General features: G+C 36.5%; 2 protein-coding genes across 6 annotated transcripts in view; both read left to right on the forward strand.

Annotated features, from left to right (window-relative positions):
- The first annotated feature begins 4084 nt into the window (after positions 1-4084).
- On the forward strand, positions 4085-28522 carry LOC120777080 (protein spaetzle). Of its 4 annotated transcripts, XM_040108221.1 has the most exons (7): positions 4085-4953; positions 26947-27024; positions 27101-27175; positions 27372-27410; positions 27471-27567; positions 27651-27960; positions 28022-28522. In XM_040108221.1, the coding sequence occupies exons 1-7, from the start codon at positions 4885-4887 to the stop codon at positions 28194-28196; spliced, it is 843 nt and encodes a 280-aa protein (XP_039964155.1). In that variant the 5' UTR covers positions 4085-4884; the 3' UTR covers positions 28197-28522. The 4 variants fall into 4 exon arrangements, with proteins under 4 accessions (XP_039964155.1, XP_039964147.1, XP_039964170.1 ...); XM_040108213.1 differs by having other exon boundaries at positions 27372-27567; XM_040108228.1 differs by lacking the exon at positions 27372-27410 and having other exon boundaries at positions 4087-4953.
- Positions 28523-51228: 22706 nt separating this feature from the next.
- The window catches only part of LOC120782488 (neprilysin-4), a 26312-nt gene continuing 5451 nt past the window's right edge, over positions 51229-72089 (forward strand). The window contains exons 1-7 of one of the 2 annotated variants that reach the window (XM_040114789.1): positions 51229-51951; positions 67441-67570; positions 67757-67851; positions 67916-68486; positions 68537-68813; positions 71171-71999; positions 72070-72089. The exon at positions 72070-72089 is cut by the window's right edge and continues 29 nt beyond it. In XM_040114789.1, the coding sequence (XP_039970723.1) occupies positions 51873-51951; positions 67441-67570; positions 67757-67851; positions 67916-68486; positions 68537-68813; positions 71171-71999; positions 72070-72089 (2001 nt within the window). In that variant the 5' untranslated portion in view covers positions 51229-51872. The remainder of the gene's footprint in view (positions 51952-67440; positions 67571-67756; positions 67852-67915; positions 68487-68536; positions 68814-71170; positions 72000-72069) is intronic. The other variant, XM_040114790.1, reaches the window with a different exon arrangement.

A 72089-nucleotide genomic window follows, 5' to 3' on the forward strand; every position in this document is an offset into this window, starting at 1 on the left:
CCACGATCTCCGCGTACACGCTTAGCTACAGGGGCAATATTTTCTTCACTGCGAGGTGGACGTGGTCTATTCAGTCGAATATTATTCAATAATGAATGCTGGGCCTCAAGATCGGTGATGGTGTTGCGAATAGTACGCTCAGTAGGCACATTCTTTACAGAATATGAATTTTCGCAATAAAGTTGAACGATTTATAAGCATTGTTCGGTCGTAAGTCTTTCCATGATAAAAGACCAAATTTGGATGACTGCGTACAAATCGATTTGGAGGCTTTGGCACAGGCAGTTCGGCACTATGTAGGAAGGATTTGTTAGCCGGAAACAAATTTGGATTTTGGGTAGGGAGTTGGTACTTGTTTGCTATGCCTGTTGTTTAAGTCAAACGAAAATAGAAATCAATTTCATGATCCTTTGGTTCGGACACAATCATTGGAAGGAAAATGGCTTACGTCTAGGTTTTTGTTTAGTCCAACCTATTAGCAGTCTCACAGATGTTACACAACATTTATGTGGAACCAAGTGATTCCTAAAAAGAAATCCAAATTAGTCTAAAAAGTACTCTTGAATTAATGACGTGGAATTACGACGCTGAAAATTTAAAAGTTAAATCTATGTTCGATGTAACAAACGTAGTATATATGAATGTATGATGTAACTTCACCGAATGAAAACAATTGTGCGGTCATATTAAATAAATTATTAAAGAAATACTCGTATATGGTGTGAAATGAATATGCAGCTGTCACAAAACAACTAGATGTGATTGAAATTCAATTATTACATATTTGTTAATGATGATACACTGACATGAACAAAAATCATCACATAGTTCGTGTGACAAACATATTTTTGACTTTTCGTCAAATTTACTTCAAGAGAAACCTGTAGAAGACAACAACATTTTTATAGATTTAAACATACCTAGTTTTGCACTTTTGTTAAGGTTTCGAATGCTTTCTTCTTAAATGTTAATTATTATCAAGAATCTTCGATAGCGAATCCTATTTGCATATTAATATTCTAATTCAGTAAGAGGTTTCTGTCGCTATTTCAGACATTTTGAAACAAAGTATCAGTTTGAGAACAGTTATTATTTCTAACACAGTCTCTAGTCACAAATAATAACAAATCAAAAAAATAAATATACAATTATAAATAAATAAAAAATTTTAATATAGAATATGCCACCTTATTTGTCAAAAAAGATATACGAACCAATATATGAGTATCTGTATATACACATGTAATTTAAATCTTTCTTTTCGAATTTTAAGGTATTTAATTGTTCCGGCAGCTAAACTCTTAGTTCCATAATTCTCTTGCTTATTGGGTTGCTTCTATGAAGTTTTAATGCTGCTCGATTTTCTAAGAATTATTCTTAACACTCACTAGCAATAAATATGCAAACATTATGTCATATAAAATAATAAAACATTTAACTGTTCAGAGCAGGGTAAATAGTTTTTCGGAATAAAAAAATTATAGTAGGACGAAACTCACCAAGGGTAACCTCTTGGTTTACGGATTTCAAAAAATCGAATTATTTATTGCCATATTAAATTTTACAATGCCTGTAGAATATTGTCTCAAACTTTCAAGTTGATCCGATTAATAGTTTCGGAGATACAATCTTGAGAACTTGTGCGCTCGCGGCTAGCTAGGCTAGTGCACGGTCTTTAAATGTGTTTTTCGCGAAACTGTGCTTTTGATGTCGGTTGGCAAAATTTTTCGAGACCTACTCAACCGATCTTCATGAAATTTTGCACAGCTCTTTGAGATACAATTCTTAAAGACTTAAAGGATTTTTTTCCCATTACAACTATTAAAAAGAAATTACGCGATATTTTAATTTTTTCAAAGTCCAATTTGCAGATTTTTTTCCTTCGTCCACGTTCTAAGTTATGGTTCTAACTAAACCACGTACTTTTTCACCTTAGATGATCCTGAAAGGAGTTATCATGTCAACGCTGGCGCATCTTTTTACCGAAGAGTCAACGGAAATGGCGTCGCGCGTTTAAAATATTTTTTTCCAGAAACTTCGGAATTTCTTTATAAATAGTGTATGTTTCTAAAACTAAAAAGTTCTAATAAAATATTTAATTTTTTATATGAGAAAAAAATTGTTGAAAAGACTGTTTTTTACCCGAAGAAACCCATGTGCCCCTTAAAACAAGGAAGGTAAAAACGAAATATTAAATAGTTAGAAAATTTACAACTTTTGTATGAACACCATTTTTACAAAACCTCAAAATGTACACGATATTTTAAATACCCAAATTTTTATTTGTGTTTTATATTTTAGTTATTAAGAAATTTGTAGTAAACTTTCCTTTTTATGTCCCAAACTACAATGTATAGTTTTTAGTTTTAAATATTTGTTATTTAACCATATTTTAACTTAACAACAAAAACACCTTAACTTTCATTCGTAAACTCTCTATTCAAAATATCAACTTGTTTTAGTTTTATGAGTTTTATATTAGCTGCAATCTTTATTTTCTGACGGTGGTTATTATAGCTGCAATTTCTTCCTCTCGATATTCAGTTTTGTGAAAAGCTAAATGAGTTCTGTTAAGGGGAGTGCGGTTAATTCGTGTAAAACACGACCCATTTTTATGATTTTTCTTTTATTAAATAGTGCAAATCTTATTTTTAAAAACCTATGGTGCATGACTTTTAAAGAATATTTTGTTTAATTTTTATATTGTTCTGGATCGTCTCATAAGTCAAAAGTTGAATCACCGAGCCCTTCATAACTTGATCTTGAATACTCAGAAATAAAAAAAATCAAAGTTATATGATTAGATAATTTAAAATTTTCACTTTTTGGAAACACTATGAAAGAAAAACCGATATTTTTTTAGCAAAAATTCGGTTACTCTTTTATTGTAAAATGAAATTATTAATAAATTTGGGGAGAAACAGTGTTAACTCGTATATTATGTATAAAAATAGGGTTCAAGGTTTCCAAAGGAAGTTTTGATATTATAAGGAGCAACGACTTTGTAAACGTGTGTTGTGAAACTTTAAATTTTGGAACACTGATGTAAACATCCAAAGCAGAAAGATTATTAAGATTAAATCGCTGTCATTGTTTCTAATATGCATTCATACATATGTTTACAAAAAGCTATTTTTAAATACGCAATATGGGAGCTCTCACTAAATCTGATTCAAAAATTGAAAGAGATTCAAGTTCAAAGGTTCCCTTCCTCTATTGCACATACCGATAGTTATTAATCAGTTAGGGTAATTCCCAGAATTTTTGCTGATAATCCAAAAAGCAATGGTAGTCTAAATTCGAGCGGAACCAGATTTTAATTATCTTCGAAAGTTTTTGGAATATAAAAATTAATAATATTAAATTTTTCGAAATTATATTTAATTTTAATAAATTTGAAAAAGCTACACATCACGAATCACAAATCTACATATAAAACGTTTCTTTGGTATTTAGATCAAAGTAATAAGGAGCGTAATATCAAATTACTGTTGTGGGCTACTTTTGTCAATTTAATTATCTTGACTCCAACTAACCGAATTAGTCTTTATACATTTCTCTAATTACTTTAATTAATTTTGGGATTGATTTGATATTGACCTACTTCACCAAAATAACTAAATTAATGCTGAATTAATGCATCACTTGACGCGATCTAATGTGTTTCATGGAATGCAATGCGGAAATTTCCAAGATCTCTGCAACTGATTCTGATCATGCGAGTTCTACATTCATTGTTCTCTGTTTACGCCAAATATAGTAGTAAGACCTAACGAATTATATGTAAATAGAGATCTCAATTCTTTGTAATTATTAAAGTAATTTTAGCTTTATCTGAGTGCAAAACGGATTGTGCGGATGCTAAAAATAGTTAGGCAACCATAACTAAATGAGCAGGTCTCAGCAAGTGTTTAGTGAGAGGTACACAATATTCTAGGTATGGTTAAATATAGAAGAGCTGAGTAAAACGAAAACTAAACAAACAAACATTTAACGCACCTCTCACCTTTCCGGCGATCAGCTGTCATTTGGTTAGTGTAGAGACCGATCAGCCGTTCGGCGGCATTGCAAGGTAAAGAGCGCGCACCGTAGCGACGGTGTTTAGAGAGCGCTTAAGTACAATTTGAAGCTGCTGTCGCTTTGATTGCGTGCGATAGTCTCCGCAATCGAGAAGAATAACAAAAGCCAGCAATCAGCGTTGGACTTGAAACTCGGAAGCTCGTTCGAAGCTTTGTTGTGGCGTCCACGGTCTACTCACTATCAGTCGTGGCCACAGCTGTGACGGTTGAACAAGCAACGCTCGGCGAACGGAGCTCGATCAGTGCCCAACGATTAGCGTGCAAAGCAAACAACAACGGATCACGCTGCCGATTTACAAAGCAAAAGTGAAAAACAAATAAAATAAAAGCAAAATAATAATAAGCCGATAATTTAATAAGCAGACAACAAAAAAACAAAAATTTATGAAAAAGTGTAGTGAAGAGCAGCAGACGAAATAAAAACACTTAAATTTAGTTAAAGTAGGAAGCAATATAGCGTGTTTTTCGGGCTTCGGTTATTTGTAGACGACACCGAAGCGTGTACAAACAAACGAATATCCAGTGGAAATACCAGTCCAAGTGTGGATTTAAGTTTTCGCTTGGGCGCACACGACGCACGTGTTGATGTCGCGGATGTGATAAAAGCGCGCAGCTTAAACAGTTCGTGTATACGGCATACTCAAGCTTCTGGGAAATTCTATAAAGTGTGCCAAATTTGTAAAAAAAAAAATCAAAAATATAAAATCCGTTTTTGTGCTGTGCACCAAGTGTGCCTTGTGTCTTGAATACTCTGCCTAATTTATTGCTGTGACAAAGCGTACTGCGCTGATTCAGAAGTCTAAAAATGTCCCTCACAACTTCTTGGAGCTCGCGGCCGGCTTTGCCGCTTTTGTTCTTCACTTATTTGTTTCTGGTGAGTGTTACAACAATGTGAATCAGCACAAGCTGTTTTACATTACATCGCTTTTATTAACAGCTTTTGCTATATTACTAATATGTGTGTATATATGTGTGGTGTATGGAGTTAATATGCTAATTATGGAACTGAGTGCATACATATATGCGGTTATTATTTCAGAACTAAGCTAAAAAAAATTGAGTAACATCTTGCAATTTCATGAAATGTTATCAGTCGCTTTGCATACGTTCATATTCTAACTCTGAATTTTTGTGTTGCCTGTCTTTATTTAAGTCTGACTCATTGGTCTACAGAACATCAACTTGATTCACAAAGCTCAGGAAATTTTCCTTGAACAGCACAACACAGAGCTGTGTTATCATTCGCAGTCATCATGTATAGTTATATGAGCAATAATACTTATAACTTCGACTATACCGGCAATCAGTTCGAATGACAGCTGTAATCTGTAGTGGTTCAATAAGAATAATATATTCGGAGATCGTATAGCCTTATGTAAACCTTGCCGAAATTCATGAAAATATTTCGTCAATTAAAAAAGGTTTACAATACAAGAACTTCATTTTGATCGGTCAGTGTTTATGGTCTCTATATTTAATAGAGGTCTGATATCGACGGTTCCGAAAACTAAGTAGCTTCTTTGGAAGAGAAAAACTTACAAATCGTTATCTCAAACAATGAGGGACTAGCTTGCATATATTTGACAGTCGACAGGGTGATCTGGCTTATTGACTCAGCTCATCAGGGAGATCATTATATACATATGTAGGTATATTAGGAATATGTAGTTCGGAGAAATTTCACTCGCATTCAGCGCTAAACCACATTATGGTTACTAAATCCACAATCCAAATTTGATCATCATAAGAGGTTTAAAATATGATGGAAATCAATATATAAATTGCATATATTGGTGTGAAGGAAAGATCCGGACTGTTGCAACTTTTGCCAACCAACTTCACAATGTAATGTTATGCACCAATTTTTTTTGGAAATTAGCCGAGTAGTTCCTTAGGTAGAGGATTTCACCTAAACGTGGGCGGCGCCACATACATTGCCCAATTGTGACCCTTCTCCACCATCTCGGCTGTAAAATTTAATATCTGTGACGTATTTATTTAATGAGTTATCGCACCTTTACTAATTTTTAGCATTACTGTTAAATGGAGAGTGAGAGTGATTATTATCTGATTTCACCTATTTTGACAGTGCGCGAAGAAGTGCTCCTCTAATGTGCTATAAGTGCTTATCTATCTCGATTAGTTTAAGGTGAACTATTTTACTCTGTATCACTATGTTGCGAGAGTATATATACACTTAATTTCCAAACAATTAAATTTATAATCACTCATAAAAACATACAGATGCATATTATCTGTGCCTATTTAGCTTTTATATATTGAATTTGTATTCTGAACCTAAATAGCCTTATCAAGTTGCATTTATAAACAAAAATAGCAAGTGTGCCAAAAGCTGCATAGCATTTAAAAAAAAAATAATTTAGAAAAAAAAAACAGTCCATATATTGAAAATTCTGAACTGGGCTATCCCCTAAATTCGTTTATGGCGATCTTGGAACTTTACGAAATTAAATTTGTAAAATAATTAATTTTTTGCTTGGAAATAGGCCTGTGTCAGATCCGAAAAATACAATAAAGACGGAGGTGATAAGAAGTAATTTTGTATTTTTTCTCTATGATTTGAGACTAAGTACATTGCCTCTGGCACAGCCTTGGGCCGCAGACTTTGCACGGAACTTTGTATACCCAAATAATTATTTCTACAGGGAGATCCATTTCGAGGTTCTCTACTTTTTTATAGCAAAAACACAGAAACTTCAAATTGAATGGGGAATGTTTATTACCATTAAAAAGAACGTTTCTTGGCATTTATTCCTTGAAAGTTATGTTTTTCAAATGTTGGACCAACTATGTCTCAGATGGGCAATCTGTTGACTTAAATTTTCGATGACTCGTTCCAGCATTTCGACTGGTAACCGACGAATAATACGCATGATATTTTGCTCCAAGGCCTGAATCAAATCGGGAATGTCCGCTTAGATTTTATACTTTACATATCCCTACAGGAAAAAGTCTAACGGTGTGATATGACACGATCTTGGTAGCCATTCGCCCGCCCAAAAATTGAAATTATCTGCTCACAAAAGTGTTCTCTCAATGAATCCGTTGTGTGTGAACTGGCGTCGTTTTGTTAAAATCAAATGTCGCCGAGATCAAGAGCTTTAATTTCAGGCATCAAATAGTCGGTTATCATGGCGCTTGACGGTTACGTTTTCACCGGCAGAAATTATGGACCGATGATTCCACCGGCTCACTTTATTTTGTACGCTTTAAATTGGGGATCTTGATGCAAAATGCGCCATGTCGTTCCATACATCCGTCCTGTTGCTGCGAACAGGGCCGAATCGACTCTCCACGGTCTTCGTGTATACTCTCAGCTACGGCAGCTATATTCTCTTCACTGCGTGCTTGACGTGTTCAATTCAGTCGAATATTGGGTAGTCGAAAAAGTCTCTTCGTATTTTGTCAATAGATGTTATTACAGTTGTATATCTCTAGTGCTGCCAAACACATTGTGTCATTTAACCAAAAAAAAATTTAAAATTTTTATATAAAAAAGGAAAGAATGCCACCCAAACCATCAATGTAATTTGTGAAGTTTAGGGAGACGATTCTGTGTAGTGAATTCGTGTAGCACAACAATGTTTCGCGCGCTTCTGTTCTGGAAGTTTCGATGTGAAAGATGCATCTCGCTCTGGTCGACCTATCTTTGAAAAAATCGATATAATTAGGGAACAGATTGACCAGGACCGTCACATAAGCAGCCATGACATAGCTAAGGAACTTAACATTCATCATCATTTCGAACCATTTAAAAAAGGCTGGCTACAAAAAGGAGCTCGATGTTTGAGTCCCACATGAATTGAAAATTTCATGGACCAAATTAAATTTTTCTTTGCTGAATTGAAATGAAATCGAACCATTTTTGAAACAAATGGTAACAGGAGACGAACAGTGGATCAAATACGAAAATAATGTGCCCCAGCCTGATCGAACGATGGATTCAACATGTAACTGTCAACAACTGAAGAGATTGAAGCAAGCAATCGAAAAAAACGACCAGAACTGATCAGCTGAAATGGCTTCGTCTTCCGTCAGGACAACGCTAGACCATACACTCCTTTGATGACTCAGTACAAACGGGAGAGCTTGGCTGGGAAGTTTTGATTCATCCACCATAGAGTCCTGACCTTGAACCGTCGGATTACCATTTGTTTCGGTCAATGCAGAACTCCCTTAATAGAGTAAAGTTGGCTTCAAACGAAGCCTGTGAAAATCATTTGTCGCAGTTTTTCGCCTAGAAACCAGAAAAGTTTAACACTGATGGAAGAACGTCTCTAGCGGAAAAATTGCAAAAAGTGGTCGGCCAAAATATTTAATTTGGTTCGTTAAAGTTCATTATAATTAAAAAAAAAATAAGTTGAAGTTTTATTAAAAATACGAAAAGACTTTTTTTATTTAACCAAAAATTGCTTTTAATTAACCAAAAATGAATGCTGGGTCTCAAGATAGCAGATGTTGTCGCAAATAGTACGCTTAGTAGGCCGATTATGTTGACCAAGTTGGGTGAATAGCGCGAAACATATTATTTACAGAACTTGAATTTTCATAATAAAGTTGAACGATTTTTAAACGTTGTTTAGGCATAAGCCTTTCCATGATAATATGCCAAACAATACTGAACAAAAATAACATGACAGCTTGACACGACTCACGTGTGTTCTATCAAAAAAAGATTATTGAAAAAGTATCTATATTTGGATCACCCGTTTTTTGTCGGAGGTCTGAGGACAGCAGGTGAGGATAGTGTCAGATCTGGAGAATACAATAAAAATGGAAGTCATTCGAAGTAAGTTTGTCTTTAAAAAATAGTCATGGTACATTGCCTCCGGTATGAGTCGTAGGCCGCAGACTTTTTGCGGAATTTTATATACCCAAATAATTACTATTTCTACAACCTCAGGGTCTTATTTCAATTGTTAAAAATTTACAACTTTTATTACGTATATTTTGTAGGTTAGTAGCGTTCTTTCGGAGAAGTGTTATTATCTTTTCAGCTCTCTAGTATATATGCATGTATATAATATTTAATAATAACCAATATTTTTCTAGTTAATTCAGTACATCCGCGTAAAGCGAAACTATCTCTTAAATCAATGAAAAGTACATACACATATGTTTTTCACCTGCATGACTTTCGTGCATATTTATTAATTTCCAAGAACAAATCTTTAGCGATTAGTGTTTCAAACTAAATCACTTGCATTTTCAGAATTCGCGTTCGAATTTGTATCGCATTTTTACTAACAGACAAAGATTGCGAGTATCAGCTTGGCTTCTATATTTAAAATCTCATTATAGCTTAAATCACCCACTCTCGGGGCTAGTTTTTCCACAAAGTCAAACGTTCGGTTGCTTGATGTAATGTGTTAATTGCCACCGCAATGAATTTCAGTTTACAGTTATGCAAACTTTGCATTTGCAAATTATCTCAAACGTGAAATGTTCAAGTCGCAATTTCTTTTTACAAACGGCTGCACAATAAATTATTTTCAACGTTTATGAGCTTGACTTAAAATATTGGCTCATCGCGCTCTGGTCGCTTAGTCAATAAGCTTTTTCGAAGCTACGCCTTCCTTGCAAGGCGGTGCACAAATATGTATACGTTACATAATATTTACTTAGGTTCACACAAATATTTACATTGTCAATTGTTTGTCGGCGCTTCTGCTATGAGTTTCGTGTCTTCAGGTTTTCCGCTAAATATTAAGTTAATGGTAGATATACAATACTTACTTTTCTGTTAAAGATTTGTGACTATTTTCGGAAAAACAATTTCAATCAAATTTTCCAACTCACTGCATTGAGATGTTTTCGGTTTCTAATATGTTGTTGTTGTCTTCGATTTAAAGTGCGTTCAAAATAAAGTGTGAACAAAATCATTTAGTAATTTAAGCGTTTTTGTTCTGGCAAATCTTTATGTGGTTCGACAGCTCTGCTGGAATGATGTGCTATTAATAATTTGATGACATAAGATTACTTAGATCAAGCTTAGTGCTTAAAACATACAAAGTATCTGTTAGTTAAATAAAAATGCGAATAAAGTCTTCCAAATAACTTCTTTTGAGTCAATACAAGTATGCCCCTATTTTCTATGCACTTGTCATAAGCCTCGGCTGATTGCCTTCAACGAATGACTTTTAATTGGTTCAATGAAATGTTTTTTCGAATCGGATTTCTTAGTTCTTAAAACAGAAACAAATCTCAAGAATCCATAAAAGGCGTCTATGGTGACTGAATGATGACTCTGGTTTCGTCTTTGATCAAAAAATCGGTTAGAATCTTGCTAGAATATGACGCGGCATCAAAGTGGTGAAAAATCTATGAATTATCTGCCCACGAATTTTCTCAAGTAGAAGCCTCAAAATGACCAAGTAGTATTCCTTATTTGCCTTAAATATTATAATCATCTACCCAAGTTTCGTCATGTAATGATGCGTTTGATGACTGCAGGGTCGTCAGCTTCGTTGGCAAGGGTCTATTTTGCGAATGCAAAACAGTACAAGAACTTGAGATGCTCTACCATCTATCTGATGTCAACATGATGATTCTAGCACTATTCTAAATTCTACTTTCGCACTTAAAGAAACAACTTCAATATCCGCATGTACAGCTCTCACACTAACATAGAATTAGAAAAAATTTGCTCATAGTTTTATTTACTTCCCTGACTTTCTTAGCCACTTAAACTTTGCCTCAACTCAAACAGTTTCAAGGTTCGACGTTCATAAAAGGGGATGCAAATATTTGTATATACACTCCACTCCGCTCCATTTTTTTCATTTGGTACTCTATTTATTCAATTGTTGCTACATATTATTATTATTTTTCCATTTACTTAGAACTCATGTTTGTTAGAAAGAAAAATATTTGTTTCTTCTGACGAACATGGCAATTATAACTTGCAGAGAACCTTTTTTAGCTGCCTTTAAATAAGCAAAGCTGTTCTTTACCATATTACCACTATTTAGTATTCAACATTAAACAAAAATGTTGCGTAGGTTTTGCTCTCGTTTGTTTGCAAATCTTTATAAACAGGGATAAATATCGAAAACATATGTATATTATACTGTAATAAAAACTTTTTTTTTTTTAAGCTGATGGCTTAACCGCTAGTGCTATATATATGAATTGTAATTGTAATTAAATTACCTTTTCAATTTTTAACAAAAAAAAAAAAAAAAACTTTTTTTCAGAGTTTATTTTATAATTTACTAGTTTACAGTCATTAAGTTTTCTATCGTGCTGGAAAGGCTGTTTTTGTTCTTCATATTATATTGATTTATCCGAAAATTTAAACGGATGGATGCGCATCGGCGTTAGTTTGATACTCATATTTGCTCTTAGAGTCTTGAAGTTTGTCTGGATATTTTTCATAATTTTTTATAATTTGGTCATTTTGGCTATCGAGAAAATTTTCCTCATTCAAAACAAACCTTTTCCTAGCTTCATTTTCCTATACAGTTATAACCTTGATAACAGTATATTTTATTAATTGCCGTATTTGAGACAATCAATATTAGGAATATTTGCATAGCTTTGAGAATATTTTGCACTTTACCGGTTTTTGTTTCAAGTGGTGAGCGTTGCTTTAATGCTTTAGCAAGCAACAAAAGTTCATTGATCATGCTCTTCACAGGGCAGTATTTCAGGACTAGCTACACGATGCCTAGAAGCAGAATTAGACAAGAAGTTGGATTTCCAGACTGTTATGGTCTCACTAGCTGCCGCCAGAGCCTGAAAAGTTCACTTCTGAGTTCCAAATAATTGAAGGTTTGAAAATTTTTAAACTACATGTTCGACAAACTGTCTTTTTATTAACTGTCAGGTTTTGCTATCCCTATTCAAAGTATATAAAAGTTGATCCATTTCGAGGTTCTCTACTTTTTTTAAAGAAAAAACACAGAAACTTTAAATTGAATGAGGAATGTTTATTAACATTCGAAAGAACAACCTTTGTCATTTATTGTTTGAAGATTATAACTTTCAAATGTTGGTCGCGGCTACGTCTCAGATAGTTCATCCGTTGAGTCAAATTTTCGATGACTCGTTCGAGCATTTCGACAGGTAACTGGCGAATGACACGCGTGATGTTTTGCCATAAGGCCTCAATCGAAGCGGGATTGTCCGCATAGACTTCACACTTTACATATCCCCACAGGAAAAAGTATAACGGTGTGATATCACACGATCTTAGTGGTCAATCGACCGGCTCAAAACGTGAAATTATCTGCTCAATAAATCCATTGATTGATGTGATGAGTGGAAAGAGGCGACGTCTTTTTGAAACCAAATATCGTCGAGAGCACGAACTTCAATTTCAGATATCAAATAGTCGCTTATTATAGCGCGATAATGGTCCGTCAAACGTTCTCACCGGCATCATTTGTCAGGAAATGTGGACCGATGCTTCCACCGACCCATAAACTATACCAAACCGTTGTTTTTTCTGAATGAAAAGGTTGTTCTTTGTTTCAAATGCGGCAATTTTACTTGTTTATATACCCATTCAGCCAGAAATGGTTCTCATAGCTGAAAAAAATTTGGCTCGAAAACGTTAGAACTTTTCAAGGCCCATAGACCGAAGCGATGTAGCTAGGGAGTGCCGAGCGGCTTCAATTCTTCAATAATACTGAACAAAAATAACATGACAGCTTGACACGACTCAAACGTGATATGTAAAAAACAGTGCCTCTACTTGGATCACCCGCTATTTCGGTATTATGTGAAAGTCTTTGTATTTTGGTTTGCAAAATCCTACAATACAAATTTGTTCTACACAACATCAAGCACGAAAGCAAATTTAATATACATAGGTGTGATGAGAGCATTAAAACACTCATTCGTATTAGACTTATTTTTCTCAAGCAATAAAGTAGTAAGTGTGATGATATTTAGTGAAATTTGGAGGGTATGGAGAGGGACTCCATACCCCTGGGCCCGGGTTTCCTCGTTTTGGCCCTGCATACTTAGGTTGCTATATATATTTCTGGCCTAATAATGTAAATAGGCATATTTATCAACGAAAATGGTTTTTTTTTTTAGTTTTTTTTTTTTTGCCGATTGCTGTTTTGTTTCGGGCTCTTACGCATAGATCCATGATTCGTCACCTGTGACGATCTTATAAACGTATGTATGCTGGTGGGAGAAATGCATAGGCATGCCTCTATCTGAAGGTATGTCTTGCATTATCAGTTCACGTACGGCATTGATGTTTTCTGGCACAACGGCTGTTTTTGGACGACCTTCACGGATTCATCTTTGAGCGAGCGTCGGTCACGATTGAATTCGTTGTACCAGTTTTTCACAGTGCTATAGGATGGTGCTTCATAGCCATGCAAAGATTTGAGTTCATCGATGCACTCTTGTCGTGATAATCCACGTCGAAAGTTGTGAAAAATGATCGCACGAAAATGTTCACGAGTTAATTCCATTTTTTGGCCGAGATCAACTTTTCAATTCCCTGTAAATAAAACAATTCACGATTAAATGACAAAACGTTCTGAGTGATGTTATGCTAAAAAATGTCAAACTTTCCAATGGAAATGTCAGATTGCACCTGGCAACACTTAGTGTTGCCCTAGGCCAGAATATATATAGCAGCCTTCGTATTCAATACTTTCATGAATCAATTCGTAATCTCGACAACTGAAAGCGTCAAAATAATCAAAGCTATCAAGTTCAAGAACATTTTCGTTTAGAGCTGTGTTATTTATGTAATATTAATATTAACAAGAATTTACGCTTAACTTGTAGTGTGCGTGCATTCACTTCAGTTCACCCATTTAATCATTCAAATGTGGACCTTTTGAGTCGGCACTCACAGCCTATGGCATAGGTGGCTCTTCATTTATATTCATTATATTTTAATGAGCGTTTCAAAGCGAGCTAATGTGAACGTTCTAAACAAATATTCAACGGATGGGTCAAATCGCGGTGAACTACAAATGCATTTAAATTATATGTCTTATACATATTTGTATATTCATAGTATAAACAGATGCGCTTCTGCTATTCAATTTAATTACCATATTTTTATGTATATGTAGAACTTACATTGTGTATTTCGTTTTGTAGAAATGAAAAATAACTTGACCAGCTTTGAAAAAGCATGTGACCACATGATCACAAACTATTTCTAAACAATTATCCAGTAAAATTGTCGCTGAAGGTATTTTCTCATGCGAAAATGTCAATTGTTGCTGCTAATAATACGCTTTAATTTAATTGCATTGCATTCTGCGCTAATAAATTAGTTTCATACTCTTTGTTTTGCTAATTTCTAACTTCATAAACAGCCAAGAACAAACTGGAAAATCCACTATTTCCCTGTGTTAATTGTTGTTGTTTAGACTGCATGTAATTGGCATTATAATGGGTCGTTTTTGTAATGAATAAACTATCCGAAACCTTAGAGTAGTTTTTAAATAAAGTTTGAAATTATACACGCCACCTTCCATGGAGTCAATATACATAGGTATAGGTTGTAGCAATAACATTTTTCTGCGAAATAATTACCTTTTACAAAATAAACGTATCTTAAATACCATTATGAACTATACTCAGTGGTGGTTTTTCGTAGAATCTGTCTGAAATCTAACGTTACTCTTGCTCTGTGATAGGTCGAGATGTATGAAGAATAAACTCAAACTAAATCCGCCGTAATGCGACCTTTGTCCCTTGACCGCTGGTTTGGTTTCAGTTGCATCCGGTCTTGCCCCTTCTTGGCCCACTCAATTAGATTAGTGTGCTGCTCAGACACCTGACCAGCATGCTTATCACCATAGTGTTCCATGTTTTTGGCCGCCAAGCGGCGGTCTGCCTTCAGGTTCCCATCTATCGCTGTCTTGCTTCTGCCTCTTGTGGAGGCTTTTATGAGTTTAGCAGAGGTTCTTTTGTTAGTGCTGGCGACTCCGCTGCAAATCAAGGCCCTACCCTTTTCGGTTACTGGCGGTTTTCTACTGGCATATCCCATCCTATTACTCGTAGAGTCGTCTGATGTAGAAACTCCTACACTCCCACTTGGGACAGATCTGGGTGTCGGTTTCGACATCCCTTCACTTCTCTTTCCGTCAACATTTGTCCTTTTTAATAGTGTTCATGCAAAGGGGTCCCTACTCAGAAGCGCTATCCGGTCCCGGAAAGGCAGTCGCCTTTAATGGTCAGAAATTTGTCTCAGAAAGGAGGACAAGACGAGGGTTGACGCACACTCTTATGAGACTATACTTTCAGAGCCTACTAGCGCAAAAAAGAAGTGGTGTCAATTTACTTGTACACCTACCACTCAGAGGCCTGTCAGGGTTTTAAGGAGACAGGGGCGATTGTGACATTAGTCCGTCAGGCAATACTGATGAGTGTCAACCCATCATACTCAGGTGTCAGAATTCCGCAACCACCAGCCCAGGGTTTTACCAAAATCCTAAAGAGGTAACCTTACTCATAATTCGGTTTCACAGCTATGAGAGAAGGGCATGTGCATATTTGATAGAAGATATTCTCTTCGATTATAGCTGATTGTACTAAAGAAATTAATAAAAACAAAAAAAACGCGTTAACTTCGGCTGCACCGAAGCTAATATACCCTTCACAGGTGTATTTCTTTTAGTAACTATGTGTTCAGTTTGTATGGCAGCTATATGCTTTAATAACCCGATCTGAGCAATTTCTTCGGAGTTTACATTGTTGCCTTAGAAAATAATCTATATCAAATTTCAGATGTGAAAGTTTTACATATAAGAGCTTGACTCCGACCGTCAGTTTGACAGACGGACAGACAGACTGACATACATGGCTAAATCGACTCAGCTCAACATTTTATATATATACTTTATAGGATCTCCGACACCCTCTGGGTGTTACAAACTTCGTGACAAACTTATTATACCCTGTTCAGGGTATATTAAGGATATACAAGTACTAGCAATATCTCTCGAATATGGGCAATTGCATTAGTATTTTTCTCAAAACGGGAGTTAAAATGGAAACCAACACTATTTTCTAGATATATGTGGCTAAACTTGATACTTTGTATTGGCTTCAAACGATTTTGAACGGGGATTTAAGCTGCAAACAATCTTTTTAGCAAAGTTTTGACATATGAGCTTTATTTATGTTGTTTACAGTATTTTAAAATATTCATCTCGGCCAAAAATGAAACTAAATCGCGAACATTTTAACGCGATTATTTTTACAATAGTGCATAGATGAACTTAATTAAATTTTTGACGATGAAGCTCCATCAAGGATCGTTCCCATGACAGTGGGGTCTACGTAATCGGAACGGAGCCGAATTTTTATCCGGCCAAAGACAGTCAACTCGGCAGAATTATGCCGCTACAGCAATAACAAGCAGTGATGGCTGGTAATGTGAATTCAATCGAGATAATTGATCATTCCAAGACGAATTTCGTAAAGGCCGTCAATAATAATTTGTTGTGGAAACTATTGATATTATTATGCTTCCTGGTGTACCGGACATTGCAAGTTCGTCATGTGCCCAAGACATTAGTGGTATCAGCACGCATTCAATATTGCATGAACATTTCATTGTAGAAAAAAACCTTATTCACGTTGGATCCCACATCGAAGTTTTTCGACACCTGAACGTACATATGTTAGGAGGCACCTCAATCAGAGTGGCAAAAAGCTTCAAAAATTGGTTCAAACGCATGCAAAAGTGTATAGATCTTAATGAAGAATATTCTGAAAAACATCGAAGCGATTTTTGATGATTAATATTTGATTTATTCTCTAATTCCGGCATATACCTTCTTATATAAACATTTTATTTCAAATGTTTAATCATAACAATTTCGACTACATTGTGTTTCACAGGAAATGTCGTTAGTACTTCCTTTAAAACCGACCCATCTTAATGCCTACTCAGATGCAATGTACATATGTTAAGTAAGTGTAATAAAAAGTTGATTGTTTGAAACCGATTTTGACGCTGATAATATCTTGTAAGCTGAGAGTTCGTAAAATGCTGATTCCACGAAAGTTAATTACGGGCACACAAACACATTATTTTAGCAGAAATACAATGCATTTTAATGAAAGCATTTCAATGAATTTACAGTTTGATTTTATTTTGCTTCTCTTCTCTTCTTATTATTATTGTTCTTTGGACCTGCTGTAATGAAAATTGTTTATTATTAATAGCAATAATTACAATGTATGTGGAATCCTCATGACATGAGCATCGTGTAATTGATCACACTTTTGTGTAGGCGAAAAGGGACTTTTTCACCAGAAATTGTAGTTTTCTTTTTACGATTGTCGTGAAATTAAATTTCCACTAATCATGTTTGATTTTCAATACACAGACTTTTTACTAACGACAGTTATTTTTCAGTTTTTTTCGTACTTTTCGACTTGTGTTATAATAATGCTAAATTTAGTTGTACACTCACCTGTAAAATTTATACAGCACACATTACCAATTCCATTGGGATAAATCGAATATTGTCAATTGCGTGTACTTTCTTTTTCACATCGCGCTTATTCACGTCACCCCGATTAATTTTGAAATTCATTGACCGTGATTGAGATGACCGCAAACGGATGGCTTTGCAAAACCACAAATATTTGTGGCAAAGAAATGAAAGAATAAATTTATATGTATGTAATGCGTACGAGTATACCCTGTAGTGAAAATAACTAGTTTTAAACCACCTTATATTGAGTGCGAACTGAACCACAAGTCCTAACATTTTAGTAGGCTGATACTTTTTTCTGCACAATCAAATGCCATTATGGACAATGGCTTGGCACGAGTATATCCAGTTTAGATTAGTTAGTTTCTGTTCACATATTTTCTGTGTAAACTAGTATTTTTCAAAGTTTATTTCAGTTTCTTTCATATTCAAATATATACTCTAAGTTTTGTATAAATATCTATATATAACAGGTCAATTGAAAGATCACGGCCTATCATATTAAAACACATAGTTCAATTCAAAAGTGATATACTGATTATAGCGTCCCTCTAACTATTTGACACTTTTGAGGTCTGAGAACAAGAAATAGTCGCTGGGGATCAGATCTGGAGAATACGGTGTATACGGAGGCAATTCAATTTTTTTTCCTCCGGCAGAGTCCGGAAACTAGCCATGAAGCCAAGTTTTTGCTTCAACTGTATTTTTTCCCTTCAAAAAGCTATATTTTATCCACACGCGAAATTTTTTTGAAACAATTTTTTTCATAATAACAAAAGTAGCTTCACTCAAAATGATATAATTCATAAATTAATGGCCGGACAGTAAATTTATACAGGCGCATTCTGAAGGTTAAGACTAACAAAAGATGGATTCAATTCTACTAGCGCCATCTATGTATCATCACAGGTGCTTTTCAATTGAGCTGTTACTGGTTTGCTAATTACGTTTCAAACATTTGGCTGCCGAGGACGAGTTCATGCTATATACCTCTTCTAATCAACCTTTCCTCTTAGTACTTGGCACTAAAGGCCTAAAGAATGCCTTGCATTATATTGACTTTAAGGGGAAACTATAAACTTTAATAGTACATAGCAATGAACTAATATTTTGTTTTGGTACAGATTTTCTAAACTGACAATTTTGCCTGTAAAAACTGTAAAATGTTAAAATTGGCTATCAATATTTAACCTCAACTAGCTGGAACCATAACTAGCCCAGGACTAGTTCTTCCAATAAAGTAGTTTAGTTCTTCCTCAGAAAATGTAAATGGTTTCAGTTCGTTAGAAGGACATATTACGCTCAACATATTTCAAGAGAAAAAGCCGCCACTGTTAAAATACATACATACATCGGCATGTGTGTATGTATGTTTGAAACCTAATTCGTAAGGAACGGCATTTATTTATTAGTTTTTACAAACTGCCACGTATTTCTTGACGTTTCATTAATTTAGTGCAGAAACTGATTTACTGCAAAATTCATTGCCGATTCATAAGTGACTTCATGTCCTTATTTATTTATTTATTCACTCTGATGTTTATATTCTCATTCTTACATTTACCCAAATGTCTGCATGTCCTATGTAAGTATCAATAAAGTGCTTTAATGTCCCATTAAATAGCCTACAAGTGTGCATGCGGTTAAAATCTTGCTGACAGTGAAAACCGCAAAATCTGTTCGAAGTGTTCAAAATGCAGTCACGCTGACGAAATAAACCAAAATAATGAATGAACGCAGCAAGTCGCATATAAAAACGCCTATAGTGAGTCATTAGCAATGATTTTACATATACCCAAGAAGCTGTCTGTATACATAGTATACCTTTTAGAGTAGACCAGTGCGGGCTATTTCTGCTTTTCCGAAAGTAGTCGCGGTAGTAGGAAATACGAAGGCCTACAACTCTGTAAAAAGATGCGCTCATACAGCATCCGTATACATACATATGTATATTAATTATATTGTAATAAAGTAGTATTCAACCTTCATCAATTAGGGTGATCATGTAATAATATAAGTATCTGAAATTCCGAGAAGTTAGTTTACATATATTTTGCCTTTTGAGTTTTACGCTTAAAACTGATTTAAAAAACGCATTTTGCTAAAATTTTGGCGTTTTTAATTGCTCAGCACCAAGTAATAAATATTGTAAAATATATAATTTTTATTCTTCCCATTCACATTAACTGCTTTCGTAATACACTCGAATATTCTGGTGATTTCACACTCAGTGCTCATTTAAGCCACTCAAGAGCGTAGGACTAATTGTTCACTCTTTTATGCACCAGCATTTGTTTATTACTGCATGTACCGATAAAATGTGTGCTCACAAAAGTCATGAGTAATAAAATATTTTCGATATAGAGCCGAGCTGAAGTATTGTTTTAAGTCTGCTCCGTGGTTTGATTGAGACCACAATACTCGCTATGAGTAAGAGCTTAACATTAGTGCTTCTCAAAGCCTATTAAGCCGGTTATGAGTTGAACAGTAATTATTATGCGTTTCAGCTACGGTACAATCCAGTTACAAAAGTGTGTGACGGCCCATTAAGCTACATTATATTCGCCCAGTTATGAATTCAGCGATCAGCTGTTCGAATTGGTTTCATTTGTTTGTTGTTCGTTGTGCGGAAGATAATATGCGTTGAAGCCGCAGGTGGTTTCTTGATGCTTACTGCTTAATTATCTTTGAATTAAATTTGAAAGGGAATCAATTAAGTTTTGAACGCTGTTACTTTGTAATTTCCAAAACTCCTAGACGTAAATCACCAGATTCTTATAGAGCGACTAATATCTCAGTCACTTTTTTTTCCTACATAATGATTTTTTGACATATTGCATTCGACAGCTTATGCCCCACCATGTGAGCTTATTGTGCAGTACGAGGGGAACCTAAGCGATGCCTTTGATTTTTAAAGTTCTTTGAAATACAATTTTTTTTTATTTTCAAATATGTCCTGAGTTGTAAATATTGTTGAGTTAATATATAAGCTATGTTAATAAAAACGGATAGAATCGGCCTACACCTTCCCTAATTTCATATTCATTCCAAATATGAAATGTTTTCAACAAATTATGTTCTGAATAATATGCTCAATGTGGATAGGTACCCTTTACTCAACTCTATTTCAATCGGCTTTATACCCAACATAGTTTTTAGTGCGGGTAATACTATCGTTATAATATTTATGAGCAGACTATTAAACTTCATGTACTTAGTGATATCGGTGTTCCACTACATACATATGGTGAATACTATATACTGGATTTGTTTATCTTGTGCATTTAAAGTGATTGCACTAGTTTACAGTACATTTGTTGCCGAAGAAATGTTAGCTGTTGCTGACTACATATAATATGCTATTTCCAAAAATATAATTTAAATATTTTTATCAGCTCTAGTTTCAGAGTTTCGGCTATGTAGGTATTACACAGAAAAAAACATGTATTTATTAAGAAAAATTTTACTAAGAAAAATAATTAATAATTAAGTTCTAAAAATCATCGTTTTAAAGCTCTTCTCCGATGTGTAGACTTTGGAAAATGACGTATTAGAGACCAACAATAGTCAGACATCATATTTGTATCCCAGAAACCCTGATAGCGCTCTTCCATGACGCGTAAGTCTTGATGCATACGCTCTCCCTGCTCTTCGCTCATATCTCCTAAATTTTCCGGAAACCTCTCTAGGTGACTATGGAGGAAGTGGAGTTTTATACTCATATTGCATCCCATATTTTTTAATTATAGCAGAAGGTCTTCTACAAGTTCAATATAATTTTCAGATTTTTTATTTCCGAGAAAATTCTGCATCACAGATACGAATGCTGTCCAAGCCTTTAGTTCTGACTCAGTCATAGAATTTCTAAATTGAGTATCTTTCGTAAGTTGTCTAATTTGCGGCCATCAATAATTCCGGCTTTAATCTTTTCCATAGTGAGCTGAGGAAATTTTTGGCAAATGTAAGAAAAGCAGTTCCCATCTTTATCTAGTGATTTTACAAACTGTTTCATGATGCCCAGTTTTATATGTAATGGTGGAAGGATAATTTTGTTACGAGCTACTAATGAATTGTGGACTATATTGTGCTTTCCAGGCTCCATTTTTTCTCTCAAGGGCCAGTTTTTTCTCACCCAATGCTCTTGTTTAGCTCTACTGTCCCAAAGACATATAAAACAGGGAAACTTGGTATAACCACTTTGTTGACCGAGAAGAATGTTGACCATTTTTAAATCGACACAAATTTGCCACTCATGGTCATTGTATTTTATTTTGTTCAAGACTAGCGAAATGTTACAATATTCCTCTTTTAACTTTGTACTGTGGGCAATAAGTACCCCAGAGTATTTATTTCCATTACGTAATAGAATACATTTAAGGCTACGTTTTGAGCTGTCAATGAATAAACGCCAGTCGTTTGGTTCGTATCGCTTCAAGCCCATTTTTATCAACAAGTTTTTGATATCTGAACAAAAGGTAATGCCGTTTTCTTCGGAAAAACAACGCCGTAATCCTGCATCTCTTTCACGATAAAAACTTATTTCAGTATCCGAGGATAGCAAGTTTTTTTCTTTTAGTCTTGATGCTTACAATTCTGAAGCTTGTTTAGAAAGATTTAAATCTCTTACAAGATCATTCAACTCATTTTGGGAAAAGCGTTTTGGCTCATTAGACACACCTTCAAAATCAGCATCATTTTGTGATGAGCTTGGTCCTTCAATGTCTTGCTCTAATGGTTCAGATATATTTTTAGGCTCTGAAGAGTTAGGTGAACGCTGCACTGGACGTGGAACACAACTAGTACTTGGGTAATGCCATTTAGGTCGATTTCTAGTGTTTACACCGTTTATGTTCAAATTACAAAAATAACAGTCTACGAGATGATTTCGTGGTTCTCGCCAAATAGTCGGTGTCCAAATTTAAAGGCACTTCTTCCACCACTTTTCCATAATCTTAAATATTCCACACAAGATTTACAAACACAAATGGGAGCCCAAGAATTCTTATTTTTATCCAAGAGCACCCCAAAATACTCAACATAGGTATTTTTCACCAACTCTGATATAACTTTTCTACAATTTTTAAATACATATTCTCCGCATATGTAGCAAAAATGATCTGGTTTATTTAAACAACGTTTTCTTGAACTACTCATGACGCAAAAATGTTGAGAAACTAATATTAACACAGTAAAATACGTCTGTTTTCGATTAATATATATGCTTAAATGATAAAAATCAAAAACAAAGTAACTCGAGCTGCTCAAAAATTTTTGAGGGTAGATTTGACAAAAACAAGTAATAAGTGAACAATATCAATCGCAGAATTCGCGGCAACAGTCAAAAAGTCCAATACTGTAAACTAGTGTCATTATTAAGAAAAACAAGTATCTGGAAATTGCGAATATAACACAAAATTTTTAACTATTAATCAATATTTATTTTGTCGTCTTCAAAGTAATCCCTATCAGATGTAATACACTTATGCCAACGTTTTTTTTTCAGTCGTCGGAACTCTTTTCATAAGCAGTTTTTGTGATGGCCTTGAGCTCCTTCAGCGAACTTTGGTTTAACTCTTCGTTCGACCGAAAAAAGGTTACACGGAGCAGTAATTTCAGTTTGGGGAACAAGAAAAAATTCAAATACGGTTTTTGATCGTTAGTATTCATTGCGTTTTTGGCTTGGTCACAATCGTTCCTCGATGCCATGGTGCATTATCATCCTGTAGAATCCATGAATTGTTTTTCCACAATTCCGGCCGTTTTCGACGGATACAGGGGTTTTTTCCGGAGAGTAATAGGACTGAGTCGATTTAAAAAAAAATTATTGAATCAATCGTTACAATTCTTTAAAAACTTTCAAAATTGGCTCGTTCTCCGTCGATGCAGTGCTGACAGCGCGATTTCCAATCACTGTAGGCTTGACGGAAGGCGTTCTCCGGCATATTCTTGAGAGTCGAGGTGCATGCTGTTTGGAATCTCCTTTCATCGGCCTTTTCAGCAAGGAAACATAAAAAAGTCCGGGGAGCCTTGGTTTGATAGCTGTTTACAAGAAAGGTGGTGTAAGACGGGGCGTTGTCGTGGTGCAACTTCCAATCGGCACCGATTTTTTATCGGACCCGATTGACTCTTCGTTTGAGTCTCTTGAATACCTCCATGTAAAACTAGGCGTTGACGGTTTGTCTAGGAGGAACAAATTCATGTTTACGATGTCTTTGATGTCAAAAAATACAAAGAGCATCGTTTTCACTTCGGATTTGCTCAATCTTCCGGTCTTCATCAGCGATCTCTTCCCGGCCTTCCAAAAAGGCCTGGTGCCACCGAAACACACCACTTCTTGCTAAAGCGACATCTGGGTAAGCCTGCTTGATCATATCAATCGTCTCACAGAATTTAATATCGTACCTCTGCTCTAACGAAAACTGCAGTTTCGGCTTGCACCACTCACAGAAACACGTCGAGCGAAAATGTTTGTCCTGACTCTCCAGATGCTCGGAGATAACTGACCAGCCGTTCGTTAGCTAGGAACGCCCTCTACCGAATCCAGTTGGTGCGCGCATGCTCCGAAGTACAGTCGCGGCGGAAGAAATTCACTTCTATGACTTTCCGGACAACCCCTGTATTCCCACAAAAATATCTTAATACGGCCAAATAGAACTCCTTATTGACACAAAACTACGAATAGACTTTCACGTGTTTTTTCGGTTTCGTCTTGTGTTTTCCCTCCTTTCCGATGATTGTTGAGTTATGTACATATCCAACTCATAAACCCATGTCTCATCGGCAGTTATAATGCTGTTCTTGAATGTGGAAGCAAACAATCAAGCATGCCCTTAGAGACCTGCTTACGGTACTCTTTTTGAAAAACATTCAGCTTTACCGGGACGAGTCGAGTTTAATACCCAAAATATCCACAAAAATCATTCGAACGGACTCGCGAGAGATGTCGAGCTCTCTTACCATCTCACTAACACTCCCCTGATGATTTTCTAGCACTTCTTCACTTTTTTAATATTTTTAGCAGTTGAAGAAGTCGAAAGTCGTTCAGAACGAGGCATGCCTTCAATGATCTCCCTAATTTAAGGAACTATTGTCCTGGGTAAATGGTATGGTTGGAGAAGGCACTTTTAGTTCTTAAGGCCTTCTTAAGGGGTTATGTACGTGCTTTTCTGCGGGTAAAAACCGACTTTTTCAACTTTTTTACTTATATAAAAAATGAGATATTTTATTAGAATTTGTTATTGCTACAAATGTACTAAAAAAAAAAAATCCGAAATTTTTGGAAAAAAATATTTTAAACTCGGCCATTGCGACGCCATTTCTGGAGATCCCTCGGATAAAAGATGCACCCGCGTTGAAAAACTAACTCCTTACAGGATCACATAAAGTGAAAAAATGCGTTTTTTAGTTAAAACCGTAACTTCGAACTTGGAGGAAGGAAAAAAATTTAAAATTAAATTTTTGGCAGACATTTTTCCTAAAAAAATTAAAATTTCAGTGATTTCGCAACATATTTTTTTTTCCAAATAGTTGTATTCGAAAAAAACCTCTCGTCTAAGTCTTTAAGAATTGTATCTCAAAGACCTGTGTAAAATTTCATGAAGAGCGGTTGAGTAGGTCTCGAGAAAACTTACCAACGGACCGAATTGCTTAATAACTACTGCTTTAGAGCAATTTTTTTTCGTCCTCTCGCTTAACTACATAAATCTGGAACGCGATTCAGGCACATACTGCTAAGAGTAAAAAATAGTAAGACTTTGTTTATAATTTTAAAATTTTTAATTTATTCTTCAAAATCTATGTAATCCCTCTAGGCCCCAATACACCTCTGCCAAAGCTTTTTCGTTTTCTCGAAACAGTCAATTTCCTAAATAGCCTTCAGTGCGCGTAGCGATTCAAGTTTAATGCCTTCAATGGACTCAAGATAGTTTCCCCGGAGCGGTCGTTTGAGTTTAGTGAATTTTCTAGCTATTTAGCTAAATTAGGCGACCACGATGGTTCAGGCACGATATTGGGTGAAAATTTGGCGAAAAACTCACGAAGAATCAATGCGGTGCATCGTGGTGTCAAAACCAAGAGTTGTCGGCTAATAATTCCGGTCTCTTTTTACGAAAAGCTTCGCGCAAACGACGCATAACGATCCAATAGTATTCCTTTTTGACAGTTTGGCCGGATTCGGAGTGCACTACAATTCGATAATCGAAGAAAACTGTCAGCATAACCTTGCTTTTTGACCTAATTTTACGAGGTCTTTTTTGCTTCGGCTTACCGTTGCCACAATACTCGGCCGATTGATCATCTGAGTCATCGCCAGTAGTATACGTTTCACAACATTCTAGTAGTCGGGAAGGAGTGCTTCACGCACGTTAACGCAACGCAGTTTTTCGAAAAAATTTAGTGATTTTGGAACCAATCGCGTTTTCACTTTTCTAAGAACCCAAGATCTTTCAAAATGGTTTTCATTGATTCATTGAATGGGTTTTCGCGAATTTTAAATTAAAAAATTGTACTGTTTTTTGCTCGCAGTAGTATAATATGTATGAGTGCACTCCGACAATACATTAGACTCACTTACGGTCAGCGCCAATGTCGCTAAAACCTGAAGAAGAAGATTGTCTACTATATTACTTGATTTTAAGTAGAAGATATTAATTATTGTATATCGTCACCTCAAATGCAAAATTATGTCTCATCAAGAAAAACGAAATTTAAGTTTTTTTTTCTTACGATTTACTACATCATATTGCATGTATATGTATGTATAATAAAATTGTAGCCTCCTGCTGTCAGGTATAACCAATATATAACCATTTTATAACCTAAACTCAAATTCTGTTTCAATATGAGTGGTTATATCGTTTTTCCTTCGTCTCTAAACTTATGAAAAGCGATGTTACGTTATTTCGCATTTTAGATGGCGATCGGTACTATATATGAATAGTATACAGATTTAAAAGGAAAATTGTCGACTATAACAAGAGTTGTTCGGTTTTCGGTCGGTTCACACCTTCAATTTACAGAATGTAACCACTATCATAGACTTAAATTAGGATGTTTGACTTTTTTATGGTCGAATGTTAATTTTTATCACCAAATACGTAGTTCGTTTTCGAGTTACACTGTTTGAAAAGGACAAAGAACAATTTTTGTTTTTTGCTAAACCTACACGATATCCAGTTAAATAGTTAATTATATAAGAAATGTGGTGTGGAGCCTCGATCACTCGAATACAGTAGAACACTTAAATGTTTTGTAAAACCTAATCATTTTTAAAAGTAACTAATTAAAAACAACAATATTTTGTCTTTGTATGCATTTGTTATTAATTGGTATATTAACTGTTACAATTAAAAAAAAAAATATTCAAAATTATTCAGTGTTTTCTAACCGACGCACATGTCTAACTCTTTCAGATAGTTAGCCCAATTGCTGGCTATACTTACGAATATCGCGCAAATCGACAAAAACGCTCGCCCAATGAAGCTAAGAAGGTTAGCTGAAGAATCAATTCAATTGAACTTTTGAATTACTTAAACGAAATACTTTATAATTTTCAAAACTCTGCAGGTAACAAAAGATTTCGAAGCGAACTTGGATCGAATTTTTAAAATTGGTAGTGATACGGGACTTGTACTTTTCAACGTAAGTCCCACAAGACTTAATGCTTTTAAGACACATGCAATTTGCTTCTCTAACACACACACACTTTCTTCACATGCTCTTTCACTTGCCTTTCTCCTATGAACTAGTATAAAGCTTCCTCTCGCTTACACTTACTATCTTACCACTTTTCCTTTCGCTTTCTGTTTGTTTCTCGTTTTCAATACATTTCATATAGGACACATCGCAATCGGCACAAACAGATGTTATGTTTAAAGTGCAAAGATCACCCGACGGCAAACTGAACGTGATTTTTAACGATTTTCTCATTTTCCAGACGACAACTGCAGGTACACCCACCAATAACAACTACAATAATAACCAAAATACACAACACAACAATCGCGACAATGACGCGATTATCTTTTCCGATGGTAATTAGCAATTAATATAATTATTCCTTCATATAGCTCAAGAAAAGATCAATGTTTCATAATGAATGGGTCATTGCTTACAGATGGGTATCTCTGCAGAGAAAGACTGAAGGGGAAACCCTATTGTTTAGACGTGCCAAATTATTTGGAGTCTTCGCGGTTGGATAAAATTGATGAGGACAATTTTGAGAAATTCAAATCATATTTCAAAGACGATGTCGTGCCACCGCCAGACATAACGCAACGTATGAACTCGGACCCGCAGGAGGAGTACTATTGCAGCAGCAGATCGCATTTAATATATCCGAAATCCGCGGAAACGATGGAATCCAAATGGCTGTTGGTCGTGCAACACGAGAACCACAAGCAGGGTATTTTAGTGGAACAGTGCGAGTAAGCCTACATAACGCAAATTCTAGACATAACTTATCGTAACTCTTTTGTTCAACTACAGCGAAGAGGAAAAGCCCTGCCGATTTCAGGAGTTGCTGCCGAAATTCTACACATCGCGTTGTAAGCAGAATTACATCTATAGAACTATGGTTGTGTCGGTCGACGGCAAGCTGCGTGAGGAACAAGTAAAAATGCCCAGCTGCTGCAAATGTGTGTTGCGTTACAGTCAAAATTGAGTGTAAAAGCTCTGCAATGCATACACACATACATATACAACATGTATTTGAAGGCTCAGTTCAGAGCGTTGCACATGGCTATATGAGCACTGGAATTTGTTAACGCTATTTAAGCGGGCTTTATGTTTTCCCAGGCGAATTTAGAATACGTAAAATATAATTCACAGTGCCAATAACTATTAAACTATTGTAAATTACATAAGTTTGTAAGTAGGAACGAAAAAATTGTATAGCGACAAAATGATGCACTTCAATATTATATTTTATAGCTCATAGGCATTTATTATTACTTTTATATTTTATTTTCATTGAAAAAAAAACAAAACGACAACTTTTGTGAACATTTTTATATTTTAACATATACAATGTATATTGTAAATAAATTTTTAAATTTCTCTTAACCACAAACAAACAACTTTTATAATATGTATTGCATAAAGAGCACTGAGACAATTAATAATCAAGATAATACTGTGGGCAAAAAATAGCAAGACTTTTTAATTTAATTTTCAAGCGAAAACCCATTCACCGAAATATTTTTTTTTTGGGTTGGTATGACTGTCAATCATATCTGTGCCAAAAGTCACATGAAAATAATCATTAGTGTTTAGTATTCGCTTGCTTTTCTGAAGTACATAAAGGGCACTCGGCGATTTTTACGATGAGCGAAGTTATTCAACAAAGAAGTTCCATTCAATTTTATATGCGGAATCAAGTTTCTGGTTCGAGACGTTCAGAAAGTCGAAAAAGGTCTTCAGTTAGTGGTTTTGATTGGCTCAACTTACTCAAAGAGGGATCAGAACACGTTGACGACGAACTACGTCCAGGACGACCATCAACATCAACTGATTATGAACACATCAATAAAGTAAAGGGATTGGTGTTTGAGAATCGACGATTAACAATCAAAGATCTTACTGGCACTGTTGAAATATCGGAAGGATCAGTTAAAACCATTTTGAAAGAACATTTGCCCTAAGAAAAGTGAAGGCATGAGTGGTTCCAAAATCATTCCATTTTTTTCGCGTTAACGTCTGTGAAACAATGCTTTCTGGTTACCAGGATGTCATGAAAAATGGTTAAAATTATGAGCAAGGTCTTTCCATTTTTTGTCCATAGTAGTATTAGTAAATATTGCATATTACTTAACTTAACTCTTTAAAAAATTATTGCTGCTCTTGAATACTCTTCCGTAGACTACATTAATTTTTCAATTTTATCAGTTTTATAATTATATTAATGAAATACTCGTGCTCAAATATGTAGAAAACAAACTTCTTGACATTCTTCGGTATTATCTTACAATAGCTTTCTTCGATCCATCATTTCTATTCACGCTATCTTTGCAGGGAGTTGTTCGATTGGTTCCTCTCCAATGCTTGGCGAATCGAAGAAAGCTAATATATTTTTTTTATTTTTAATATTACGATATCGAATAATTTCTAAAATAGATATCATACACCACATGAAAAATCGCTTTGCAATAAATATTGAATATTTTAAAAAATAAATTAAAAGTTCACTATCCCAAATTTTTTTTTTTTCACCAAAAATTCCTTGGATAAATTTTTACACGCTCGCAATATGCTGCACATGAATCTAATAGTTTTGTTAGTATTATTCGGTTTTCTATAACACCTAAAGCTGATTGGGTAGATATAGATTTGTGTGTATACAAATTATCAGGATAACGAGACAAGTTGAATTCCGGATGTTTTTCTATACATGAAAGCGATAGCATTAATGAAATTTGGGATATCGGGATATAGCGAAAATTTATTAAATGCTGTAACTAAACTGCAAATTAAAGGTACCATCCACCATCGCGCTAAAAATTCTGACTAAGTTTTGCCATTGGGATTGCAAAGAGATATACACAGTCTTGCATTTTTTATGATATTTCATTGTAAGGGGTTTTCCAAAGAGAGTGTTTTAAATTCTTAAGAAAAAAACACACTAATTAGTAAAGAAATGAAATGATTTCTTTTTTAAATGCAAAGTACAATCAACACAATTAAGTTCTGTGTATAACATCATTTATATGGCCTCTGCAACTTCTTTTGCAGGAACGAATTCTATAAAACCAATTTCCCAGAACTTGTTCCACTAAATCAAGTCATATGTCATGAATAACTCGTTCAGTATTGACTACAAGATAGTTTGATTTATTGATAAAGACCAATGACTTCAAATAACCCCATAAGAAATAGTACAATGGTGTTAAACCACAACTTCTTAGAAGTTATTCAATGTCACAATTTCTTGAAATAATCAAGTTTTCAAGCTTTTTTCGCAATAATTCGGTTATTACACCTACTGTGTAGCACGTAGCCCGTCTAGTTGGAATCAGTTATTGTAAAAATCAATTTCTTCCAATTGCAGCCATAAAAAGTTGGTTATCATCGATCTGTACCGCTCGCCATTGACAGTAACGGTGGCACCAGCTTCATTTCGAAAACAGGATGGACTAAATACACACCAAACTGACAATTTAGGTGAATGTTCGTGATGATTGTTAATGAATAATTTTGTAGATTTTAGCTTTGTTTATTTACCGCACTACTCGGATGAAGGTGAGCCACATCGGAGAAGATGATTTTCTTAAAAAAATCGTTATCGTTTTCAAGTAGTTCCAAGACAAAATCAGCAAATTCACCACGTTTACGGTAGTCCAGTGGCTTCTGTTTTTGAGTGAGAAAAATTTTATATGGATGATTGTGTTTTGAAACAGTCGCAGTTCTTGATAACGTCTGGGAGTCAACAAATTGGTGTCTTCAGCAACTTTTGCCTGAACGGCAGCAATATTTTCATTACTTCGAGCGGTTCTTTATCTTATTGGCACTTTTACATTATGTAAAGAAAACTTAAGCTCGAAGCTTTCAACAATTCGATGAATAGCGAGCACAGCTGGTTGATTATTACGACCATAAATGACAAAAGCGCACGAGCGTTGGAGCGTTGGAGAACAATTATTATTATATTCTTGCAACCAGTTGCTACAGAGTATTATAGTTTTGTTCACTAAACTAATCGAGATAGATATAGGGTAATATATATATATATGTATATAAATGATCAGGATGACGAGAAAAGTTGAAATCTGGTAGACTGTCTGGCTGTCCTTGCGTCCGTACAAGCTATAACTTGAGTAAAAATTGAGATATCTCGATGAAACTTGATATGTGGGTTCCTTAGTACAAAAAAAATTTCGTGTTTGTAAGTGGGCGTAATCGGACCACTGCTACGCCCACAAATCGTCGTCAACCTAGACTACTTCCACTTCCATCCATGTAATAGTATAATAGTATAGCAAGATATATAAATATGTATAATAATAGCAAGATTAAAATGAGAAGTGATATTGAACACTTTTATTCAAGGTGCGTTCCAAAGTAAACAGAACTTTTTGAATCTGATGGTGTGTTAGAATCTTATCTTTATCGATTGTCCAGTGAAAATTTCATGACATTTCATTGATTGGAAGTGAAGTTATTGCGTTTTAAGTATCAGTATGTTCGTGCGAAAATGAACTTCGAACAAAGAGCCAACATTAAATTTTGTTTTAAAATTGGTAAAATTTTTACCGAAACGTTTCAATTGATGAAACAAGTCTATGGCGATGACTGCCTATCCCGTAGCAGAGTGCACGAGTGGTTTCAACGTTTTCCAAGTGGTTGTACGGAAATAAATGACGATCAACATCTGGGCCAATCAAAATCCGGGCCAATGATCACCGGAAACTCCATCGAAACTGTGCGTGAATTAACATCGATTTATCGCATTTTGACCGAACATTTGGGCTTACGAAAGGTGTGTGCACGGTTTGTTCCGCACAAATGGACTGACGACCAAAAATTGCTCAGAGTCCAACATTCGAAGGACGATTATTTGACCAAAATCACAATTTAACCATTAACCACTCCCCGTATTCACCTGATGTGGCACCGTGCGACTCCTTCCTTTTCGGAAAAATGCATTTGCCCATGAAAGGAAAGCGTTATGCAGACGTAGAGGCCATTCAAAAGCCATACCGGCCAACGAGCTAAAACACTCGTTTGACATGCTTTTGGACCGTACAATGTACTATTGCAGCTGTATTGAAGCAGAAGGAGACTATTTTGAATAAAATAAATTGATTTTTCCGAAAAAAACATTTGTTCTGTTTTTTTTTAAGTTCTGTTTACTTTGGAACGCCTCTTATATACAAGGTTTAGTGTCGAAAATGAATGTAATGCATCCACATACCTAGTGGAGACTAGATCGAATATATCGGCAAAATTTTGAGTTATCTTAATAAAATTGAGTAGAAATATTTTTGCATGCATGTTTTAGTTTAATGCTAAAAGTAAAAGTTATATGCTTAGACCTTCTCTCAGACGAAATATACCAAATGTAGGGATCCAACGCTCCAACTGACTTGAGAAGTCAATAAGCAATTTTGCAAACGATATTTTCTCCCCAAGAAGCTGTTCAATGGTAGGAACTGCCGTTATCGGACCTCTATTGCATACAGCTGCCATAGACATTGAACGATCGGAATCCAGCTTGAATGGAAATCTTTGATGAGATATCTTCACCAAATTTGGCATGGATTATTATCTAAAACGTAGGTGCAAAATACGAAGAAATTGATCAGATCGGATTACTATAGCATACAGCTGTCATACAAACTGAACGATCGGAGTTAACTTATTTTATGGAAAACTTTTTCGTTTGAGGAGATACATTCATATTTTTTCTAAGAATGAGTTGTATTATGAATTGTTTTCGGTAAGCTGAGTGTGACATACTTAAGTGTGTATTCTAGTCTAGAATCCTGAATTTCGAACTTTCTTGATGGTTGAGTCTAACACCAATAACTAATTTATTTCATAAGAGACCCTCTCATAGGTATATTACTAACTTTTTAGTCTGCCTGATTTTAGTATCGACTCTCATTTATCATATCCATGAAATGTTGTTCATAAAAAAATAAAAAGAAATATATCAGTATAGAAAACATACAAGTTTTTAATATAACCTGAAAACCGATTATTTGAAAATCCGCTCAGTTTACAACAGCATGTCAATCGTTCTTCCTTCTCGTAGTTCGGCGCCAATTGGAGATACCAAATGGAGCCAGGTAGTTTTCCACCTGTCCTTCAATTCGCTCAATTATGTCAGTGTTGTCGTATATCTCATACACCTCATCGTTCCATAGAATGCGATATTCGCCGTGGCCAACGCGCAAAGAACCATAAATCTTCCGCCGAATCAGATGATGTCATCATCCGTGCCTCTGCACTACATAACAGGACGGGAATAATGAGTGACTTATAGAGTTTGGTCTTTATTCGTTTACTCTCAATTGCCTACTCAGTATGAAGGAGTACCTGTTGGCAAGAGTTATTCTGAGTTGAATTTTGAGGTTCCAAGATAGACGGAATATTCCACGACTTCGAAGTTATGACTATCAACAGGGACGTGGGAGCCAAGTCGCGAATGCAAATACTTTCCAGCCCTGAACTCATACTGATACGGTCCAATCAGTTTGTTGGTGGTGGGCTTTAATCTTTCACACAATACGCGCGTTAAAACCTTATACGCGATGTTGGGGTTGCCCTTTTTGTAGATTGAACAGAGCACACTTAAATTGCAATCGTCGGGGTATGTTCCTTATCAGTTCTTTAACGCCATATCCATCGGCGCCCGCCGCTTTGTTGTCTTTCAGACGAGTGATTACTATTCGAACATCTTAATGGTCGGAAAATCGAACATCCGCTCTATCGTTATCGATTTCACTGCCATTCAGCTGGCTAGAGAAGTTGTCCTTCCATAATTTTAGTATGCTCTGGGCATCAGTCAGTAGATCACCAAGTCAAGCTCTTCTTACTAACGCGTTTTGGCCTCTCTCTTTTTTTGTCTGCAAATGCGTCTCGCTTCCCTCTTCAACTCTCGATATCTGTCCCATCCCGCACGTATTATGGTGGATTGTAGCGTTGCGACGTAGACAGTCTGTTTTCTCTCCTGTGCGGCACGGCACTCCTCGTCGTACCAGCTGATTTTGTCTTTTCCGAAAACCAATGGTTTTGTTTGCAGCTATACGTAAGGAGCTGGAAACTCCGTCACACAATCCCGTTATACCGAGTTGCTGATGAGTGCTCTCAAAGAGCAGTCGAGTAGAAAATCGTTCGGCTGTCTGTTGTGTTTGCAGCTTATCGAATCGAACGTTCCTTGTATTTGTTGACGTGCGCTTTTGGTTACACAAAGGCGTTTGCGTATCTTGGCTTGGAGAGTCAGTGTTAGGACATTGGACCATATGCATGTCTAAAGCACTAGAGACGTGTCTACCGTCTATCCCAACATGATCGATCTGGTTGGTGGCTTATCGATCCGGAAACAGCCAGGTAGTTTAGTAACCATATTTTGGGCCCCAGCAAAGTGAATCAGCGCTCCTTTATATGTAAATGTCAAAAGGAACTGCTCACCTCTGACCTTGCCCCCGTCCATCCCATTTCTTGGGCGGCTTTGATCTCAGGTTTTGCTCAAATGAGTACACCAACAAGCTGGGCAGCGGCATCTTGTAACTGCTCGTCTGTAAATTTTCTAAAAACTTATATAGGTACATTCGTAGAAAAAATTAGTAGAAGCTGAACGTTTACTCTGTGAATAGTCGACAAAGAACGGTTAATCGAATAGTCGACGACCTACGATATCCGGATACTGCAAACCGAATATTATTAATCCAATAATTCTTTAATAGAGCTCTTATATAAATGCAATTTTATATATGTTAGATACATTTTATTTTAATTATTACTTGGCCATTATTATTGAAAACACATTTTATTTGTTAAGAGTAAACTTTAATAAGGGGAAATGAAATACGCACCACAAAAACAATAAAATATAACCGGTAAATGCTTGCTTTCAGGTGAAACTCTTAGGGACAGTTGCGATTCCACCAAACAACAACAGCAATGAATCGAACAATAATACCGAAGTGGAAGTAGCCAACAAAACCGATAGTAATTTATAAAAATATAATTCTTTCGTAATTTTAACACACTAATTACAATAAATATGTATTCAAACTTTTAGGTGGCACTATCAATAGTTTAGAACAAACTAAATTGGATAACATCAGTTCGGAAAAATTGGCGCAGTTCAAATTCAAAGATGACTATATAGAGCAAGAGAGTTCGGCGCATTTTACTGATGCGGATGAAATAGAGATGTGTCGTTCTGTAAGGAAGTTAATATATCCGCATAGGGCAATGTCCAAGGATTCAGAGTGGCTAACGATCTTACAAACTGCGGAAAATAAGCAAGGAATTTATGTGGAGCAGTGTGTGTAAGTCAAGATTTAGACTAAACTTTGAAGGAACTCGTGCGGCAAAATTTGTTTGACTAAAATGGTAAAATGGTAGCATTTACTTATATGTATAACACAGCCCTACAAAAAAATGTTCATGATTTCAGGTGTGGAGATTTCGAATTTATTTATGAAGGTATTAAGTGTGCTAAGCTTTTTATGGTTATAACATATCTGGACCAATTATCAGCTTGTTAGTGAACACAGTTATTTTTCCAGTCATGATTAGGGTTCAGAGCACCGTTTACGCGTATGCAAACATCAGGTGATCTCCGCTGTGAGGCTCTTTACCGTAAATTTGCGAAAATTAGCTTGGTTCTTTATTAAAATCAAATATGGAGATACTTATACTAATACTCTATATTCTCATTATTCAATGAAGAACTTCCTTTGCTTTCGAAAACTATTGGTCTGCCCCCAGAAGCAAATAAGAAATACATAGGCTTTCGAAATTTAATAGAAATAAAATTGTCAGAAGAACTGAACTTGAAGACTGGCGAATAGAAACAATTTTAAACCAAGGAAACTGTCAAAACCAAAAAGAGTTGCAGCTTAAAGACCCTCTACCTCTTGAGTGAGGTGTAGAAATTTGCTTACTAGGTTTGATAATAATATCATCTGAACTCCTTGACAAAACATTAAAGAAAAACAGGGTTTAGGGTGAGTAGAATTGAACATCGGCCTAACTAGTTACATTCCAATACAAAACGGAAGCAGCAATAAAGTCTCTCCACCTTCGATTGGTTTTGATTACGTACAAAAAGTAACTGGTATTGAAAATAATGTTTCCCAATTACGTTTACCGCTAAATTTTAAGAGTTTTAAAGTTCATAGAAACTTAAAGCTAAGCTATTAATTAGCAATAAAGTCATAATACCCGAAGCTATTATTATATTTGTTAAAATTCAAATTTATTTTGCAGTGGAGACGGTGGAAAATGCAAATTTGATGAAGTTTTCCCAGTGGGCTATAGCACAAGTTGCGTCCAGCGCTTCACCTATCGGCCGATGGTAGCACTCGTGAATGGCGAATTGAAGGAGGAACACATAAAATTACCACATTCATGCAAATGCGTATTAAAATTGAATTTGGGAAAGCAATGAAGTCTATATTGAAAATGATATACACTTCTGTGGACTTTGGAATTGACAACGGTTTATGATTTTGATTAACTTTCTATACATACATATATAATCGAAAAAAACTAATTTTGTGTAAATATCGTATACTCATTTTATAAGTACATATATCATTGTGGGGTAGTTTTAGTTTTCTGGTACAAATCAAAGCAAATACGAATCAATTATAAACTTGTAATATTTATAATATATCACGTCAGCTGTAAAACGAGTTTAGTTTAAATCTATTTACAGAACATGTAAGAAGGGGTAAGCATGGGTGCAAACGAAAATTTTACACTTTTATGGTAAAAATTCATTATACTATAAAATTACGAAATAGTAAATGGATTACAACAAAATTTGATATTTTATTAAGTTATAGTTTCATTGCTATATAGTATTTTACTTGGTGTCAGCTCAAATTATATTAGTATAACTTTCAAATGAAATACTGTTATGACCAAAAAGTAGTAAGACTCTGTTCATAATTTTAAAATTCTTAATTTATACTTCAAAATCTCTGTCGTCTCCTCAAAGTAATCCCCTTTGGCCACAATAAAACTGTGCCAAACTTTTTCCAATCCTCGAAATAGTTGTTAAAGTCAATTTCCGGAATAACGTCTGATTGTGTTTAACGTGGGATCCTGCTGTCGACAGCTTAACTCCACGGTGCTCAAAAGCACAACGGATCAAAACAATGCGTCGATCAGCGCCCTGAAAACTGGGTAAACATTTTCAGTACCAATTGGCAGTGTGGCATGGACATACTAACCACCTTGGTAGGGCTCAAGGCCCATCTAAAACCTCTGCCGTACTTTGGGTCCGGCACACGGTTGCAATGCAACTCCACTTTCGACTGACAAAGTGAGTTCTTCCCGCGATTTGGGTTTTAACCACAGCCACCACGAATCTCCACAAAGGGCCAAACCCAATGAGCAGACTGGAGCGAACTCCAGGGGCTACTGCTCCCCGTGGTACCAGGTTAAAGTCTTTGGTATGACCTTGTAGCCGAAGCTACGACCAGTTGAGCTTCCATACTGCTCTGGACTGGTGGCCAGGATCTTAGTCGCCTCTTACGACAGGCATGCCTTACCGCGGGTATATTCGGCTTCCCCCCCGAATTCAGAGGGGGTCCCCCGTACCCGCAGGGGAAAATTTCCGGAATAGTCTTCAATGCGCATAGCGATACACGTTTAATGTCTTCAATTGATTCAAACCGGTTTCTCCGGAGCAGACATTTTAGTTTCCTCAGCCAGAAGTTACACGAAGGTAAATCAGGCGAATATGTCTCGATATTGGTGGAAAATTTTGAGGAAAAACTTACGAAGAATCAATGCAGTATGTAACGGTGCGTTATCGTGGTGCAAAAACCCATAGTTGTGGGTCACATTCAAATAGTACTCCTTGTTGACAGTTTGGCCAGTTGGAAGGAACCCGTAGTACACTTCGAAAATCAAAGAAAATTGTCAATATAATCTGGGTTTTTTGATTTTTTCGAGTTCGGCTCATTTTTGCCACAATATTCGGTCGATTGAATATTCATTGCCAGTAATAATAGGTTCCAAGATATCCCGGTTGCCGAAAAGCATTATGTCACAGACGTTTGCGATGATCTGTTTTCGTAAAATTTTAGAGATTTTGGAATCAATCGTGCTTTCAGTTTACTTAAGCCGAAGTGATTTTGCAAAAAGGTTTTCAACGATGTCAGTAAGATCTCTGACTGTTAATCGTTGATTTTCAAGCACCAGATCTCTTTTTTTATTGAAGTGTTGATTATCAGTTGATGTTGATGGCGTCAAGTCTATTTAACCCAGGAGAGACTGACGTTACCGTGTGGTAACACAGAACATGAATTTGAAAAAAAAACGTCTGGCATTCAAGTTTTCCCACTAGAAACCAAAGCTTTTATTAGAAGCTTAAAGCTCCAAATTTGAAATTCGCAACGATTGCTGTTCAGTTGTTAAACGCAATTTTTTGTGAGAGGCCGTTCAGAAGTGCATTTTTATTTACGTAGCAAAAAGTTACAAAATGGCATCTGGGAGAAAGTAAGTTTCATTGCTATGTATTTATTTTTAAATATATTCCATAAATAATCACAAAAATCTGAAGTCAAATTACCACATTTCACTCTCAGTAATTAGTTTTAAAGACTTATGCACTTTTTGTCTTATTTTTTGATGATTTAATAAATGTGTTACCATGTCAGGACCTACAGGCTACAGGTTTGCAAATGAGTTTCAAATCAAGTGTGCTACTGATTCGATATTAATTTTGAAAAAAATTTTGAATAATTCGCCATTTTGTTGTAGAAAATTCACGCTAAAAGATATTGCAGACTATTTGGATGAGTTAGACGACGATGACACATCATTTGGCCGACAAATAGACGGAATTTATATTGAGCCACCTAATGAAGATGGAGAACTAAGTGGCGAAGACGATGCTAATGAAGATGACGGTGGAATTATTGACAATGTGTGTCGAAATCAATTGAACGAAGGGTGTGAACTTGTGCTTAAAAATGGTGCGCATGTAGATTCTGCTTCAATGGTGGACTCATGTGACGTAGAGGGAAATATTGAAGCAGCTCTAGCGGATCTATTAGGTGATGGATCTCATAATGTAGAACAGCAGTTTTACGAGTATGTGAAATCAACCTGCCCACAGTCCATAAGCGGACAGACCACCAAGGAAAGTACAGAAGGAAAACAACGACAGCTATCAGATGAAAATATTCCCATAGCGCCTGTATCCAGCAGGTTAAGAAGAGTAGAAGGAGTAGTAGAAGAAGAAAAAACTCGTTAGCAAATAAGGACACTGTGTTTAATTTGTCGAAGGATTGTAGAAATGATCCAATGCCTTTATTTCCCGAAGCAAACTACAATGATTGTCGTGGCTTGCAGCTTCGCGAGTTGTTTGAATTTTTTTTTATGACGCTTATTAGAGCATATCGTGCAATGTTCATCATTGTATGCCACAAAGAAATTTGAAAAACCTGTGTTGAATATCAATATTCGTGGTGAGTTAGTAACTTTATACACTTTTTCCTCTTGACTTTTAATACATATTTACATTTTTACAGAATTGCGCACATTCATTGGTATACTTTTAATAATCGGCTACAACACCGCTGCTAATGTGAATATGTATTGGAACAGCTCAGAGGACTTACGCAACGAACTAATTGTACAAGCCATGCGTCGAGACCATTTTTAAGAAATTTGTAGGTGTTTGCATTTTGAACCTAACCTGGTTGCGCCTAATGATAATGAAAACAAATTTTGGAAGTTGAGACCTATGACAGACCATTTAAAGGCCAATATGTTGAAGCACTTCCATCCATGCCAACAAGCGTCTTTCGATGAGAGTATGATTGCGAACTACGGTCGATACGGATGCAAGCAGTTTCTAAAAGGCAAACCTATCCGTTTCGGCTACAAAGTTTGGTCTTTATGCACTCCGTCCGGATACCTAGTCAATTTCGACATATACCAAGGAAGAAATCCACGTTCAAACACGGAATACGAACAGTGCTTTGGAAAGTGTGCAGCACCTCTCATAAACATGATAAATGATTTTGACGAAAACACAAGGAGTTTACCATTTTCTTTCTATTTCGACAACCTTTTTACAAGTTTTCCATTACTGACTTATCTGAAGACGATGGGGTACAATGGAACAGGAACGGTAAGAGAAAATCGTATTCCTTCCAGCTGCCCTTTGAAAACAAAAGTGGCAATGAAAAAGTTTAATAGAGGTTCATTCGAAACTGCTACAATAGAAAATATTGGAATAAAGCTGACTAAGTGGGTTGATAACTCTGTTGTGTGTGCCGCTTCAACTTGTTACGGTAGCTCGCCAATTTCATCAGCTTCGCGATACTGCAAAAAAGCTGGGAAAAAGATCGCCATTCCACGTCCATGCGTGATAACGGAGTATAATAAATACATGTGCGGTGTTGATAGGCTCGATCAAAACGTAAATATTTACCGAATAGCATACCGGGGAAAGATGTGGTGGTCTTTAATATTTACTTGGCTTATTGACGTTGCAGTATCCAATGCTTGGCACCTTCAACAGAGTTCGATGAAGCTTTCGCAATTAGAGTTTAGACGTGAAATCGCAGTATTTTATTGCAAACATTACGGCGAACCGCCGGTTCAACCTCGCCCGAAACGACCCCGGCTGCACGATGGCGTACATATATATCCGCTTTGATCACACTGATCATTTTATTGAACCAATCATAAATAGACGTCGCTGCTTAGGTGAAACTTGTAAAAGTGTTGTGAGAACTCGATGCATTAAATGCAATGTAGGTTTATGCGTCAAGTGCTTCGCTCAGTACCATATTGACAACGAAAACCAAAAATGAATATGTTTTTTTAACTATTTCAATAAAGTTCATTATTTTATTCACATTACTTGGCTTAATTAACTTATTTTCTTATAGCACATTACAATTTTAAGGTAAATGTAAACCTGTACCCTGTAGGTCCTAGCGTTACCATATGGTCACAGGTCATTGTACCGTTATCTGATAAAGTATGACCACAAAAATTAATTTTTTTAATACATTCTAACAACATTAATAAGCCCTCAAAATTTCATCTTCCTACTAAAAAAAATAGTTATCGTCCCTGCTGGGTTAAATAATCTGTATGTACATACACATAATTTGTGACATGAAAATTCTTAGGTGTTTTAATGCAGATTGATACCCTGAAGTCAAATCTGAAAACAGAATGTTTCTATCACTCACAAATATTCTGTAACCTGCGGCTTTAGATTTTATAATACATCAAATTTCATCATATTGCATTATCTCATATTTTCATACGATCAGGGATTTATCGCGTTTAGACCGGTTCTGCCTGCTTGTTTGAAGTAAACAGCGTATTTTACGATCATTTTATTTTACAAAATTTACCAGTAGACTAACGGTGCCCTAATCGGTTGCGTGTTCTATGTTCGGATAGCAAAATGTTTTTGAATTCTCATTCTTCTACGTTGTTGAAATTACTGTGTTTAAGATTTTTAGGTTCAATGCCTAGGTAGTGCGTAAATAGTGCCAACAGCTTCTGTTATATGTGCGGAGAACTAGCTTTTAAATCGCAAAAACGTAATTTTACTCCGCTTGTGCTAAAAGCTTACGAACTGTATTTTGGTGTTAGAGTTGGGGACCAAGACAAAGCATGGGCCCCTCATATCTGTTGTAAAACTTGTGTAACATTGTTAACAGCTTGGTTAAAAGATTCAAATCGTAAACTGGCCTTTGCAGTGCCAATGGTTTAGAGAGAACCTAAAGACCATGTTACAGACTGTTATTTTTGCATCACGAATATTAAAGGTATTGGATTGAAGTCTAAACACACAGTTAAGTACTGTAATTTACCGTCCAAAAGCACCAGAATCTTGGAGTCTCGATGAAGAACTATCTAGAATCAACTAGCTCTTCAAGTGATATTAAAGAAACCGCAAAGGAAAAGACAACCGATTCTTTATTTGATTTACCAGGATGTTCAACAGTGCCGCATCTAATTTCACAGGTTGCATTTAATGACTTAGTTTGAGATCTAAACCTTCCAAATTGCAGTCCGAGCCTTTAGCATCCATACTAAAAGGTTGGAACCTTCTCCAAAGTGATGTAAATTTTACTTTTAACAGAAAAAGGCAGAAAGACCTCATAAGCTTCTTTCTTCAAGAAGGGGATTTAGTATACTGTTCAGAAGTTAACCTTTTGTTCAACGCACAACGACAGAAACATGTTCCACGTGATTGGCATCTATTCATAACGGTAACAAATATCCATCTGTGCCCTTAGCTCATGCGGTTCATATGAAGGAATCTTATAAGAATATGAGAGTTCTTTTATAGCACATCCGTTATCATGAGTACTATGGTTGGGCAATATGTGGAGATCTAAAAGTAATAGGCCTTCTTCTTGGAACACAACTTAGATATACGAAATAATGTTGCTTTCTTTGCGAATGGGACATCCATGAAAGAGACTGTCATTATGTACAGAAGCAGTGACCAGTACATCAGGCTCTCTCTTCTGGACCAAAAAGTATTACTACCCCATTTGCATATTAAATTGGGTTTAATGAAGAATTTTGTTAAGGCAATGGACAGAAATGGAAGAGGGTTCTTGTATGTGAAACAAAAATTTCCAGGAGTCAGTGAAGCAAAAATTAAGGAGGGCATATTTGTGGGTCCGCAAATAAGATCACTAATGAAAGATAAAACATTTGAGGAAATCTTCAATGATACTGAAATTCGAGCCTGGAGTTTTTTTTTCTTGGAAATGTGAATGCTACAATTACAAAGATATTGTGACTGAATTACTTACTGCCTGTAAAAAAATGGGGTGCAACATGTCCCTTAAAATTCACGTTCTGGACTCCCATCTGGATTTTTTCCGTAAGTGACGAACATGGAGAACGGTTCCACCAAGACATTTCTGCTATGAAGAAACGGCACCAAGGCAAGTGGAGTGCCAGTTTGCTTGCCGATTACTGCTGTACATTGTTAAGGAATACTCCAAAAACAAAATAACGCCGAAAAACATCGACAGTAACATTTAAAGAGTACCTTCGTTAATAAAATAATATAAAATAATACATCTATCGCTGTTTTTTTTTCTAACAAAAATCCTCATAGCCAAAAAATATATGTACATATGTAGGTGATAGAAGAAATCTGCAGCTACAAGCTGCATTCCAAAGTATACACTTTACTACTTAAAAAAAAAAAAAAAACAGAACAAATGGTTTTTTCGGCAAAATCAATTTATTTTATTGAAAATAGTCTCCTTCTGCTTCAATACAGCTTTTTGCATGCTCCAAAAGCATGTCGAACGAGGGTTTTAGCTCGTTGGCCGGTATGACCGCCAGTATGCCGGTGCGAAGCCTTTTGAATGGCCTCTACGTCTGCATAACGCTTTTCTTTCATGGGAAAATGCATTTTTCCGAAAGGAAGAAGTCGCACGGTGCCATATCAGTTGAAAACGGTGAGTGATTAATGGTTAAAATGGGATTTTTCGTCAAATAATCGCTCGATGAGACAGCATATTATCGTGCAACAAACGCCAACTTTCATCTTCAAAACTCCAAGGTAGAATACCGCATTAACTTGGAATCATAAAAACAAATCAGCATTGTCTTCACTTTTGATTTCACGTCCGGTGCTTTCCATTCAGCACTCTGGCGTATCGTTTCGGGATCATATTGGAAACACCACGTTTCGTCACCAGTCAAAATATTATAAAGGAAGTTTTTGTCCTTTTTGACCTCTTTAATGATGACGAAGCTCATATCAGTTGCTGAAATGTCATGAAATTCTCACTGGACAATTGGTAAAGATCGCAGATTCTAACGCACCGTCGACATATAGATTGCGCCACCAAGCGGCGCTAGATTCAAAAGTTCTGTTTACTTTGGAAGATATCTTGTATTTTATGCCCATAGTAGGGTATCTTTCTCGATTAGTTTTAGGTGATACAAACAACCGTTATTTGAACGAGACTATTATACACTGTAGCAAGAAAAATTAATGTCGTAATTAAAATCTTGGATCCGTTAGTTTGAAAAATTGTTGGCGTCCAGTGTTTGCAAAGAATTTCGCGAATAAGGTCACCTTGATTGTTTGTTTTGTTCAATGTATTGAAGAACAGTTAAGCAAAGATCGTTTAATAAGTCTATATGTTAATTGCACCAGAAATTCTTCACTTACGAAAGCACACGTGGTTGTCGAATTCATACATAAATAGTTCAGAATTGATTGATTGCTGTAACAATTAATATTTTTTCGAACTAATAAGAACAATTTTGGTGACTATCGATAAATATCAAGAGAGTAGGTCGATTTGTCGTTAACTTTTCATTAAAATCGTTGGAGGAAACAATTCAATAGCATTATTTCAACATAAATCTTACCTATCACTAATTATGTAGAACTAATTGACGGTAATTATGACCGAAAGGTCTTTTGAAACTATAATAACAACAGAACGTCCTTAACGGAACTCATCCCAAAATAGAATGTCTCAAACATAAAATTTCTCAAATTACTGTCATATGTAACACTAGCGTCGTATAATCAAAGTTCAATAGCCCTTTTACAATTGTCAAACATTTATGCAGGCAAGTGTCCTTGCACACTCAAACCCATACGTCGTAGGTCAAGTCTCATTAAATTAAAATAAGTAAGGTAGTGTTAAATTGGAATAAAAACAGACAGTTTGGAAATCCCTATGCATTGATACACTACATGCATGTAGTTATCTTACTAAAAACTCTTATCGGTTTCCGGTCTATAAAGCAAGATTTCTTCCCTTGAATTAAAAAGTAAAAAAACTGAGCCTAATTTGACAACCACAGTCAAGCGTAAGAAGTGGGTAGTTTAAGATGTTTGGAATGTGTTCGAGGAGTCTTAAGTTTAGGGAACAGAAAAACAACAACAATGTCTTTAACGAAGCTTTATATGACCAAAGTATTTTATTTGTTTTTATTTTATCTTCAAAGCATTTAATTAAAATTTAGAGTTAGTTAAAACTCTGTAAATTAATCTGTCCTTGCCTCTCCTCACTGTGGCTTATGAAAATGTACATACATATGTAGTGTATACTAGGCCAAAGCATGACAAAAATACACTTCCTTCAATACATTCTTGAGTTAACTTATTTATTGGACTTATTTTCCACTTGCCTGTTCGTGTGGATGTCTGCATATTTCTATAGATCCACACCAGAGTTTCCTATATGGTCAATTAGATTATGACAATTGCCGTTGTCCTTTAAGAAATGTTGATTTTATAGTTCATTGCCACTCACTAATTTCCTCAGCTCATTAATAAATAATAATTTCCTATGTGAAGTAATTCTTAAAATAACGGCACATGTGAGTTGAACTCTCACATGCTTTATATTCGCTTCTACGAGGTTTTCATTATTTTTATTACTTCCCACTTTGTCAATCGATTTGAGTGCTCTTCTAAGTTCAAGGAATTTTTAAGGGTGGCAAGTAAATCAATAAAGAAAATAGATATACGGCAAGATAAATTTGATAATTTTTTCCCATTTACATACGCAAGTAAATAAGAATACAAACCCGTATGCTTATCTCCTCCTAGGCATGTGTGACTTTTTCAATCAACACACAACTAGTTGAATTACGCTAAATTGTTTCGTTCAGTATCTACCCGTTACTGTATCTGCAAAAATATCGATAGTCGGATCATTCAATAGTTTCGAGAGTTAAAAAAATGCTATCGAGTTATAAAAAGGTAAATTTTTTATACATTTACTTATGTAATAGCAAATCAAGAAATACTTAAAACATATTTCGGCTGAGTACTTTATACCTCAATAATCCTCTTGTATTTGTTTAAAATAGTAATTTGTTGACGTTCTAAGTCTTCATTTATATGCACTGTAGGCAGACTAATGGCTCTGAGTGTACGAAAGAGTGAGTATACATTGCAACAAAAAAAAAATAACTGGAAATTGTAACCAAAACTAAACATATTTAATAATCCATCAATATTGATTTTGTTGGCTTGAAAGTAAGTGTTCTCACCAGATGTATGTAATACACTTATGCCAACGATTTTTCTAAACACCGACCCATTTTTATAGCCACTTTTTGGGATAGCTTTCAGCTTCTTCAACGAATGTTGTTGTAACTTTTCGATCGACTGAAAAGGGTTTCATTCCGATGATTGTTGACTTGCTTGCATGTCAAACTCATAAACCCATGTCTCATTGGCAGCTATAACGCTCTCCATGAACGTGGGATCTGAATTCGCACGAACAAGCATGTAAAAAAAAATTAAGCTTTATCGGGACGAGTCCAGCAAGGACGCGTTTCATACCCCAAACATCCACCAAAATCATTCGAACGGAATCGCGAGAGATGTCGAGCTCTTTTGTTACCTCTCTAATACTTGCCTAACGATTTTCAAGTACCATATTCTTCACCTTTTTAATATTTTCAACACCTGAAGAGGTCGAAGGTCGTCCAGAAAGCCTTTGAAGGATTTGTTCCACTCGTAGGTTTGTGAGGCTGGTGATTTTGAAGCTACTATCCCTAAAAGTCATCTATTTGTTGAATCTCAGTTTAACTACCCAACAGCGCTATCAGAGATTTCTGTAAGAGAAATGGCAATTTTAACTGAAACTCTTTTGTAAGTGATATAATTTATCCGTTTCGTACGCATTGGCCTTATGAGTTACATGAGTTAGTTTCCGCGTTAATTCTTTTAATGTATTGGAGTTTCCGTAGCAGTGAATTGCTGGGATGTTATCCAAAATTAGACTTCACATTTGGTATTGTCAGACTATATTATTATGTGGCTTTATTAAGTGAAGTTTTGCAACTTTATTAAAATTGTTAGAAAGTCTAGTTAAGTCAAAAACTATCGATAGTCAAAACAAAGTCTCGATAACGAGATAAAAATAAAACTATCTATACCATCGATAGTTTCATCGATTATTTTGCAGCTCTGATAACGGATGTTTTTTAGACCTGTGATTTTTAACAAGACAGAACTTTTTTCGGATATGTTTGTTTTTGACACTTTCTGTATTTATACTCAGTTTGGTTTGCCATTTCATAATGAACAGACTTACTCCGAAACAAGGTTTGCAAAACGTGCAAATTTATTACTGAAATAATGGTTCGGTTCGTGAATCCAATATTCGACCGACATAATTACCCAGCAAAGTAGGATAATTGAGCAACCTGGTTAGTTTCGCACCACGTTAATTTTAGTAATTTTTCTTTGCGGGTATACAAAGTGCTATTCGAATAAGAATTGAAGACGGACGACCTTCAGCCACATCGCATCTTTTGTAAATGTAGCCAAACGATTTTAAGCACAAAATTTTGTTAAGCGATTAAACTCACTTTTGATTGAATGGCCTTTGTTGAGACGACATTACATCCTAACTCTAAAAACCTCATGTGTTTTTCCTAGTCAGCCGCTGCGGTCAATTCTTCCCGAAATCGTTTTAAAAACATAATGGCAAGCAATTATCTTTATAATAAAGCCAAATTTTTGACATTTTTGAATTCTAAAAAACACTTGTATAAACAAGTAAGAAAGAGCTAAGTTCGGGTATAACCGAACATTTCATACTCTTGCAACTGACAAGGATTAAAACCGGGGAAGTACCTTCATGTAGTACATAAGGCTTGTTATGTAGTTATATAGGGACTAGGATGAGTTTCCACCCGCTTTAATTCATTGTTAGCCGAAAGATGCCCCTTATAAGAAAAACATGGTATCACAATTATAGTTAGCTAACTCACGTATTGGCCGATTTATGCTGTATAAAGTTACCCGGAAGTTCGAAAATCTTTTTATCAGATATATCGTGGCTTCGATCGACCTGATTCAACCCATTTATAGCATGCAGACTTACTACTATCAGGAAAATATTATCTTTGAATTTCCATTATATACAAGTATGTTATATATTGACTGATGTTTTCGGTAAAAAGTCAATAATAATAATATTGGCTCCACATATTCAGTACCTCAGTAATCATAGCTGAGGACGTGCACGAAAACCGTGGAGAGCCGATTCGGCGCCGTTCGCAGCAACTCAGACTGACACATGGAACGAAGAGGCGCATGGAGAGTTCTTAAATTTAAAGCGTACAAAATACAGCTTGTGCAAAAACCAAACTACCTTCCCAAGCGACATCGCCTCGATCTACGGGCTCTTGAAAACTTCCAAAAAGCTCCCACGTTTTCAGGCCCGCTATGTAAGCAAGCAAAATTGCCGCATTTGGGACGAAGAGCAACCTGAAGATATTTAAGAGTTTCCATTTTATCCAGAAGAAGCAACGGTTTGGTGTGGTTAGTTGTTTGATGACTAAAATTGAAGTTCGTGACCTCGGCGACATTTGGTTTCAACAAGAACACTTCGGTGAGCAAATAATTTCACATTTTGGCGAAGTGGATTGACCACCAAGATCGTGTAAAATCACACCGTTAGAAATTTGCCTATGGAGATATGTAAAATCTTAAGTCTGTACGGACAATCCCGTTTCGATTCAGGTCTTGGAGCAAAACATCATTCGTCTCATTCGACAGTTACCAGTCGAAATGTTCGAACTTCTCATCGACAATTAGACTTAACGGATAGACCATCTGAGGCGTAGCCGCGGCCAACATTTGAAAGTCATAATCGTAAAAAAAGGCCAAAGAATCTTCTTTCAAATGATACTAAACATTCCTCGAAAAATTGAAGTTTCTGTGTTTTTTTCTTAAAAAGCAGGACACCTCGAAATGGATCTCCCTTTATAACCGTATATCTACATATTTCGATAAGTTTTAGAAACTATTACACTCTGTAGCAATATTCTAGCAATATGTTGCAAGAGTATAAAAACACGCCCTTTACAGTAATATATAGTACATATAATGCTCGATATGTTCCGCCTAGTTTATGAAATAATTTATTTTATAATCGGATTTCACTGTACGCCATGGTCCAGTCCTTAATGTTAATATTAAGGGCACAAATTTTCAGGGAATATTTTTTAGAGTATTTCCAAAGAAATTTCATGATGGGATTGAAAAAAATTAATAGTTCAACAAAAAAAAAAAAAAAATACCCTAATGCATATATATACTACATATATGTATATATATTTAGTTATATTTATAGGGCCAAGTATTGGTTGTATGAAACCCTAGTTAGCTGGTACATTCTAAGCAGTGATGATTATCTATGCAACAAGAAATGACGAATCATCAGTATTAAATAAATTATGTCCGAAAATATTAGGGTGTGCGTAAAATAAATTCAAAATATTTTACCATAGAATAGATTTTTATCATTTGCTTAATGTTTGACATAAAACCAGAAAAACAATTTTTCAATCCTTCTTTGAATAGTGAACGCAAGTGTTAAGTCTAAGTCACTTTTTGGTTGATACATATTTTCTTAACCACACAACTATATGCTATATATGTACCTAGTACTATAGGTGTAACCTGGTCTACGTAAAGGGGGCTTGGGTGTCAAAAATAGTTAATGAGGTAACGAGAAATGACGAAACGATTTGTTTATTTTAACAGCTGTTTCCCAGAAAACTAGTTTTCGCTCGTTAGCTCCCTTTTCGTAGACCAGGTAACATATATAATTACACGAATTATATTCGGAGTTTACACCAAGCAGATACTGGATACGCTGGAGGTTTGACCGAGAGCCTCATCTTTTTGTACGTGTATCTGTACATCTGTACATGCCCCAGATAAAGATTTTCACCTAGGTGATATACTATATATATATATTTCGGATAGAAACGATACATCCAATAATTTTTATTTTTTAACTTAATTTTACTAATTTTGCCTCGATTCCAGTGAACGTAGCAGATATACTACTCTAAAACGAAAAAAGCTGAATCAGAGACAAATTAAAAGGTTACATGGGATTACGAGTTTCAAAAGCTCGCTCTTTTTAATTGTCTTAACTCTACAACACTTCTCGAATATTGTCTTCAATTTTCAAGTTAATCCGAGTAGTAGTTTCGGTGATACAGCCTTGAGAACTTGTGCGCTCGAGGCTAGCTAGGCTAAGCGTCTTTAAATGTGTTTTCCTCGAAACTGTGCTTTTGAAGTCGGTTGGTTTTCTCGAGAACTACTTAACTGATCTTCATGAAATTTGACACAGATCGTTAAGATAAAATTCTTAAAGACTTGAAGGATTTTTTTCGATTACAATTATTCAAAAACAAAAAGCGTCGAGAAATTTTCATTTTTTATAAAAATGTTTGCCAAAAGTTCAATTTTCAGATTTTTTTCCTTCGCCCAAGTTCGAAGTTACGGTTTTAACTAAACCATGTATTTTTTTCACTTTAGATGATCCTGTAAGGAGTTATCGTGTCAACGCTGGCGCATATTTTTCCGAGGGTTCAGCAGAAATGGCGTCGCAATGGTCGATTTTAAAATGTTTTTTTACAAAAATTTCCGGATTTCCTTTGTATGTTAGTAACAAAATAAAATATTTAATTTTTTATTTGAGAAAAAACTTGTTGAAGAAAGGCTGTTTTTTACCCGAGCAAACCCCCGCAACCCCATAAGCTACAAATAAATTCCAAAAACGTTTCCCAGAAACAGTCCACTTATCAAACTGTCCTCGTGAATAAAAATATTTTGGATCATTTGCGAGCACATATGGACGTCATATTTGCTTTCTATGTACAATGTGCAAGCGTTTGTTTACATTTGCTTGTAATTATCATGATTACCGGTCACATTTACATGCCAGCTAGCAGATATGGAATAATGAATGAACTGATTTGCTTTCTTTTTCACCCCACTCAATGCAAAAGACATTTATTGAGGTGGGTGGACTGTATGCGTTCCAGTCCAAATACCTCCTTCTCAGAGTTAGACGCAGGTGTTGAACGTGTGCCGCGACTACCGCACCCAACACAACGTCATTAGCACCACCACGCTCACCGTAGTGACAGTTGTTGTTCATAAATACGCCACGCCGACTGGTGCTTCGCTTAAATTCGCGCCGGCACTCGTAGGGCTCGGCGCGTTGCCAGGACTCTCGGTGAATCTGTTCAATTGCAGACTGTCTAGCCAAACGTATTCAGGTATTTTAGTACGTTGCTGATTGTCAGCAAGCTTGTCTACCAGCTCTAGTGTCTACTGTCTAGCGCTTTCGTTTACTAACGGCACAGTCGAAAGTAGAAGTAAACAAATGACTTTGTGGCCTATATAAATGGGAAAATCAATAAATATAATATTTTAATGTGTCTCTTTAATTACAAATCTTAAACGGTGTTAAGGAATACTATGAAAAAGCAAGAATTAAAGTGTAGAAAATGCTGACTTTATGATTTCGCCAGCACACGCCGTCTGCCTTGGATCAACAATGAACTGATGTGTTTATTACGTGTTTAGGCTTTTTAGCCTTGTAAAATATTTGGTAGCCCGCGTTGTACTCGATTTTCCGTCTGCTTGCGTCGGTGCTTTCACTTTCGTGCTAAGGTGCGTGCCAATGGCGTATAATCGAATTTAGCGTCGGAATTATTAAGTGTTTCGGCAAGGCCTTAGTATTATATTTGGCCAATGGGCGGTATGTGTTAAATGCAAGAAAAGTAAGTGTGTTATTGTTATTTTCTTGCATCTGTGATACTTTGACTCGGATATGCACCTTGGGCCTACGATATGGACGCGACGTATCAGAATCACCACATTTGGACAACAAACAACGGGTTCGTGCGAAATAATGCGCGGCCAGCAACAGGTAAGCTAATTGATTTAGGCTCGCCAAAACGGCAAAGTATAGAGCTCCTCAAGTCAAGTCAAAATTCATTAAATGTAAAATGCAGCGTTAAAAACGATTTTGTAAACCTTCTTTTCTTCTAAGAAAACCGTCATTATGGTAGCTCGTAAGAACAGTATGGATCCTCAAATCTTACTAGAAAAAATGCTGCGTGTTATTGGTCATACTTTTTCACAATAAAATTTAAACCTTATGTTCGGAATCATATAATTTTATATTATAAATCAAGTAAAAAGAAATTCACTACTGTTGCATTAACTTGAAAGATTTATCTAGCATAGTCAGACTGATTCGATTTGGGTTGTTGGACAACATATTGCCATTTTAAAAGTAATTTCACATTGTCACTCTCATAATAACCTTCGTCCCTATTGGCAAAAGTTAGCAAACGCGTTCCTTGCTAAAAGGTCCAAACTGTTGAGCATAGAAACCTCCCAACTAAGCTGGCGGAAGTTCTGGCGAATCACTATCGATATGTGAGGCCTGGCGTTGTACGGATAGAACAATATTCCTCCTATTACCCAAATACTGCAGCTTGGGAATCAATGCTCTCTTTAGACTGTCCAATTGTCGTCAGTACAGGTTCCGTATTTGACCGTAGCTCATAGTAGACGCCCACCAAAAACAATAAAATTTTCTGAGCATCGATCCTTGCTTGATCACGATTTGCGTTAGCCATTGGATCACGACCATTTCGCTTGCTGTTGTCAAAAGTGATCCACATTTCATCAACGCTAAAGCTCTGTTTCGGAAATGGTTTGGTTTTCTTGCGATTCAGCAACTATTCAATGGGGATTCTGTCAATGAAGTTTGAGTTAACTCGGGTAGCACCCAATCATTGAGCTTCTTTTTGTATCCAGCTATATTTTATTTGTTCCAAACGGTTCTTGTGCAATGGTTGCTTCGAGATAGATCGAAAGAGTGTTTTTAAACTAAGATATAAAACTTAAATTTATATATTTATCTTGGAGAAGGCTTTATGGGAGCCGGTGTGAAAACTAGACGTGGCACCATCAACTTTTTGGTAAAATCATATAGTTTGGAACTCTACCGACCGATTTCGTCTAAACTTAGTAAGTGGCATTTTTCTCATATTTCTATGTCATAGGATGAAAATGGGCGAAATCGGACTATAACCACGCGTACTTCCTATGTCAAAACTTTTTAAATGCCGTTTGATTCTTATCATTTTCCAGCATAAAATTCAAAAAGCATTTAATATAACAGAGTAAAACTTATCACAAATAATGCACTTAGAGTAAGCCAATTAATGAAAAAGAATTGTCCAAATCCAACAAAATATGGGTACCGAATATGTGGACCCCAGTACCTATAGTTGACTTTTTACCTCAAATATCGGTCAATTTATGGGACATACAACTTAAATAATAATAATAATATCTCTGTTTATCGAAAACAGGTTGTATAGGGTCAATACTTTCCTTAACTCCATTTACCTGTTATACAGGTTTTGGAAATTCCGGGTATCTTTATACCGCATATATCAGCCAATATTTGAGTTAGCTCAATAAAAATTACAGAACGTGTTTTACTGATAGCAGTGTAAAGCCTTTGTGCATAAAATAGATAAAAATTGAACTAAAAGTGGACCCCATTTAACTAATATAAGGACTTTACTCCATATGATTGGTGATTGTATATGATATACTTTAATAAAACTCAGAGAACATTTTTTTTGGTATGTGGCATGATAATACATAGTTAAAAGATAAAATCGGTTCCGGACCTACCCCAACTCCCATATACTACATATAATGATTTTCGTTTTTCAAACATAACGACATATTCGCGGTCAGTGTATGAGTTATAGTATATATAAATTTGCTTAGATTGCGATCCTCTGATTGACGTTTTACACCTTAAAATAGTTCTTCTCTGGCTTTTATTCTTGAAAGTTGCAAGAGTGTAAAATGTTCGGTTGTACCCGAATTTAGCCCTTTCTTACTTGTTCAGTTTATTTTTTCTCTATTAGCCAGTGGCTTTTACACCCTTACATAATACAGTTATGCAAAACTTTTAAAAATAAAAAACAATTTATTTAAAATTTCCGCTAAACTTCATTAGAAAACGTGCTAACTGTTGAAAATCTTTTCAATATTTTTCCGAGTTAAATAATTGTAATCACTTCGAAAATGCCAAAAGTAGTATTTATGTCATAACATTGCAAAATGTACAATTCGTGCAAAAATCTTCGCTTGTGGCGCGAATATTTATTTCTTATCAGTCAGATGGTGTTTCGCTACTGCTGCTGCTGCAGAGTAGTAGTGTGTATAATAATTACAGTTTATCTTTCTGATTTTGATTTGAAGTTGACAATATAATATTTATTTGATATTTGTTTTTTTTTATTTGAAAGTATATTACTGCCACAATCATTATTATTATGTTTTTCTCTGAATGCATTGTCATTGATTAATAATTGCTGTTTCCCTGAGTTTGATTCTTGTAATGCAAGAGTATAATGTTCGATTGCACCCGAACTTAGCTTTTCTTTAATTGTTATTAATATTTCCATCAATTGGCCTTCTAGATCGTGTTACATCTTTGACAAATTACAGTAACGGAATCGACGAAACTAAAACAACGCATTAGCACTTTACATTTTTAGCCACCTGGATTACCTTTCCGTCTTTATTTTTTCCTTGCTAATGTCGCATGCTCAAAAAATCCTTAATGGTGGGTCACAAGCCCACGACGCGAGCACCATCGACATCATCCAGTTCTGGCACGGAAACGACATTAATCGTGGCTCTATGTATTGCGTTCCCCATTGACTGTAACATTTTTGTGGGCTTTATTTTTGAAAAAATTGAACCAAGGATTGCTTCTGCCCATAGTTCAGACCAAATAGTGACTTTTTGAGGATTTAACGGTGTCTCAACAATGGTTTGTTAATTATCATAACTCCAAATGTGTCGAATTTGTTTATGAACATACTCATTCAACAACAAATGAGCTTCGCCGTGGGGCTTTGGGCCCATTCCCCAAATTTTCTTCCGTAGTAAGTCTGCTCATTATGAAACGGATTAAACTGAGTCTAAATCAAGCGACAGTTATCAAAAAGGTGAACTCCCCGAAAAAAGCATTGCTTCATTGAAAACCATACATCTAAAGAGAATCATCACTTGTTTGTTATAGATCTTCAAACTTTGGCGGGTATTGTTGCTGGCTGAGGAAATAGTATTCATATAGAGCAATAATCCTACTGAATCTGCTTCAGAATTTTCAGTAAATACAGTGCTCACCAGAAAAGCAATTTAAAAAGAGAAAACGGATGATGTAATAATAATAATTTTCTAAATAATGTTATGATTTCTATCGATAACGAACACAATGATCAAAATTCCCTGAGTAAATGATATTTCAAACAAGTAAGGAAGAGCTATGTTTGAGTACAATCGAGCATTTTATACTCTTGGAAGTGACAAGAATCAAAGCCAGGGATATACTTTAAGTTGAAAAATGTCAACCAGAGGATCGGAATTAATGAAATGTATATATACATATACGCCATATAACTAATACCCTGACCGACAAATTCGACATAAGAAAAACGAAAATCATTAAAAGTAGTATATGACAGAGGGTTAATATCGACCTATTAACTATTATCGTGCCACATAAAACATCTTCCCTGGGTTGCATAAAAGTACTAGACATAGAATCACCAATAAAAGGGACCAAAGTCAGCCGGATGTTTGAGAATACTGGTAATATTTATGTATGTAGGAGATAAATGCATTATTGGGCGATATCTACAGTATAAAGTCCTCTGGATGTTCGAAAATCGAAATCGGTCGGTCGGGGCCCAAGATATGGGATTTCACCAAAAAGTGGATGGTGTAAAATTTAACGTTGTTTGCGTATTTAGTTACTAATTTATTGCTGTTTTAGAAGTTTTTAACAGTACCGTTATATGGGGAGTAAGCGAGGTTATCTTGCGATTTCATCTATTCCATCACACTGTTGGTAGAAGTTCTTATAAGATTTGTACTCAGCAAATTTGGTTGTTGTAGATACAGTTGTTTAGGAGATATGTACATTAAACTTATTAGAGGGCGGGGCCACAACCACTTTTCAAATATTTTTCCCACAGGTGCACCTTGCTAATGCGATACGCATTTGTACTAAAGAACTCTCATACCAAAGTTCATAAAGGTATCTAAATTTTTACTGAAGTTACAGCTTGCACGGACGGAGGGACAGAAATACTGTCAAACAGATTTCAACTTTTCTCGACATCCTGATCATTTATATATATAACCGTATCTTGCTTAGTTTTGGGTAATACGTACAACTGTTAGGTTATAGGAATTAGGAATTTAAAGCCAAAAGCACAAAAAATACACCGACCAACCACCATATTCCCCAGACTTGGGCCGGTGTGTTTTTTTCTTGTTCTCCAAACAGAAATTGCCGTTCCGTGGAATCCGCTTTTAGTCGATCGAAGTTCGCTGAAGGAGCTGAAGGCCAACCCAAAAAGTGCTTATGATAAGTGATTCGAGGACTAGCAAAATCGTTGGCATAAGTGTGTTATATCTTCTTCTTCTTCTTAATTGGCGTAGACACCGCTTACGCGATTATAGCCGAGTTAACAACAGCGCGCCAGTCGCTTTTTCTTTTTGCTACGTGGCGCCAATTGGATATTCCAAGCGTAGCCAGGTCCTTCTCCACCTGATCCTTCCAACGGAGTAAAGTCTTCCTCTTCCTCTACTTCCCCCGGCGGGTACTGCGTCGAATACTTTTAAAGCTCAAGTGTTTTCATCCATTCGGACAACATGACCTAGCCAGCGTAGGCGCTGTCTTTTAATTCGCTGAACTATGTCAATGTCATCGTACATCTCGTACAGCTCATCGTTCCATCGAATGCGATATTCGCCGTGGCCAACGCGCAAAGGACCATAAATCCTTCGCAGAACTTTTCTCTCGAAAACTCGCAATGTCGACTCATCAGTTGTTGTCATCGTCCAAGCCTCTGCACCATATAGCAGGACGGGAATTATGAGTGACTTATAGAGTTTGGTTTTTGTTCGTCGAGAGAGGACTTTGCTTCTCAATTGCCTACTCAGTCCGAAGTAGCACCTGTTGGCAAGAGTTATCCTGCGTTGGATTTCTAGGCTGACGTTGTTGGTGGTGTTTACGCTGGTTCCAAGATAGACGAAATTATCTACGACTTCAAAGTTATGACTGTCAACAGTGACGTGAGTGCCAAGTTGCGAGTGCGACGACTGTTTGTTTGATGACAGGAGATATTTCGTCTTGCCCTCGTTCACTGCCAGACCCATTTCATTTGCTTCCTTGTCCAGCCTGGAGAAATCAGAACCAACGGCGCGGTTGATGAGGCCAATGATATCAATATCATCGGCATACGCCAGCAGCTGTACACTCTTATAGAAGATGGTACCTTCTCTATTTAGTTCGCAAGTTCGAACTATTTTCTCCAGAAGTAGGTTGAAGAAATCGCACGATAGGGAATCCCCTTGTCTGAAACCTCGTTTGGTATCGAACGGCTCGGAGAGGTCCTTCCTGATTCTGAAGGAGCTTTTCGTGTTACTCAACGTCAGTTTACACAGCCGTATTAGTTTTGCGGGGATACCAAATTCAGACATCGCGGCATAAAGGCAGCTCCTTTTCGTGCTGTCAAAAGCAGCTTTGAAATCGACGAAGAGGTGGTGTGTGTCGATTCTTCTCTCACGGGTCTTTTCCAAGATTTGGCGCATGGTGAATATCTGGTCGGTTGTTGATTTTCCAGGTCTGATGCCACACTGATAAGGTCCAATCAGTTTGTTGACGGTGGGCTTTAATCTCTCACACAATACGCTCGATAGAACCTTATATGCGATGTTGAGGAGGCTTATCCCACGGTAGTTGGCGCAGATTGTGGGATCTTCCTTTTTGTGGATTGGGCATAGCACACTTAAATTCCAATCGTTGGGCATGCTTTCGTCCGACCATATTTTACAAAGAAGCTGATGCATGCTCCTTATCAGTTCTTCGCCGCCGTGTTCGAATAGCTCGGCCGGCAATCCGTCGGCCCCTGCCGCTTTGTTGTTCTTCAGGCGGGTAATTGCTATTCGAACTTCTTCATGGTCGGATAATGGAACGTCTGCTCCATTGTCATCGATTGCGGAATCGGGTTCGCCTTCTCCTGGCGTTGTGCGTCCACTGCCATTCAGCAGGCTGGAGAAGTTTTCCCTCCATAATTTAAGTATTCTTTATGTCTCGCGGTGATGTCACCCTTTATTTTCACGAGGACATCAACCAGCTGGGCAGCGGCACCTTGCCAATTAAGGGACCGGACATTCCAGGTGCATGCCCTCGAATCGTAGTCCTTATTTCGTTTGCCATGGTCGTCATCAAAAGGGCGGTCTCTCATCCGTGGCTGTCGTTTAGTTTTCATTGGCACTGTTTTTTACGTGGCGGGTCCCAAACCCAGAAAACAACCCTATGTAGGGGATATTTCGTCTTCTCACTTTAGCTCGCCTTCAAACGAATGTTCTTAGGCTACCCAGAGGATACTTGGTCAAAGACCGGAAGTCGTGAAGCTGCTTGAGTCATATGTAAAAGAATCGTTTCTGGCCACTCCCAAGTGAATGGCGATCAGAGAACTTTCCTCACTTGCGTGAGCTTCTACACATGACTCCATCCTATATTATATCTAGTGGGAATTATTTAGATGGCGACAAAATAAATATTGAAAAATACTTGGAATTCGATGTCACGTTCCCAATGGTGCTAGTAAAGAATGCATATTATATTCAGTAATCGTAGAGACTTAGGGACCATGAAGTACAATTCTATATATATAAGCTATATTACTATCCGTCTACAGTTCACTAATGTTCAAGTTTTTGGCGAATATAAAATAGCTGCAATACAAAATCTAAGGAATTTTTACATATTTTGCTAAGCCAACAGTGCTCAAACAGGCTATGTAGGGAAGTGGGGAACTAACAAATTCGAAAGCAAACATATCCAGCAATAGCTTTCCAAGAATAAAATATCCAGTATTGACTCACAAATACATGTGCCCTTAATTGGGTAAGCAATTTCACTTATGGACTCCATAGTAAAATACGTTATGTAAATTATTTGTTGCACAAATTTCAAATTAATTTATTGCCAACTAAATATTTGATGAAATGTATTCCGGGAATATCAAATTGGTATTCTGTTTTAAGGGAATTTAAGTTTAGAAATTATGCACATAAATAATTTCAAGGCAAAAAAATGGATGCTCGTATGTACACATATCTACTAAACATATGTATACATTAATATATGTAAATGCACGTGGTATACACAATTTATGAGAAATAAAACAATAATTATTAAATAAAAAACACATTCAATTAATAGAAAATAATGTTAAGCACGCTAAGCTTTAAGCACGGAGCAATGAACTTAAAACTATATATGATAAATGCCTACACGAGCGACTAATGCAGTGGCGAGCAATAAATGGGCAACTTTAATTCATTGGTATTGATTTATATTTGTTACGGTTCATATGAGTAAACTCTTGCAACTTGCAACCGACTTCAAAAACACAGTTTCGAGAAAAACGCGTTTAAAGACGGCGCACTTAGCCTAGCTGGCCTCGAACGCACAAGTTCTCAAGGCTGTATTTACGAAACTTTTACTCTGATCAACTTTAAAATTTAGGGCAATATTTTACATAAATATAGTTATTAAATATTAGTTATTAGAGCTTATAATTCTAAAACTTACTAAACCTTTTCTGAAGAGAAGTTGAACTATGGGCTTTATGGGCTTATTTATTTTTAGGAACACATTTACATTTCGATTTACTGAAATTTTAAAAACTCAAATTTGTTGCTCTTGTCTGTCCAGTACTCACATTTTAATGCTTGGCACTGTAGCCTTTCAAGCCACAGGACATTGTACTTTTGACAAAAACATTTCCACTCGTATTCGTAATGTTCTGTCATATTCATAGCCGACGGATCAAGTCGTAAAAGCCTCTAATGCGCCGGACTGTTGACAGTGTCCCAGAGCGGTAAACGCAAATGCCTACGCATACCAATGAAGTAGAGAGGAGCGGACAGCACATTTCAACGAATTGTATATTCATACACGTGTATATCCACGTACGTTTATATTTATGCAGCCGTCATGGTAGCAGGCGTTGACACAGTTGCAATCGAGCGATTCATGTAAACAGCGCAACTATTTAATGACAGCAAATGTTGTGCTTCGATTTTATCAAGATACGAGCAATCATTTAACGGTTCTACACACTACCTCCTGTTTTGGTAACCATTTCGCTCCCCTTCATAACTGTGCCGTTGTTTGGGCACTTTGTGCGGACACTATGTCCGAGAGACAATGAAAGGCCTGTGACATGTCCTACGCTAATGGTCATTAGCCATTCGTCATTCTCTTCCATTATGTACACCTACAAGTATATGGGTTTGTTTAGCATTACAAATTTACTGTGATTTCATAACTACACAAAGACACGCATGTGTTTTATATTTATTGCATTTAAATGGACGGAAGCACAGAGCAAATTGCCTAGGAGGCGAATTGTGTTGGTTCCTGGTGTGAAAATCATGTCAAAAGCAATTAATAGTTTTATTTTTATGCACATTCTTGTATGTACACCTATATTTATATGCACGAATTATAAATACATAAAAGTTGGCTGATTTATTATTATTGATTTTTTCCTCCATGCAGTAGAGCCGACGGATTAATATTATCGCAACATGTTGCACCAAGTATAAAACAACCGCAATCCAGGTAGATACATACTTTTATGTATCGAAATGATCAGGATTACAAGACAAGTTGAAATGAGGATGGCTTTCCCTCCTTTGATAAAAATTAGACACTCAAAAGAAGGTGAGGTTCTAAATGGGAACATAAAAATTCATTGTTTACAATTTTTATGAAAAGTGCGCATGCACTTCCTACCAGATGAGATATACTATATATACATACATACATACCTTATATCGCAAACTCATAAAGTTAATCAAACCTAATTTGTAGGAAATAGTATAAAAATGGGTAAGCGTTATATGAGCAATAGCAGGCTCAACCGAATTCTTAGCTTTGCATAGGGATTGGTTTTGTATTGGAGAAGGGGGTGAAATTCTATATTTGAAGCAACTGTTCATTAAATTTTAACCGAATTTGGTGAAAAATATTGTATTTGTATCATTACGAGTATGTCTTTGTTTGCAAACGGGCAAAAACGGACTACAACTGCATTTACTTTCCATTTCAAAATATTTTCAGCTCGGTCAGAATCTATCACTTTCAATATACATAACTATATTCTAAATGAAAGAATGCTTATATTCTTGCCAAAAATGGCCAACATTGGAATATAGCTCTACAGGTGCTGATGAGGACCCCAGTGTCTATGGTTTACTTTTCACCAAAAATGTTAGTCAATACTTGAGCTAAACTAAAAAGTCATCTACTTAACCGTATATATCCGTAAATATTAAATTAAAAGGACGGCTAATCTTATGTGTAATTTAGTTTAATGAAAATTGTATGAAATTAGTTCTTCAATAACTCTAACCTTATGAAAAACCAACCTATAGAAAACGATCTGTCGAATGTATCAGTGAAATTGTAAGTTATCTTAATAAAATGGAGTGACAACAAGTTGTCGGGCATAAGTAAATACTTAGTTTCAAACTTTGCCGGAAAACCAATGTAGCCAGTAAATAGTTTTCAATTTTCCCGTTAACTTTATCTTAACTCATTAAGTGGACATGATTTTATACCGCGAACTTTAGTTTACTACGAACTTTGTAACTTTCCGAAAGAAAAGTCAAATGCTGTATATTGTATAAAAAATATCGGCGTGACGAGCTGAGTCATATCCGTCAATCTGTATACGAGTACATGAGAACTATTCCGCCAGTTTTTGAGATTTGGTATTTTGCACATGACATTTTTTCGCCAAGAAGCAGCTCATTTGTGCTATAAATTTGCCGAAATTTTTTCTTATTTTGACCCCAATATAGTAGTATGAAATATTCCTTACTCCCTGTCCCGGTTATAGTTGACTTAACAACAGCACGCCAGTCGTTTCTTTTTTTCGCAGGCGCCAGGTCCTTCTGGTCTTTTCAACGGGTTGGAGGTCTTTTTCTTACTCTGTTTTACCCGGCGGGTACTGCGTCGAATACTTTCAGAGCTGGAGTGTTTTCGTCCATTCGAACAACCTGACCTAGCCTGCGTAGCCGCTGTCTTTTAAGGCGTCAGTACGGTAATCTGGCCGGTTTTTTTGACATTTATTTATTCTACAATAGAAGTTTTTTCACATGTCACGAGTTATATCTTCGAGTGTATAAACAAATTTTTTCTGAATTTTTTGATGACATCTGTCGGAGAAATGGCTGGGTTAATGAGATGCGTTTTTTCAGTGCCGGACGTTTTTTTTTTTTAATTTTTCCCCATGTTTTTTTACACAAATTTTGTCATCAAATTGTCAATAAATTATAAAAAATTATGAATCTAGTAGGGACGATAGCCAGGCATTTTGTGAACATTAAAAAAAAATTAAGCAAATCGGTTGGGTAGTTCGACCGGAATCATGTCCGCCAGTTTAGATAAGTGTTCTTTGAGAAAAACGCGTTTAAAGTTTGAGGTGTGCACTCCGAGCGCTAAGAAAATCGAGCGGTATTATTATTTTTGGGCCTTTTTCGAAACCTTCCCACGGTAAAGTGGGTTTCTGCATTAATTCTAAGGGTATAAAGGAACAGAAAATGCAAAAAAAAAATTGAGAAAAGATTACCCTACTGACCCCTTAATTCGCTGAACTATGTCAATGTCGTCGTATATCTCATAAAGCTTGTTGTTCCATCGAATGGGGTATTCGCCGTAGCCAATGCGCAAAGCATCATTAATCTTCCGCAGAACCCGTAACGCCGACTCATCAGATGTTGTCATCGTCCATGCCTCTGCTCCATATAAATTAACGAGACGGAGGTTTATTTATTAATTAATTTTATTAGGTCGGCACTATGTGCCTATTTTATTATCTTAAAATTATTTATGTTTTTTTAGCGGCACTATGTGCCTGTCGAGTCTAGTAACTTAAAAAGACTGACTACACTTAACTTTAAAGTTTATAATCTAACCTATGCTTAAGCCGGCCTACGTGACTGAAAAATGGGTTCCTAGACACCTCTAAGAAAGCCTCTCCAAAAAATCTATTCATAATAATTTTTTGAAAAAAAAAAAATTTTTTTGAATCAATCTCTAATGCGCCTATTTTATTATCTTAAAATTATTTATGTTTTTTAGCGGCACTATGTGCCTGTCGAGTCTAGTACGTGACCGGCCTACGTGACCAAAGATGCTTGGTCAGCTAAAAGGGTTTGCGCGTGTTTCGCTCACTTAAGAATTTTGCGGCTGCGCGTTTAGCGCAGTTGCACTTTTGGTTGTAATAGGACTCCAAAGTATGCAAACGGTTTGTATGTTTCCAGCATATAATGTGGGAATGGAATTTATGTAGTAGTTCATAAAATATTGTGTTAACTTATAGCAGGACGGGAATAATGAGTGACTTATAGAGTTTGGCAAGAGTTATCTGCGTTGATTGGTTGATGCTGGTTCCAAGATAGACGAAATTATCTAATACTTCGAAGTTACGACTGTCATCAGTGTGGTGGGAGCCTATGTAGTTGCGAGTGCGACGACTGTTAGTTTGATGATACGAGATATTTCGTCTTGCCTCGTTCACTAGAGATCCATCTGCTTCGCTTCCTTATCCAGTCTGGAGAAAGCAGAAGTCACGGCGCGTATGTTGAGGCTAACCATGTCAATATCATCGGCGTACGCCAGTAGCTGTAAACTCCTATAAGAGATTGTGTTCTGCAGCTCGAATTATTTTCTATTTTCCACCAAGCAACAGTTAAAACACATATTATTTATAGAACTTGGGCTGTAGTATATACATAAGTTAGTAATTGAAATGACCTTTATGACCGTACCATAACTGATTTTTTGAATATATTTCTTTAAAAATTAAAAAACATGATAACCCTGCATTCGATATTTGATTTACTGCGGATGTAGCAGTGGCTATGTGTTAAATTACATTGCCACAATCCAATTAATGAGTTTAAAAATAATTTGTAGTAGCTATCTTAAACAAAATCGGACTGCAACATTATTAAGGGTATTACCCTGTGATATTGAGGTTAACGATAGTGATTGACGTGCATAATTCTAGCTGTTGAAAATATGCAATTTGAAATACGAAAGAAACTAATAATTTGCAATCAAACATTGGTAAAAAAAACTTAAAGAAAATTGATGATGAGGTTTCGGACACTGGTCCGAGAAAATCAACTACCAAGGATTGGTTTGCTAAGTTTAGCCGTGGTGAAATGATCGCCGTAGACAACTACAAGAATTATTTTGATTGACTGCAAAATGAAGTTATTTCAGATAGATTCCAAAGATATCAACTGAATGCGTATATGATATCATACATGAATATTTGGGTATTAGAAAGTTTTACGCAAGATGCGTGCTGCGTGAGCTCACTTTGACCGAAAACAACGACGAATTGATGATTCGGTGCAGTTTTGGAGATGTTCAAGCGTAATATACCCGACTTTTTGTGTCGATTTGTGATAATGGATGAAGCGTGGCTCCATCATTTCACTCCGCAGTCTAATAGAAGTGCACTGTATACGATCGATACGCTCCAAAACGCGGAAAACGCAACAGTCGGCTAATAAGGTTATGTCGTCTGTATTTTGGGATGCGCATGGAAGAATTTTTATCCAAATTTTTATCACCAACAGCTTCTATTGCACAGCGTTGTTGGATCGTTGAAAGAAAGAATTATCCACAGCGACTATTACATAGCGTTACTGGATCGTTTGAAGGACGAAATCGCTGAAAAATGGCCGCTCTGAAGAATAAGGAAATGTTGTTGTACCAAAACAATGCACCGTGTCACAAATCAGTGGAAATGTTAGCAAAAATCAATTAATTGGGACTATTTCCATGATCGCCGAAACTGAGGCCTGTTTTGAAGCAAAAGACAAATCGTACCATAAAATGGTATCGAAAAGTTGGGGGTCGCTATAATCAGAGTATCACCCTCGTAGGAATGTTGAATAAAAAAAAAACAAATTTTCTGTTTCACTATGGAAGGCAGGACTATTATCACGGCACATACTAAAAAAATGTACCCTGGATTTCGTTAAGGTACTTCACAAAAAATCACCATCAATATGGTGTAAAGTCACCCGGAGGTTCGAAAATCTTCATATTAGGTAAATGGAGACTAAAAGAAGGATTCTCTCTAAATTTAATTGTACATCCCATACAAAAGTCAACTATAGATTCGCATTGCAGATTGGCGAAATAGGTATCGGATTAAAACTTTTCACAAACAGAGCCCTCGAAATATCATTTTACGCCCGAAGATTGTTAAAATCGAACTATAACTTTTGAAAGCCCGTTAAACCAAATTTTTGCACCTAAGTACATATGGCTGACTTCTTAGCGGACCTGTCGATAAACCTGTGAGTTCTCATATTGAAATTCTGGGGTAATATTTTTATGGTGGCAGCATGCATTAGTGCCAAAAATGTGTAAAATCGGGTCACTGATTTCCTTAGTCTTCATATACCTATTATACTCGTACTATAAATATTTTCAAAACTCCGGTTGACTTTATACCGCATCTATCGGTCAATATGTAAAAATTTTTTAATGAAATTCTGAAGAAATATATTTTTAAGAAAAGCGTATCCTCTGGCTAATATGGATGAAATCGGGGCAATACTTCACCTAGTCCACATATACTAAATAAACGGATTTTCAAACATCTACTTTCACATTATACCAAAAAAGGATAAAATCGGGTCCATATATACAAATAATAATATAGCTTTTTATAAGAAAAATAGATTTCTCTCAGCAACCAGTCTCCGTATTCGTATGATCTATCACCCAGTGACTATTTTCTATTACCAAAACTGAAAACCAACATTAAAGAAGCATTTTAATATGAAGTGTTGTTGCGTTAAATACAGGGTCCGGCACTCGAAATGTAACCAATTTCAGACCGTTCGCGCAGCTGTCGCACTGGAATCAACTGATTAAAAATTTGCTGAATGATAGTTCGGAGTATTATTCACAAGTGTACAAAAGCGTTTTCCAAAAGTGAATGATCATAGTGATCACCGATGGAATTCAAATGTAATAGTGTGATTGCTTTATATTTACATGGAAAATCACAGCCAGCAATTGTTCGTGAGCTCAAACACTTTAATGTGAATAAAGTTTTTGTTTATCGCACCATCACTCGTTACAATGATACTGGTAGCATTGCAAAACGCCATGGAAGTGATCATCAAAAGACTGCAACGTCTCGTGAGATGGTGCGGAATGTGAAGAAGCGAGTTGAGCGAAAACCGCGACGAGCTGACAATCAAATGGCTAAAGAACTGAAAATATCCGACTGCAGCATCCGACGCATATTGAAAAATGAGCTCAAGGTCAAGCCTTACAAGTTCCAAAAGGCCCATGATCTCACACCGAAGCAGCAACAAGTAAGACCTGAGAGAGCGAAGCGGTTGCTTCGCTTGGCCGAAAGCGGTCAAATTCCGAACATTGTGTTTTCTGACCAAAAAATTTTCGTAAACTCTCAAAACGATAGGGTTTACTTGACCGACTGTTCATACGAAATCTAAGTCATCGGTTGGCCACCAGGGGGCAGCACCCGCCACAATTAATGGTTTGGGCCACTGTCAACGCAGATGGGCGCTCTCCAATCGTTTTCATCGAGCCTGGCGTTAAAGTAAATGCGACATATTATCGGGAAAGTGTTCTGGAGGCTGCTTTGAAGCCGTGGGCAAACAAACATTTCGTTCACAAACCATGGACGTTTCAACAAGACTCAGCACCGTCTCACAAAGCGCGAGTGAACCAAGAATGGCTGAAAAACAACGTTCCGAACTTCATTACGATCACACAATGGCTCTGGAATTCACCAGATGCGATTCCAATGGATTATTCTTTCTGGGCCATTTTGGAGAGCAGGGTCCGAAGTAAAAAATACACCAGTCTCGAGCTGCTGAATAAAGCCATTGTCCGTGAGTGGGCCAAATAACCGGCAAGTCACATTCGGGCAACTTGCGATTCGTTTTTTGACCATCTCAAGGCCATAGTTAGGGCAAAAGGTGGTCATATCGAGCAAAAGTGAATTGGTCCTGAATTTATGATGATTTTCACACATTTTGTACTTTAAAATAAATAAAAATAAATTTCCAAACCGAATTTATGGTTTTTTAATTGGTAACACTGCCGGACCCTGTAAGAGCACAACGATATCCAATTCATGCCTGAACAACTAATTTATGGAATTTTTCCACAACAGTATTTCTTTGCATTTAAATATAATTATCTGCATTGCAGGTAACCTTAGTATACGCAGCACCGACTCAGCTGCAGACGATACATCCTATTTACCAGGTGCCAATGGCTCCACCACCGCGTTAGGCAAACGTCCGCCTTGCGACGCTACCTTCGTCGGCGTACAATCAAAGTAAGTATAACGAAATTAGGTGGACAGAATATGTAAATTATTTACTATGGTTTTTATTGACCACACCTTGCCCGTGGGTGGAAAATTGATTGCATTTCAATTGTTTTGACAACTTCATTTTAATTAATTACAGTCCGAAATGTGAATGATCAACATAAATTTATTTTTGATTGCTGTTATTTACAGGTTTCGACGGAAATATTACCAGAAGACCTTGATCGGTTTGCTCATACTTTTGATAATCATTTTAACCATAGCTATAATAGTCGTATGTATAAGACGTAAGTATAATGTAGTGCAAAGAAACTCTGATAATAATTTTCTCTCTTTCTCGCTCTCCTGAAGGCCGCGCAGAACCTGAAGTGTGTCGCAGCAACGAGTGTCTCCGCACAGCGGCTGGCCTCATTTACTCAATGGACGAAGAGACTGATCCTTGTGAGGACTTTTATAAATTTACCTGTGGCCGTTGGGCGGACGATCATCCCAAACCCGATTCGGCCACATCAAACGACTGGTTTCGGGAGCGACAAGCGAAAATTATGCGCATGCTACGTTCCTTCCTGCAAACGAATATTAGCGAGGAGGAACCCGCCGCTGTGGGGAAGACGAAAATAATGTATCGCGCGTGCATGAATACGGATTTATTGGATAAGCGAGAGCTAGAGCCGCTGATATATTTTCTGCGGAAGTTTGAGTTACCACTTTTGCCGAGCGGCTTCAATGTTACACTGCCGGAGGAGGTGATACGGAAGTACAGCGAAGAATCGAAATTTAATTGGTTGCGCAGTTTAGTGCTGATTAAAAAGAACTTAGGCATGGATTTAGTAGTGGGATTCGACATATTCCCCGATCCGGTAAATCGCACAATAAATCGCATAGCTTTGGGCACGCCCGAAACAGATTCTTCATTGCCTTTGTAAGTGCTGCAAAAATAGTTATATTTTTATTAATTTGAGAATTTTATAGCAACAAAGACGACATGCACAAGTTGTTGAATAAAATCAAGCGGAAAACAATAGCCAACCACGAGGAGGATGATGAAGACAGCGACGAGTTGGAGGATGATATAGAAGAGTCCCAGAAGCATACTTCCTCAGGATTGTTGACTTATGTGGCATATATCAAGAAAATGGTTGAATTATATGTGCTGTACTTAAACCCTGATGCGGAAGTCGAACCCCTCGAAGACTCGATAGGCGAGATGGCTCTACAGGCTGTGAAGTTCGCGAAAAAATTGTACAGAGTGGGTATTGTTATACTATATATGTATGTATGTACAATAGGTCATTTTTAAAATCACACTGAAATCGATACGGAAAGCATTTTCGATCGAAAATCATAAGGTCATTAAGTAGTACTTTTTTCATCAAGTAGAAACATTTTGTTTGGTGTGTATTTCAAGTGTGAAGTAGAGGATACTGCAGTATCTACATATATTAGCTTCGATTGCCTGGTGAGGTGTCGGGTGGATATATTTCGACGAATATACTCGATTTTGCGGTTTCAATGATTTCAGAATTAGCACCATCTATTGGCCATGCAATGTGTTTAATTTAATCGTTAAGTAAGTTCTACTTAATCAAGAAATTTATTTTCGATTCGACTTCAATGATTACCACGTAAATCGAACCGGTAATTGTTTCGATCGAAACGGACAAAATGATTAGAACCAATAAAACGGCTCTATGAAACCCTACTTAAGCCTAAAATATTATATCCGGGGTTTGTATAGTGCGCTAAAAAGCTTGCCAATGTTGCTACTAATTATCCCATTAGATACAAAATTTGTTAAAAGGTCGGGAAATGCTAAGTATCGGAGTGATCTTGAAGAAGGAATTTCCGAATTTCTCACACGTTTTGTATTCGTTCTGGTGGTCTAGACTCCGGCTTCCTGACTATTGCAACTTTCGAAGCAATGACTAACCACTCTGAGAGCTTTGCCTTTAGTAAAACATAAGCTTAACCCAGCGCAAAACCCTGTGGAGGGGTGTTTCGATTTCTCACTTTAGTTTTAGCCTGATGTTTTTGGTCCTTGGTTTAGGACCAGTAGTCGTGAGCTGTTTGAGCTATATATAAAGGAATCGTTTATGGTCAATTCCAAGTGAATTTCGTTCAGACAACTTTCCTCACTTGAGTGACTTCTACTCATGGCTCCATCCTCCAACAGCAGCCACTGAAATATAAGAAACTTACAAGTTATCTTTAAATGATCAGAAAATTAATTAATTAATTATAAGTTCACAAAAGAGGTTCGCGGCTTGGAATAAGAATTAAATTATTACCATACATAGTTCAACGGATTTTGAGTTTGGACATGAAAATAATTTTTCTAAATTCCGTCAAATGTTCCGCTTTAAACTCAATATGTCAAATAACATCAAGCATTTTTTTGTTCAACTAACGGGGTTTTCAATAATAGCGCTAGAATTTTAAATAAAACAAAAACGATTGGGAACTTGAATGAAATTCTTTATACCTGTAAAACTACATTCGATGCCGTTATGTCTGGAACTCGATTTCTTTGGTATGACTACATTGGACACGCTTGAAGAAGTCCATACGCTGAACCCAATTTTCGACGGTTTTCAAGCATAAATCAGCCGATTCTGCTGAAATTTACGTTTGATATGTGGGCATAGATTTACGTAGCCCCACAAGAAATAGTCTAACGGCGTCAAATCGCACGACCAATGCGGTTAATTGACTGATCCATTTCGTGAGATAACACGTTCACCGAACTTGGTTTTTAATAAATCGATTGTGACCTTCGCTGTGTGGCATGTGGCACCGCCTTGTTAGAACCACATATTGTCCAAGCCAATATCATCCAATTCGGGCCAAAGATATTCGGTTATCATTCAACGGTAGCGATTCCCATTCACAGTAACATGCCGATATTTATCATTAGGGAAAAAGTACGGCCCAATGACGCCGACGGCCCATAAACCACATGAAACCGTAATCGGAATGCAATGATGACTCATGGAGTACGTGTGGATTGCCGCCTGACCAATAACGCATATTTTGCTTATTGACAAAGTCATTCAGCCAAAAATGCGCCTCATCGCTGAAGACGGTTTTTCGATGAAAATTCGGAGCATTTTCAAGTTGTTGCTTAGACCAATTCACGAACATACGACTATTCTGGTAGTCAATCGACTTCAATTTTTGCGTCATTTTGATTTTTTAAAGATGTTGGTCAAGATATTTTCGGTAAATTCGCCACAACGACATCACAGAGATCCCCAACGCTTGAGAACGACGTGTGAGAGACTGATTTGGGTCTTCCTCAATTGATGCGGCATCAAAATTCTCGAACTACGGCTACTTCTTTGTTTCAATGACAGGACGATTATGGCGACCATAAATTGGACGTAGCGCTCTTAAAGTTGAAGCCACTGACTCCGAATTTCGGTAGTAAATTTTAATAATTTCGATTCGTTGTTGGAAGACTTAGACTTACTGAAGAGGAATGTCAAAAGAGGGTGAAAAAATATGGCGCGATTTGCTGTCAATATCGGTGTACTTTTTTGGCGTCCCTATTGAAAAGCCCGTTATTTGGCAGTCTTCTTTAATAATAAGTTTACCGTTTATTTCCAGTTGAAAGATGATGCTGAAAACTTGACGAAAACTCTGACAAACCCCATTGAGGACCTCGTTTACGTATCCGTCGCGGATTTACAAAATCGCACCAACAAGCTAATTGCCCCGAAAACAATACTCAACTGGGAGTTATACTTGCAGGTGATGATGGAGGATGCCAACCATTCAAAAAACTTTAACCTTAGCGAGTTGACTATCATAACCAGCAATGCGGATATCGTCTATTTGCAAAGCCTCGTTGAGTATCTGACAGACGCGCCGCCAACACATATCGAGTTCTACATCTGGCTAAGTGTCGTCGAGGAATTGGTATTGCACACCACCAGCGAGATGCGGCTGCTACACTCTGAATATATGCGTCTAATTGTGGGCACCGAAGGCAGTTCACCGCGTTCCCTATATTGCGTGCATGGCGTTAATAGCCTGATGGGCATGGCTGTGAGCTACGTGCTGGCTGATGATTACTTCGTGCGCTACAAACTGCCGAAGGTGGAGCGTATGTTAAATGATATCAGACATGCTTTCGATATGCTAGTGCGCCGCACCTCTTGGATGGATGAGGAGACCAAACATGAGACACTACAGAAGTCGGCATCCATGAAAAGTTTCATTGGCTTTCCGGATTGGTTGCGCAATGCAACTGCGCTGAATGCACACTATGCGGGCGTGCAGGTGAATGCAAGTACACACTTGGAGAACATGATTGGCGTGCTGCGCTGGGAGATGCAGGATAAATTGGACAATCTCTACAGACCAGAACCGTTCGGTTGGGCAACGGCACCATCGAATGTCAACGCCTTTCACACTTTCCAATCGAACACGATAAGTGCGTGTATTATTGTGGTTTACCGTTATCTGAATGTGGTGCAATTTATTTTGTTGTTTTCTTTCTGCAGCTATACCCATTGCCATACTG

This window comes from Bactrocera tryoni, chromosome 1 (assembly GCF_016617805.1).
Source record: "Bactrocera tryoni isolate S06 chromosome 1, CSIRO_BtryS06_freeze2, whole genome shotgun sequence".
In the NCBI taxonomy this organism is placed as follows: Eukaryota; Metazoa; Arthropoda; class Insecta; order Diptera; family Tephritidae; genus Bactrocera; species Bactrocera tryoni.

What these genes read in the sequence shown, in the direction of transcription:
- LOC120777080 (XM_040108213.1), top strand. Translation starts at nt 4,885, where the DNA reads ATGTCCCTCACAACTTCTTGGAGCTCGCGGCCGGCTTTGCCGCTTTTG. An exon ending in CGCCCAATGAAGCTAAGAAG is followed by an intron (nt 27,025 to 27,100) that starts GTTAGCTGAAGA and finishes AAAACTCTGCAG; the next exon opens with GTAACAAAAGATTTCGAAGC. An exon ending in ATTTTAGTGGAACAGTGCGA is followed by an intron (nt 27,961 to 28,021) that starts GTAAGCCTACAT and finishes GTTCAACTACAG; the next exon opens with CGAAGAGGAAAAGCCCTGCC.